Source organism: Ranitomeya imitator, chromosome 2 (genome assembly GCF_032444005.1).
Source record: "Ranitomeya imitator isolate aRanImi1 chromosome 2, aRanImi1.pri, whole genome shotgun sequence".
In the NCBI taxonomy this organism is placed as follows: Eukaryota; Metazoa; Chordata; class Amphibia; order Anura; family Dendrobatidae; genus Ranitomeya; species Ranitomeya imitator.
This window is the reverse complement of record NC_091283.1, coordinates 797,405,316-797,477,404: the sequence shown is the minus strand read 5'-3', so window position 1 is coordinate 797,477,404 and position 72,089 is coordinate 797,405,316. Positions and strand designations below refer to the sequence as shown.

The 72,089-nt window shown below is 43.0% G+C and overlaps 1 protein-coding gene across 3 annotated transcripts; it reads right to left on the bottom strand.

Annotated features, from left to right (window-relative positions):
• Positions 1-27,508: 27,508 nt before the first annotated feature.
• SFXN3 (sideroflexin 3) lies at positions 27,509-71,687 on the bottom strand. Of its 3 annotated transcripts, none has more exons than XM_069753739.1 (11): positions 71,619-71,687; positions 46,741-46,907; positions 45,262-45,432; positions 41,917-42,015; positions 39,955-40,030; positions 38,989-39,074; positions 35,952-36,079; positions 34,714-34,763; positions 33,533-33,582; positions 33,058-33,105; positions 27,509-31,308 (listed from the first exon to the last, which is right to left on the bottom strand). In XM_069753739.1, the coding sequence occupies exons 2-11, from the start codon at positions 46,902-46,904 to the stop codon at positions 31,212-31,214; spliced, it is 969 nt and encodes a 322-aa protein (XP_069609840.1). In that variant the 5' UTR covers positions 46,905-46,907; positions 71,619-71,687; the 3' UTR covers positions 27,509-31,211. The 3 variants fall into 3 exon arrangements, with proteins under 3 accessions (XP_069609840.1, XP_069609842.1, XP_069609841.1); XM_069753741.1 differs by lacking the exon at positions 71,619-71,687 and adding an exon at positions 59,550-59,615; XM_069753740.1 differs by having other exon boundaries at positions 30,969-31,308; positions 46,741-46,937; positions 71,599-71,672.
• Positions 71,688-72,089: the final 402 nt, after the last annotated feature.

The window sequence follows — 72,089 nt, the reverse complement described above, 5'->3', positions numbered from 1 at the left end:
TGCTGACCAATCAAGCACAGTGATACTGTTGTTGGTAAACCAGGTATTGGTACTTTTGGCAGCGTGGACAGGTGACAAGTCCTGCTGAAGAATGAACTTTCCATCTCCAAAAAGCTTGTCGGCAGAGGGAAGCATGAAGTGCTCAAAAATTTCCTGGTAGACGGCTGCGCTGACTTTGGTCTAGATAAAACACAGTGGACCTATACCGGCAGATGACATGGCTCCCCAAACCATCACTGATTGTGGAAACTTCACACTAGACCTCCAGCAGCATGGATTGTGGCCTTCCCTCTTCCTCCAGACTCTGGGACCTTGATTTCCAAATGAAATGCAAAATTTACTTTTATCTGAAAACAACACCTGGGACCACTGAGGAACAGTCCAGTTCTTTTTCTCCTTGGCCCAGGTAAGATGCTTCTGGTGTTGGCTATTGGTCATGAGTGGCTTGACACAAGGAATGCGACACTTGTAGCCCATGTCCTGGATACGTTTGTGTCTGGTGGCTCTTGAAGCAATGACTCCAGCAGTAGTCCACGCCTTGTGAATCTCCCACAAATTGTTGGATGGCCTTTTCTTAACAATCCATTCAAGGCTGCGATTATCCCGAATGCTTGTGCACCTTTTTCTACCACACTTTTTCCTTCCACTCAACTTTCCATTAATATGCTTGGATACAGCACTCTGTGAACAGTCAGCTTCTTTAGCAATGATCTTTTGTGGCTTACCCTCCTTGTGGAGTGTGTCACTGACTGCCTTCTGGACATCTGTCAAGTCAGCAGTCTTCCCCATGATTGTGGAGCCTACTGAAACAGACTAAGGGACACTTTTAAATGCTTAGGAAGCCTTTGCAGCTGTTTTCTCAATTATTCTTATTTACTGAGATAATGACTTTTGGATTTTCATTGGCTGTAAGCCATAATCATCAACATTAACAGAAATAAACACTTGAAATAGATCACTCTGTTTGTAATGACTCTATATAATATATGAGTCTCACTTTTTGTATTGAAGAACTGAAATAAATTAACTTTTTGATATTCTAATTTTGTGAGAAGCACTTGTATATGCAGTTGTGCTCAAAAGTTTACATACGCCTGCAGAATTTTTTGCTTTCTTGGCCTTTTTTCAGAGAATATGAATGACAACACCAAAACTTTTTCTCCGCTCATGGTTAGTGGTTGGGTGAAGCCATTTATTGTCAAACTACTGTGTTTCTCTTTTTAATCACAATGACAGCCCAAAACATTGAAATGACCCTGATCAAAAGTTCACATACCCCATTTCTTAATACCATGTGTTGCCCCCTCTAACATCAATGACAGCTTGAAGTCTTTTGTGGTAGTTGTGGATGAGGTTCTTTATTTTCTCAGATGGTAAAGCTGCTACTCTTCTTGGCAAAAAGTCTCCAATTCCTGTAAATTTCTGGGCTGTCTAGCATGAACTGCGCGCTTGAGATCTCCCCAGAGTGGCTCAATGATATTGAAGTCAGGAGACTGAGGTGGCCACTCCAGAACCTTCACTTTGTTCTGCTGTAGCCAATGACAGGTCGACTTGACCTTGTGTTTTGGATCATTGTCATGTTGGAACGTCCAAGTACGTCCCACTCCTTTTATAGGGGTTGTCTTGCTAATTGCCTATCATTTCTACCTGTTACTTGTTCCATTTGCACAACAGCAAGAGACATTGATTCACAATCAATGTTGCTTCATAACTGGACAGGTTGATTTCACAGAAGTGTGATTGGCTTGGAGTTACATTGTCTTGTTTAAGTGTTCCCTTTATTTTCTGAGCAGTATATATATATATACAGGGTGGAGCGCGGTAATTTGCTGATTTGGGAATTAAATAAAAAAATTATGATCATTAGAAAAATTTATTTTATATTTTAATTATACTGAACAGTAATGGAATTTTTAAATTACATGGTTTTAAATAGTGTATCTGGCAAATGTCGACCTTCGCTATCCACACACTGCTGCATACGTTTTCTGAAGTTTTCATGAACTCTAACAAGCATGTCCACTGGTATTCTGCCAATTTCAGCTTCAATATTGTTCCTTAGGTCTTCCAAGGTGTTGGGACGGTTGATATACACCTTAGACTTCATGTAACCCCAAAGGAAAAAATCGCATGGGGCTAAATCTGGTGAGCGTGCTGGCCAGTTCACATCTCCCCTCAAAGAGATAAGCCGTCCAGGAAACATTTGCCTCAAACAATTCATGGTAACCCTCGCTGTGTGTGCAGTGGCACCATCCTGTTGGAACCATGTATCCTCTAGTTCCATTGCCTCAAGAGCCGGCTGAAAATAATCCTGTATCATAGACAAGTACCGTTCGGAGTTCACAGTTATGGCACGACCATTATCCTGAAAAAAGTAAGGACCAATGATGCATACTCGTGAAATGCCAAGAGCAAATGATTGCTTCCGAGCAGAGCGTTTCGGAGATTGCAGTACTGCTGCTCTAACTCTCTCGATGTTTTGTGGTGTTGTAATCCTTCTCTCAGGTCCCCTTCGTACACATGACACATTCCCTGCTGTTCTGAATGCATTCACCCAATTTACAATTGATTGCCGTCCAGGAACACGTCCGCGTGGAGGAACAGCGAATTGTAAACGAAAAGCACGCTGCACTGCAATGATCGAGTGGGCATTTGAAAAATACGCTTCAACACAAAATGACCTCTCCTCACGTGTCCACTGCATGATGGCAACTGAAAGGCAGAGGAATACAAATCTCCCATCAGCCACTGTAAGCCACACCCACTCTCCCCTCTCTTCGACCGACAGTGCCGCCACAGCATGCAGTGCAAAAAAGCAAATTACCGCGCTCCACCCTGTATATATATATATATATATACACATACATATATATATATATATATATATATGCAGATACAGTACAGACCAAAAGTTTGTACACACCTTCTCATTTAAAGATTTTTCTGACTATGATTTTAATGATTATGAAAATTGTACATTCACACTGACAGCATCAAAACTATGAATTAACACATGTGGAATTATATACTTAACAAAAGAGTGTGAGACAACAGATATTAAGTCTTATATTCTATGTTCTTCAAAGTAGCCACCTTTTGCTTTGATGACTGCTTTGCACACTCTTGGCATTCTCTTGATTTGCTTCAAGAGGTAGTCTCCGGGAATGGTTTTCAATTCACAGGTGTGCCCTGTCAGGTTTAATAAGTTGGATTTCTTACCTTATAAATGGGGTTGGGACCATCAGTTGTGTTGTGCAGAAGTCTGGTGGATACACAGCTGATAGTCCTACTGAATAGACTCTTAGAATTTGTATTAAGGCAAGGAAAAAGCAGCTAAGTAAAGAAAAACGAGTGGTCATCATTACTTTAAGAAATGAAGGTCAGTCAGTCCGAAAAATTGGGCAAACTTTGAAAGTGTTCCCAGTTGGGGCACCACGGTGGCGCAGTGGTTTGCACTGCAGCCTTGCAGCGCTGGAGTCCTGGGTTCTAATCCCACCCTGGACAACATCTGCAAAGAGTTTATATGTTCTCTCTGTGTTTGCGTGGGTTTCCTCCGGGTACTCCAGTTTCCTCCCACATTCCAAAGACAAACTGATAGGGAATTTAGATTGTGAGCCCCATCGGGGACAGCGATGATAATGTGTGCTGTGTAAAGCGCTGCGAAATATGTTAGCGCTATATAAAAATAATAATAATTATTATTATTATTATTAAGTGCAGTGGCAAAAACCATCAAGCACTACAAAGGAACTGGCTTACATGAGGACCGCCCCAGGGAAGGAAGACCAAGAGTCACCTCTGCTTCTGAGGATAAGTTTATCCGAGTCACCAGCCTCAGAAATCGCAGGTTAACAGCAGCTCAGATTAGAGACCAGGTCAATGCCACACAGAGTTCTAGCAGCAGACACATCTCTACAACAACTGTTAAGAGGAGACTTTGTGCAGCAGGCCTTCATGGTAAAATAGCTGCTAGGAAACCACTGCTAAGGACAGGCAACAAGCAGAAGAGACTTGTATGGGCTAAAGAACACAAGGAATGGACATTAGACCAGTGGAAATCTGTGCTTTGGTCTGATGAGTCCAAATTTGAGATCTTTGGTTCCAACCACCGTGTCTTTGTGCGATGTAGAAAAGGTGAACGGATGGACTCTACATGCCTGGTTCCCACTGTGAAGCATGGAGGAGGAGGTGTGATGGTGTGGGGGTGCTGTGCTGGTGACACTGTTGGGGATTTATTCAAAATTGAAGGCATACTGAACCAGCATGGCTACCACAGCATCTTGCAGAGGCATGCTATACCATCCGGTTTGCGTTTAGTTGGACCATCATTTATTTTTCAACAAGAAAATGACCCCAAACACACCTCCACGCTGTGTAAGAGCTATTTGACCAAGAAGGAGAGTGATGGGGTGCTACGCCAGATGACCTGGCCTCCAGTCACCAAACCTGAACTCAATCAAGATGGTTTGGGGTGAGCTGGACCGCAGAGTGAAGGCAAAAGGGCCAACAAGTGCTAAGCATCACTGGGAACTCCTTCAAGATTGTTGGAAGACCATTCCCGGTGACAACCTCTTGAAGCTCATCAAGAGAATGCCAAGAGTGTGCAATGCAGTCATCAAAGCAAAAGGTGGCTACTTTGAAGAACCTAGAATATAAGACATCATTTCAGTTGTTTCACACTTTTTTGTTAAGTATATAATTCCATATGAGTTAATTCATAGTTTTGATGCCTTCAGTATGAATGTACAATTATCATAGTCATGAAAATACAGTCAAATCTTTAAATGAGAAGGTGTCCAAACTTTTGGTCTGTACTGTATATATATATACATTTATTTATTTCTTTAAATGGTGGTGGCCTCAACTAAATACTCTATGTTTATTATGTTTATTACATGTATTATTTATTTACTTAATAGAATATCTGTATCTATTATTTTTTTTCTAGGTTCTGTCTTTTAATAGCCGCAGTGTGAGTGTGCGCTTATACCACCCACGATGCTGGTCCAGTTTTTCGATTCTAAAGTTGTTGTTTTTTTTTTTTTTTGCGTAATTAGAATTGCATACGCAATGAAGTCGTTGCCTGCAGCGATTACTCAAATCTAAAATGTGTCTTTTCATCATGTAACAAATTTCGAGAAAACAAATTGAATTTTGAAATCAGTACAATTGCATTTTTGATCATCTCATAAATGTTTAATTTCCCAAAGTGTTGGCTTTAGGTTCTGTCATAAACCAATGTCATCTCTGTGTAGAGTTTGGTTAAATTGATGCACTATATCATAACAGCTTTAATGTAATAAGTTATTGGCTGCCTGAGCGCTGGATCTGATGAGCCTGTCACTGACTTGATAAATGATTTGTTAGGCTGCCCATGCTTAGCATGTGATTAAAAATATTGTGATTTATTGAAGAAAAGGAATCTGCGGTTCGGCCTCATGTCAAGGGGGGATGGCACTGACATTTATGCATTGCCTAAATATTGAAAATTACAATGGCGGCTAAATGTCCTCATTAATGAAGGTTTTCTTTACATGAGCATGGATTAGCCAAAAGAAGAATGACTAATATCACAGACATAGGTTATGGCGCTTGGCATTGATGTCATAAATTGTGCTAGAAACTTAAAGGGATTACATCCAGGTCCACTACCTTTGTTTCATAAGTCCGTGTCTCTGTTTTATAGAAATCCATTGGCAATTTGTTTATGCAAATGTGCTGTAAGTGGAGGGGTCTCCTGTCACGGACTGACAGGTGACTCTTCTTTGTGATCCGCTCCCCTGCCCGAGATCTGGCATAGGTGACGTCATACCGGTAGCGGCCCATGCTTAGTGAGGTCATGATCACGTTATGGAAGATGGACAATCAATGTGTCACTGAAAGGAGGCCGGCGGCAGGCGGGACAACAGGGAGAGAAGGAAGGGAGCCGTAAAGTACAGGGACAACCCCTCAGCATTTGCATTAAAAAAATTGTAGATGGATTTCACTTAAAGTCAAACATGGACTTATAAAACAAAGGCATGGACATAATCAACATTATACAGACTTTACACATGTAACATTATTTCTGGGTTTAAAAACCTGCTGACAGGTTCCCTTTAAGTTTAAGAATCCTTTTAGCCCATGGTCTGTTGGTCGTGCATTGGGTATTTAAGAAATATTTAATAGGGTACAACAAAATAATAAAAGTATTTTTACATTTTTGTGGTACAAATTCCCATTAAACTTTTTTTTTTGCCAAAATAAGCATTAAAAGGGAATCTGTCACCAGGTTTTCCCAAGATAAAGCATGGTCACCACCTTTAAGCCATCTTTTTACAGCATCCTGGTATGCTGTCTGTATGTCCCCAATCCCCTCTGCAAAAAAAAAAGACCTGTTATTATACTCACAGATGGCGCGGTCCGGTCCGATAGGTGTCTGTGGTCTGGATCTGTAATGCACATGCATTGGCTTTACTTCCGGGTCATCTATGCTCTTTGGCCTTTCATGGCGCATGCGCATTACAGTACTTTGCTTTGCCCTCGGCAGGGCAGAGAGTTGGGCGCCTGAGCAGGAGCGGGATGGAGGACAGTGTGTTGTTGACGTAGGACACGTCATCCACACGAAGCAAGAAAGGAGGAGGTGCCGGATCAAGACCAGAGGCGCCCGTCGGACAGGACCGCACTGTAAGTTAATATAATAAAAGGTATTTTTTTTTAGCTATACAGAAGATTGAGGACATGTATACAGCTTACTAGAATGCTGTAAATGAGGGCTTAAAGGTGATGGCCTTACTTTATATTGGGAAAACCCAGTGACTGGTTCCCTTTTACGCTTGCAGTGCTAATTATAACACCCAACATTTACCATGAAACTATGTCCCCATAAGGTCCAAGTCTGATGAAGGTCAAGGAAAAATAGAAAGAAAATGTGTAAAATTTTTCATCTTGCTAAGATGTGAAAATTGAGATTTTATCTTCAAACAGTTAACTGAAAAAAAAATCAATATTTGCAATAATTTATTTAACCAGAATTCACAGATATGCCAATTCTTTCTATAAAGTTGTATGAAATAAATACTTGTATCTCTAATATAAATTATATATGAGTTAATGGACCGGGGGGGGGGTTCGGTGTTCAGGACGCTCATCTCTTCTCCTTTTCTGCAGAATACTTAGGGCTCATTCAGACGTCAGTTTTTTTACACATATGAGAAAAACGGACTGAAATTAATTAGTGTTTTTCATAAGAGTTTAGTCCAATTTTCATCAGTTTTTTTTGTATGTGAAAAAAAAATTCTCTATCATTTCCAATAGAACAGTTTGTAAAAATCGGACTGCACGCAGATAGTATCCAAGTTTTTTTATTATTATTTAACAGACCAATAGACTTGTATTGCCAATTTTGTTCCGAGTTTTGGATCAAGCTGGGACATGTTTTCGTAGACATGTGACTAACCGTGAAAAACATGGGTGGCACTCGTACGAGAAAAGCTGACATGTGAATGAGGCTTTACATAGAGCGTCTCTTGCTCCGGAGGACCTTTCCTACATTACACAATTTGTTGATTCGATGGCATGACACTGTTTAAGGAATGTGACATTGACTGCGGTGCCCCTTCCATCCGCTCACTGGTCTTGCTTGGTTTTCCCTCTCCCTCCCCCTCTCTGTCAGACTGGCCTGGCCCAGTGTATCTTGGCCAATAAAAGCCCGTTGGGCTAAGTTCAACCCCTTTACCTGGCATATATTTGCTGCAGTAGCTTGTCTCCTCCTCTTCCTCTTTGGGTCCTGGAGGTGCTCGTCTGCACTGTCCGGTTAAGAGTGAGTAATGTCTGACCCCCTCATTGAAATGCTGTGTGCCAGGGTGTCGCAGAAAGGTGAGAACTGGCTGCATGACCTCATTTCATAGCTTAATACTCATCTTCTGTTCCCGCCGCAGGGAAATTGGGCACTCACTGACGTATCCCCCTCCCCAAACATTTTCTGATCATCTCATTGTCAAGTGACCCTTCTAAGGGCCGAGTCAGATGGCCATATAAATCAGAGTGAGGTCGGTTGACAGTGCATGGACTGGACAGTAGCTCTTCTGACTAGGGATGAGAAGACTAAGGAAGTTCGGGTTCTGGTACCTGAACTGAGCTCTATTGAAAATAATGGAAGCCTGAACATTTGATCTGGAAAATCTTTCTCTCTGCAACGGACTTCACCCGGACCTCCAAACATTGCAGTGGACTTCAGGGAGAAGTCCATGTTCGGTGTTGAGCATCGGACACTAACTATGTGTAGGAACACTTATCTCTGCTCCCCACCCAAGCTTGACAAATGCATAGAAATATATGAAGCTTTCACGTTTGGGCCAGTAGAGCCGCCGGCCAGTCCATGCAAGGCATTCCGCTCTTCCTCCAATTTATACAAACGTCTAACTGCATCCTAACAAGTCGGCATTGGACAAAGCAGAGAAACTAGACCCGAAGACTTGAAATTAGAATCAGGTGCACAGATTGGAAGAATCTTGGAGAAATCTGTTTCCTTTGCCTTTACTTGTAACACTTGGTGCCGTGTGTCTGAGAACCGCACATGGTTATACCTCGAATTGCAATGCAATTTTTGGGTGTGAGGCTTAGATAGGTGATGCACAGATTTTTATTGATAGGCCGGGATCACACATACACGAGATACGGCCGAGTCTCGCAGGTGAAAACCCAGCTCTGGCGCCAGCACTTGGGAGCGGAGCGTGCAGCTCCTCCATGTATTGCTGGGCGGCTGCATGCTCCGCTCTGGAGTGCCGGCGCCAGAGCTGGGTTTTCACCTGCGAGACTCGGCCGTATCTCGCGTGTGTGTGATCCCGGCCATAAGTTGTTTCTGTCATTTCTATACAAGTGAATGGAGATAGCCGCCACCAGATTAGACATTCATTATTTAATTAGAATTGTATTTTTTCATTATTTACATCATTAAGACTCATTTATGTTTATATATTGTGTGAAGGATGGTCATATATTCAATTTAAATTCTACAAAGTATGAACATATTCCCAAAATCAGTTCCCCGTTAATGTGTTGAGGATTCTCAATTTGCACAGACATCTGCCAGGATCCACAGACTTTTCAGTACCAAAAGTAGGGCTCATTCACCCGTCAGTTTTCGCGTGCAAGTGCTATCCATGTTTTTCTTCCAATAGCACTATGATAGGGGTTTGCTCTTGCTCACATGTCCATTCGTTATTGCAATCCACGTGGTCCGTGCAAAATCGAGGAGACATATCCGTTGTTTATCCGAGTGCTGGATCAATCTTGGCAATGAAAGACGGGTCTGTGAAAATATCGGACAGCACTCAGGTGCCATACATTGGAGAACGTGGAAAAAATATTTTTTTCTCATCAAAGCAAAATTGATCAAATTCTAAATAAACTCTGATCAAAAGAGCTGATGCAGCTCAGACCGATTCCACCTGAAGGATCGGTTAGGTACCCTACAGCTATCTCCACTGTGTGCACCAGACCAGACGTATCAAAAATAACACAACATTGAACAAATGAAGATCAACCAGTAGTCTAAATGAAGTAAATTGCCCCAAAAAACAAACAAAATATTCAAGTCCAGTGGCTAAAGCTGGGGTAATTTCCTTGATTTAGACTATTGGTTGATCTTCCTTTGTTCAGTGTTGCGTTATTTTTGATAAGTCTGGTGCACACAGTGGAGATAGCTGTAAGGTACCTAACCGGTCCGTCAGGTGTTATGGTTTATGCCTTCAATGGTTTTTAACATGTGGTTTGTACTTTGTTTGTGCAATCATGCTTTAATAAAATGTATTGTTTCTAATATTTGATATTCATCCATGGTGATCATGGCCATTTTTTGCACACACTTCTTTTTTTCTTGAGTATTAACATAGTCATGTTTTAAGTGTGGGGCTAGTGATCTCTAGTATTTTGTGGTGCCCTCAGACTTCTTTTAAGCATCATAGAAATATATGGCGCTGTCACAATCGGGGTTGGGAGATGCGTAGTCAGTCCGCGCATTGTCATCTGAGATCAGACCAATGATCTCGGACATCCTAAACAGCTAAAAGCAAGTAAAGCAAGGGTGTCCGCTACCGGTATATAGAGCCGGTCATCATGGTTAGTGCAGCGAAGCAGTCAAATGTCATGTTCGATCCAGGTAGTCCTCAGTCACAGAACATCCAAGCAGTCATCGGTAGATCCTGATAGTTCTCAGTCACAGTATTCATCTGATACAACAGGTCAACACAATGAAACAAGTCTAAATCATATAAATGACTGTGTTTGAGAAAAACACGAGACAGAGAAATGTCCCGATTGACACCAATTATTCCGATATGGGTAACAATAATACTACATAAGGTAAGGAATTAACACTTAAAGAAATAGTAGAAATACTTCTTATGAACTGACGGTAGGTAAGGAGTTAACTCTTGAAGACATAGTAACAATACTTCTGAAGAACCTTTAAGGAGTTGTCCTCAAGCCACCAAGGAATTATTATATCTCATGACCTTTAATGTGTAATTTCATTTTCTACAGCTGCGGCACCGATGGCATTTAAATATATATCCGACACTTGTGTGACATTTCATCTCCGGCCCATCACAGAGTAGGAGAGTGACACCCGGAGAAATTGACTCTCCCTCTGGAAGGTCACTCAATAGCCACATGTTTCACCTGGTGTATCTTAATAATAGGCTCTTTCCCTTTAAATCCAAGATGACTTGGCAATTTAGGGACTACGATCAGTTCTCCTCCCCAGGGTAATAATCGCACAAAAGGCTGCACTTGCTTTTTTTCTTCTTCTAGAGTTCAATAGAAAAATAAACACAAGGTAATTGTTGTCGGAGTCACATCAGGGTAAGGGCTGGAGGGAAGCTGACTGCTTTCAAGTTCATCTTGACAAGGCTGAGATGTCTTGGAAGAAGGCCATCTGGTGGAGGATGTCTCTTTGTTTCCTTTATTCACTTACTTAAAAAAAAACCTGCAGTAAATCTTACCCTAAATGCAGCAACCCAAACATCCAGTCTTCTAAACAGACATTCTCCTGATGAAGACTAATTGGAAATGAAGTTGTAAAATGGTTTATTGATCAGCGCCCTCAGTATAAAGACCACGGCAAATGAGATGGATTGGAAGGCGCTGCTGTTGTTTTGGTTTCTTGCACGTTTCATTTACTTTGTCTTCCAAGTTCTAAGTAAACTCATTGATTTATTTTAGTTTCCTTGTTAAAAGGTATAGCGTCATGGTCTCCCCATGGTTTCGGGAGGTTTATTTGAGGTTTCTTTCATGCAGATTTTTTTCCCCAAGAGATTACAGTATCACCCATGACGTTTGATACAAAGGTGGAATTTATTATGATGGAAAGTTGATTGTTTTCATTTCATTGATTGATATCAGACCGTATAAACCAAGGGTTGCTAAGATCAGCCATCATTCCAGAAAGCGTGGTACTTCTATTGATAGGTTGTATCCAGTTTAGTCCTCCTCATGTCATTTGAAGAGAAAAAGCTGCAATGCCCGAGATAACCCATCAACAGGAGTGTCGTTGTACCAGGAAAATGCTGGACAACTCCTTCAATTTTACTTAAGAACCTAGATTGATAGCATGCCCTTATTAATCTCATATTTACCAGCCTCTATGGGCATTATTAAAGGAAAAATTAGCACGTAAAAGGAAGTTCTTGCACCTATAGTGCTGGCAGAATGCTGATGAAGAGGCTCAAAAAGAGTGGAGGAAAAGTTAGAAAGCATGGACGTTGGGTCAGATCTTAGACTGGTATGTGCACCATAAGCAGTTTTAACCTGCTATAGGCAATGAGCATAGCTAGACCAAACTTTTCTACATGTTTTGTGTAGATACACTTAAGGCCACGTCCATATGTTCAGTATTTGGTCAGTATTTTGCATCAGTATTTGTAAGCCAGTGCACAGCCAGCTGTCAGTCAAAGTGCGGGGGCATACTTACAGTACATTGCCATGAATGGTGATTGTATCTACGCTGGCACGACTGTATGACCGAAAACCAGCTGCTCCCAGGAAAAATAAAGTTAATTTTCCCCCACAAACCGCACTTCCATTACTGCAGCCAGGCACCTTCATCATTAACCTGAAGATTACCCCAATATCTGTAGGTTAATACCATTACCTAACTCTTTAGGGTAAGTGCACACTTTGCAGATTGGCCTGCACTAAACCCACAGTTCTAGGCAGAAAACACAAGTGCGGTTTTGACTGCTAAATAAAGATGTATTATTGAACAAACAAAAAAGATTTGCGATGTCATGTCTTGTCCAACCTCCTCTTTTACATTTGTCCAACCCACGCTCAGTTACACACATAGACAGATAGATAGATACATAGATAGATAGATACATAGAAGGAATGAGATAGATAGATGTAGACAGATATATGGATAGTTAGGCTACTTTCGCACATCAGGTTTTTGCCGTCAGGCACAATCCGGCGAGTTTTGAAAAAAACGGATCCCTTTTTTTTTTTCAGAGTTGTATTAGTGACCAGATTGCGCCAGATGGCCACATGTTTCATTCGTTTTTTGCCGGATCCGTAAAAAAAACTGTTTCCGCCGGACAGACATGACATACAGAGGAAAGTTTTTTCTGTCCGGTGAAAAAATGCACAGCGACGGATCTGGCAAAAAATGTATGAAACAGACGTGAAATGATGAATCCGGTCTCCGAATCCAGTTTTTCATGAATTTTTTCCATTGAAATCATGCACATTTTCCGTTCTCTCTCTCTAAAAAAACGGATCAGTTGCATCAGTTTTTCACTATTTGCAACGGATCCGTTTTCCACAAATTCACCGGATCCTGCCTGACGGAAACAAACTGATGTGTGAAAGTAGCCTAACTATCCATATATCTATCTACATCTATCCATCAGGCAGGATCGGGCGAATTTTTGAAAAAATGGATCCGTTGCAAATAATGAAAAACAAACAACTGATCCATTATTTATTTATTTTTTTTTTTTTAGAGAGAGAGAATGAAACATGTGCAAGATTTCAATGGAAAAATGCATGAAAAACCGGATTCAGAGTCCGGATTCTTCATTTCACATCTCAGTTTCATACATTTTTTGCTGTTCGTTTTTTCGCCGGACAGAAAAAACGTTCTTCGGTACGTTTTCACCGTCCGCCGGAAACAGCTTTCCTGAAGGATCCTGCAAAAAACGAATGAAACGTGTGGCCATCAGGCGCAATCCGGCGCTTATACAACTCTATGAGAAAAAAACGGATCCGTTTTTTTCAAAACTCGCCGCATTGTGCCTGACGGCAAAAACCTGATGTGTGAAAGCAGCCCGATATATGGATAGATACATCTATGTATCTATAGCTATATCTATCTATAAATATATCTATAGATCGATATAGCCATAGTTATATCTATAGATATATAATAGAAAGGCCGATGTTTCTTAATGAGCGCTTAATTTAAAAAAAAAAAAAAACGGAAAAAAATGGTGTGGGCTCGCGCGCCATTTTCTGCACCAGAGGGGGAAAGCCGATGGCCAGGGGCCAATATTTGTAGCCTGGGAAGGGGGTAATACCCATGGCCCCCTCCCAGGCTATGAATATCAGCCCGCAGCTGTCTGCGTAGCCTTTACTGGCTATTAAAATAGGGGGACCCCCCCCACCAAAAAAAAGACGTGGGGTCCCCCTATATTTTATAGCCAGAAAGGCTACACAGACAGCTGTGGGCTGATATTCATAGCCTAGAGAGGGGCCATGGATATTACCCAACCCCCTCCCCCCACCCCCGGCTACAAATACCAGCCCGCAGCCACCCCAGAAGTGACGAATCTGTGAGATACGCCAACTCCGGCACTTAGCCTTTCTCTTCCCACTCCCGTGCAGCGGTGGGATATGGGGAAATAAGGGGTTAATGTCACCTTGCTATTGTAAGGTGACATTAAGCCGGGTTAATAATGGAGAGGCGTCAATAAGACGCCTATCCATTACTAATCCTAGAGTAGTGAAAGGGTTAAAAAAAATAAAGACACATCCAGAAAAAAGTATTTTATTATTCTTAATTTAACTATACTTACTATACTTGATTGCCTGCAAAAAACGTAAAATAATAAACCGTATACTCCCTGTCTGACGCAGTCCAATTAATAACGAGTGTCCCACGATGATCTCCCCTATAGAACAGTGACATCAGGTGGTGTCACTGCTCTATAGGACCCTTAGTGACACACTGACAGGAGACAATGGCTCCTGCAGTGCATCACTGAGAGGTTACTGTAGTTCACTGGTCTCACTTTATGCCATTGCTGCGTGGGAACTTTCTCACACAGTAGTGCCACAAGTGAGACTAGGGACTATTTTTTACAGTGGCGGAGGAATACAGTATGGAAGGATACCTTCCTCCCGTCATTGTATTCCTGGAGCCCCTAGAGAGCGGTCGCATCAGCTGATGCTGCTGTTCTCCACGGGAGATCATCGTGGGACACTCGTGGATTTCTGCGGATCAGGGAGTATAGTGTTTGTTTATTATTTTAATATTTTTTACAGGTGACACTGGCTTCGGGTATCAAAGTGACAAGTGATGGTGAGTATGTACTCTATGTTATATGTACTGTATGTCTGTATGTATTGTATATAACGTATGAATGTATTGTATGTAGTATGTATGTAGCATGTTGTATGTATGTAGAATGTATGTAGTATGTATGCAATGCAGTATGTATGTAGTATGTATGTTGTATGTAATGTAGTATGTATGTGTGTAGTATGTATGTATGGTATGTATGTTGTATGTATGTAGTATGTATGTAGTATGTATGTAGTATGTATGTAGTATGTATGTAGTATGTATGTAGACCCCGACAGGCCGCACAGACCCCTGAGAGGCCCGCACAGACCCCGCCCGCACACACAGACAGGCACAGTTTCCGCCCACAATCTTCCCCCCCCCCCCCCTCCCGATCTGCAGCGTTTTCACCCACAGCTAAACCACAGATCTTTTTTATATCTGCAGTTTTGATGCGGAAGTGCCCGACTCAATACAAGTCAATGGGTGCAGAAACGCTGCAGATCTGCACAAAGAATTGACATGCTGCAGAAAAAACAACGATGCGTTTCCGCGCGTTTTTTTTCCACAGCATGTGCACAGCAGATCTGGTTTTCCATAGGTTTACATGGTACTGTAAACCGCATGGGAAACTGCTGCAGATCCGCAGTGGTAAAAACCGCAACGTGTGAACATAGCCTTAAAGGGAATCTGTCAGCAGTTTTTCTCCATGCAATCTGAGAACAGCATAAGGTAGGGGTTAAAAAAAAAAAGATTTCAACTTTGTGTGTCACTTAGGCTGTGTGCTGTTGTTTACTTACAAAGAAGGTTTTATCAACTGGTGATCATCATCGTCTGGCATGTGCTTGCTAGGCTGACTCCGCTCCCTCCTGTGATAAGCAGCTCACTGTCTATTGACAATATACATACAGAGCCTGGTGTGGGCAGGGTTAGCTATGGTGTAAGTGGGATCAGCTTTCTAAGCTTTGTCACAACCGCTGCACCCACACAGCGCTGGATTCATTCTCTTTGCCTACATCATGTAGCTCTCTGATGAGGTAATAAAAACCTGGTGACAGAGCTGCACCACCAGCAGCTCTGCTGCCAAGGAAAAGAAGAAAGCACCCGGGAAGAAGAGCTGGAAAAATGGTAGTCAATTTATTTTTAATATGCTTTGTGGTGGGAGCCAGAAGGAGGTAGGATACACTGTTCCCCATTGGGGTTTATCTTTAAATAAGCCTTCCTCCCATCAAAGTTTTTATCCTCTTACCATATTGCAGTCATCATATTATATAGCGCTGTGCACTTACAATTGCTCATTTTGCCTTTCTACCCAGTGAATTCTTCTCTTTTCCATTAGGTCTATGACATCACATGATTAAAAACTGACTGAATCCTTCTAATCTCTATGCAGAAACAGGTTTATTTTGCGCGATTGAGTCATCATTGGAACTACAATTCTACATCATAAGCCATAAAAGTGTTTACTTTTCTACATGCTGGATGGTGATTATTGTTATGATATTTTTTTATTATTTTTACATTCTGACCAATTCTGAAGTGTTTACCAAAATAATTAGTCATAAGTTCAACACAAGCTTTCCTGCATTTTTATCTACATCATTAATCTTTCATGGAGGTATTAGACAACTTTTTTTTTTTTTACCACCTACCACTTACAGTAGTAAACAATGTTTGTTCTGAATCACTCATCAATCGTTCCAAAGACTACTATAAAAACGGAGCTACAAAGAATTTTATTGTACAGATCTTTCTTAGTTTAGGTTGCCCTCTTGTGGTCAGCGACCTTATTTGCATCTTCAACTCATAGGGGAGTGAAATGATTATGTAAACGCGAAATGCAAACTAGAAGTATTATAATAATGGCGCATCAGCGCTAATCCAATATGGCGCACTAACACAGTACCTGCCAACATCAGAGCATTTCTTATAGAGCATACCGATAGTTTAGATGTGATCGTATGTGGTTAGTGTTAATATCGTTATGGCAAAATTACTGCTATTATAATTCATTTCATAGATATTAACCCCTTCATGACCCAGCCTATTTTGACCTTAATGACCTGGCCGTTTTTTGCAATTCTGACCAGTGTCCCTTTATGAGGTAATAACTCAGGAACGCTTCAACGGATCCTAGCGGTTCTGAGATTGTTTTTTCGTGACATATTGGGCTTCATGTGCCTTTTCTGGGGTGGCTGAGGGCAGATCTTTTTAGCCAGGGGGGGGCCAATAACCGTGGACCCTCTCCAGGCTATTGATATCTGCCCTCAGTCACTGGCTTTACTACTCTGGCGGAGAAAATTGCGCGGGAGCCCACGCCAATTTTTTCCGCCATTTAACCCTTAAATATAATAGTTAGAACGCCCAAATTTTGCATATACACACTACTGACATTAGTAGTGTGGAATATGCAAAAAAAATGGTGATATGAGATGGTTTACTGTATGTATGTCTCATATCATGTCGGGTTTGTGAAGGAGAAAGCAAAAGCCGGTAATTGAATTACCAGCTTTAAAGCTGTCTCACGCTGCATTAAATATAAATATATATATATATATAGGTGTCTCCCTGACATATATATATGTATATATACCTATTCTATGTGTATATATCTACTCTCATCTAACCTGTCAGTGTGATTTTACTGTACTCTGCGCTGAATTGCCGGCTTTTCTAAGGACACGGGTGCGTAAAAATCGGACGCATGGTGCGAGTGCTGTGCGTTTTTTTTCTCGCACCCATTGACTTGCATTGGCGAGTCTCGTCCGAGAATCTCAGCAATACGCAGCATGCTGCGATTTTTTTCTCAGCCGACACAGATTTTTCTCAGTCCGATTTCGGCTGGGAAAAAAATCGCAAATAGAATGTCACCTATTGAAAAACATTGGTCCGAGTGCAATCCGATTTTTTATCGGATTGCACTCGTCCGTTTTCCTCACAAGTGGAAAGGGGCCCTTTGAATGGAAAATTAGCTCCAATTGTTAGCAGACACCATGTCGCGTTTGGAGAGCCCCTGTGTGCCTAAGCATTGGAGCTCCCCCACAAGTGACGCCATTTTGGAAACTAGACCCCCCCAAGGAACTTATCTAGATGCATACTGAGCACTTTAAACCCCCAGGTGCTTCACAGAAGTTTATAACGCAGAGCCATGAAAATAAAAAATAATTTTTCTTTGCTCAAAAATGATTTTTTAGCCTGTAATTTCCTATTTTGCCAAGGGTAATAGGAGAAATTGGACCCCAAATGTTGTTGTCCAGTTTGTCCTGAGTACGCACATACCCCATATGTGGGGGTAAACCACTGTTTGGGCGCACGGCAGGGCTCGGAAGGGAAGGCACGCCATTTGGCTTTTTAAATGGAAAATTAGCTCCAATCATTAGCGGACACCATGTCGCGTTTGGAGAGCCCCTGTGTGCATAAACATTGGAGATACCCCACAAATGACCCCATTTTGGAAAAACTAGACCCCCAAAGGAACTAATCTAGATGTGTAGTGAGCACTTTGAACCCTCAAGTGCTTCACAGAAGTTTATAACGCAGAGCCATGAAAATAAAAATTTCTTTTCTCAAAAATGATTTTTTTAGCCCGCAATTTTTTATTTTCCCAAGGGTAACAGGAGAAATTTGACCCCAAAAGTTGTTGTCCAGTTTCTCCTGAGTACGCTGATACCCCATATGTGGGGGTAAACCACTGTTTGGGCACATGCCGGGGCTCGGAAGTGAAGTAGTGACGTTTTGAAATGCAGACTTTGATGGAATGGTCTGCGGGCATCACGTTGCGTTTGCAGAGCCCCTGATGTGGCTAAACAGTAGAAACCCCCCACAAGTGACCCCATTTTAGAAACTAGACCCCCCAAGGAACTTATCTAGATATGTGGTGAGCACTATGAGCCCCCAAGTGCTTCACAGACGTTTACAACGCAGAGCCGTGAAAATAAAAAATCATTTTTCTTTCATGTTTTAGCAAGCAATTTTTTATTTTCTCAAGGGTAACAGGAGAAATTGGACCCCAATAATTGTTGCGCAGTTTGTCCTGAGTATGCTGGTACCCCATATGTGGGGGTAAACCACTGTTTGGGCACACGTCGGGGCTCGGAAGTGAGGGAGCACCATTTGACTTTTTGAATACAAGATTGGCTGGAATCAATGGTGGCGCCATGTTGCGTTTGGAGACCCCTGATGTGCCTAAACAGTGGAAACCCCTCAATTCTACCTCCAACACTAACCCCAACACACCCCTAACCCTAATCCCAACTGTAGCCATAACCCTAATCACAGCCCTAACCCCAACACACCCCTAATCACAACCCTAACCACAACACACCCCTAACCCTAACCACAACCCTAATTCCAACCCTAACCCTAAGGCTATGTGCCAACGTTGCGGATTCGTGTGAGATTTTTCAGCACCATTTTTGAAAAATCCTCGGGTAAAAGGCACTGCGTTTTACCTGCGGATTTACCGCGGATAGCCAGTGTTTTTTGTGCGGATTTCACCTGCGGATTCCTATTGAGGAACAGGTGTAAAACGCTGCGGAATCGGGCGATCGGTGGGGTGGGGGCACAAAAGTGTTTCCAGCCATGGCCGATGATATTGCAGCATCGGCCATGGCTGGATTGTAATATTTCACCAGTTTTTTTTAGGTGAAATATTACAAATCGCTCTGATTGGCAGTTTCACTTTCAACAGCCAATCAGAGCGATCGTAGCCACGGGGGGGCGAAGCCACCCCCCCTGGGCTAAAGTACAACTCCTCCTGTCCCTGCAGGCCGGGTGAAATTACAGTTAACCCTTTCACCCGGCCTGCAGGAGCCCAATCCGGCCATGACACAGGTCGGAATGGCACAGGTTTTCATGACGCATACGGTGCGTCAAAGGTCGGGAAGGGGTTAATGATGAGCGAACGTGCTCGGACAAGATGTCATCGGAGCATGGTCGGGTGCTAATCGAGTGTCCACTGTTATGAAGGCAATCCAGGGACACAGTGTGCCAGCAATCAGAGCACATGCAGTGATCTGAGAATAACCCAAAAACAATAGAACGAGCTCTGAGACGTGGAATCTCTGTAGACCGCAATACCTGAACCTATCCTAAACACAACTAAAGACAGCTGTGGATTGCGCCTGTCACTACCTATGCAACTCGGCACAGCCTGAGGAGCTGACTAGCCTGAAGATAGAAAAACAAGCCTGACTTGCCTCAGAGAAATACCCCAAAGGAAAAGGCAGCCCCCCCACATATAATGACTGTTAGCAAGATGAAAAGACAAACGTAGGGATGAAATAGATTCAGCAAAGTGAGGCCCGATATTCTAGACAGAGCGAGGATAGCAAAGAGAACTTTGCAGTCTACAAAAAACCCTAAAGCAAAAAACCACGCAAAGGGGGCAAAAAGACCCACCGTGCCGAACTAACGGCACGGCGGTGCACCCTTTGCGTCTCAGAGCTTCCAGCAAAAACGAATAGACAAGCTGGACAGAAAAAGTAGCAACAAAAGCAAAGAAGCACTTATCTAAGCAGAGCAGCAGGCCACAGGAAAGATCCAGAAGCTCAGATCCAACACTGGAACATTGACAAGGAGCAAGGAAGACAGAATCAGGTGGAGTTAAATAACAAAGCAGCCAACGAGCTCACCAGAACACCTGAGGGAGGAAGCTCAGAAGCTGCAGTACCACTTGTGACCACAGGAGTGAATTCAGCCACAGAATTCACAACAGTACCCCCCCCTTGAGGAGGGGTCACCGAACCCTCACCAGAGCCCCCAGGCCGACCAGGATGAGCCACATGAAAGGCACGAACAAGATCTGGAGCATGGACATCAGAGGCAAAAACCCAGGAATTATCTTCCTGAGCATAACCCTTCCATTTAACCAGATACTGGAGTTTCCGTCTAGAAACACGAGAATCCAAAATTTTCTCCACAATATACTCCAATTCCCCCTCCACCAAAACCGGGGCAGGAGGCTCAACAGATGGAACCATAGGTGCCACGTATCTCCGCAACAACGACCTATGGAATACATTATGTATGGAAAAGGAGTCTGGGAGGGTCAGACGAAAAGACACAGGATTGAGAATCTCAGAAATCCTATACGGACCAATAAAACGAGGTTTAAATTTAGGAGAGGAAACCTTCATAGGAATATGACGAGAAGATAACCAAACCAGATCCCCAACACGAAGTCGGGGACCCACACGGCGTCTGCGATTAGCGAAAAGTTGAGCCTTCTCCTGGGACAAGGTCAAATTGTCCACTACCTGAGTCCAGATCTGCTGCAACCTGTCCACCACAGAATCCACACCAGGACAGTCCGAAGACTCAACCTGTCCTGAAGAGAAACGAGGATGGAACCCAGAATTGCAGAAAAATGGAGAGACCAAGGTAGCCGAGCTGGCCCGATTATTAAGGGCGAACTCAGCCAACGGCAAAAAGGACACCCAATCATCCTGGTCTGCAGAAACAAAACATCTCAGATATGTCTCCAAGGTCTGATTGGTTCGTTCGGTCTGGCCATTAGTCTGAGGATGGAAAGCCGAGGAAAAAGACAGGTCAATGCCCATCCTACCACAAAAGGCTCGCCAAAACCTCGAAACAAACTGGGAACCTCTGTCAGAAACAATATTCTCAGGAATGCCATGCAAACGAACCACATGCTGGAAGAACAAAGGCACCAAATCAGAGGAGGAAGGCAATTTAACCAAGGGCACCAGATGGACCATTTTAGAAAAGCGATCACAGACCACCCAAATGACTGACATCTTTTGAGAAACGGGAAGGTCAGAAATGAAATCCATCGAAATATGTGTCCAAGGCCTCTTTGGGACCGGCAAGGGCAAAAGCAACCCACTGGCACGTGAACAGCAGGGCTTAGCCCTAGCACAAATCCCACAGGACTGCACAAAAGTACGTACATCCCGTGACAGAGATGGCCACCAGAAGGATCTAGCCACTAACTCTCTGGTACCAAATATTCCAGGATGACCAGCCAACACCGAACAATGAAGTTCAGAGATAACTTTAGTAGTCCACCTATCAGGGACGAACAGTTTCTCCGCCGGACAACGATCAGGTTTATTAGCCTGAAATTTTTGCAACACTCGCCGCAAATCAGGGGAGATGGCAGACACAATGACTCCTTCCTTCAGGATACTCGCCGGCTCAAATGAACCCGGAGAGTCGGGCACAAAACTCCTAGACAGAGCATCCGCCTTCACATTTTTAGAGCCCGGAAGGTACGAAATCACAAAATCGAAGCGGGCAAAAAATAACGACCAACGGGCCTGTCTAGGATTCAAGCGCTTGGCAGACTCGAGATAAGTAAGGTTCTTATGATCAGTCAATACCACCACGCGATGCTTAGCTCCTTCAAGCCAATGACGCCATTCCTCGAATGCCCACTTCATGGCCAGCAACTCTCGGTTGCCCACATCATAATTAAGCAGCCGAAAACTTCCTGGAAAAGAAAGCACATGGCTTCAACACTGAGCAACCAGAACCTCTCTGTGACAAAACCGCCCCTGCTCCAATCTCAGAAGCATCAACCTCGACCTGGAACGGAAGATAAACATCTGGTTGACACAACACAGGGGCAGAACAAAAACGATGCTTCAACTCCTGAAAAGCTTCCACAGCAGCAGAAGACCAATTAACCAAATCAGCACCCTTCTTGGTCAAATCGGTCAATGGTTTGGCAATGCTAGAAAAATTACAGATGAAGCGACGATAAAAATTAGCAAAGCCCAGGAATTTTTGCAGACTTTTCAGAGATGTCGGCTGAGTCCAATCCTGGATGGCTTGGACCTTAACCGGATCCATCTCGATAGTAGAAGGGGAAAAGATGAACCCCAAAAATGAAACTTTCTGCACCCCGAAGAGACACTTTGATCCCTTCACAAACAAAGAATTAGCACGCAGGACCTGGAAAACCATTCTGACCTGCTTCACATGAGAGTCCCAATCATCTGAGAAGATCAAAATGTCATCCAAGTAAACAATCAGGAATTTATCCAGATACTCACGGAAGATGTCATGCATAAAAGACTGAAACACAGATGGAGCATTGGCAAGTCCGAACGGCATCACTAGATACTCAAAATGACCCTTGGGCGTATTAAATGCAGTTTTCCATTCATCTCCTTGCCTGATTCTCACCAGATTATACGCACCACGAAGATCTATCTTAGTGAACCAACTAGCCCCCTTAATCCGAGCAAACAAGTCAGATAACAATGGCAAGGGATACTGAAATTTAACAGTGATCTTATTAAGAAGGCGGTAATCAATACATGGTCTCAGCGAACCATCCTTCTTGGCTACAAAAAAGAACCCTGCTCCCAGTGGTGATGACGATGGGCGAATATGTCCCTTCTCCAGGGATTCCTTCACATAACTGCGCATAGCGGCGTGTTCAGGCACGGATAAATTAAATAATCGACCTTTAGGGAATTTACTACCAGGAATCAAATTGATAGCACAATCACAATCCCTATGCGGAGGTAGGGCATCGGACTTGGGCTCTTCAAATACATCCTGATAATCAGACAAGAACTCTGGGACCTCAGAAGGAGTGGATGACGAAATAGACAAAAATGGAACATCACCATGTACCCCCTGACAACCCCAGCTGGATACCGACATAGAGTTCCAATCCAATACTGGATTATGGGTTTGCAGCCATGGCAACCCCAACACGACCACATCATGCAGATTATGTAGCACCAGAAAGCGAATAACTTCCCGATGTGCAGGAGCCATGCACATGGTCAGCTGGGTCCAGTACTGAGGTTTATTCTTGGCCAAAGGTGTAGCATCAATTCCTCTCAACGGAATAGGACACTGCAAAGGCTCCAAGAAAAACCCACAATGTTTAGCATAATCCAAATCCATCAGATTCAGGGCAGCGCCTGAATCCACAAACGCCATGACAGAATACGATGACAAAGAGCATATCAAGGTAATGGACAGAAGGAATTTGGATTGTACAGTACCAATGACGGCAGACCTATCGAACCGCTTAGTGCGCTTAGGACAATCAGAAATAGCATGAGTGGAATCACCACAGTAGAAACACAGACCATTCAGACGTCTGTGTTCTTGCCGTTCAACTCTGGTCATAGTCCTATCGCACTGCATAGGCTCAGGTTTAATCTTAGATAATACCGCCAAATGGTGCACAGATTTATGCTCGCGCAAGCGTCGACCGATCTGAATGGACAAAGACATAGACTCATTCAAACCAGCAGGCATAGGAAAACCCACCATGACATCCTTAAGAGCCTCAGAGAGACCCTTTCTGAACAAAGCTGCCAGCGCAGATTCATTCCACAGAGTGAGTACTGACCACTTCCTAAATTTCTGACAATATACTTCTATATCATCCTGACCCTGGCACAAAGCCAGCAAATTTTTCTCAGCCTGATCCACTGAATTAGGCTCATCGTAAAGCAATCCGAGCGCCAGGAAAAACGCATCGACATTACTCAATGCAGGGTCTCCTGACGCAAGAGAAAATGCCCAGTCCTGAGGGTCGCCGCGCAAAAAAGAAATAATAATCAAAACCTGTTGAATAGGATTACCAGAAGAATGAGGTTTCAAGGCCAGAAATAGCTTACAATTATTTTTGAAATTAAGAAACTTAGTTCTATCACCAAAAAACAAATCAGGAATAGGAATTCTTGGTTCTAACATAGATTTCTGATCAATAGTATCTTGAATCCTTTGTACATTTGTAAGGAGATTATCCATTGAAGAGCACAGACCCTGAATATCCATGTCCACACCTGTGTCCTGAAACACCCAAATGTCTAGGGGAAAAAAAGACTGAACACAGAGCAGAGAAAAAAAAATGATGTCAGAACTTCTTTTTTCCCTCTATTGAGAATCATTAGTGTTGGCTCCTTGTACTGTTATGAAGGCAATCCAGGGACACAGTGTGCCAGCAATCAGAGCACATGCAGTGATCTGAGAATAACCCAAAAACAATAGAACGAGCTCTGAGACGTGGAATCTCTGTAGACCGCAATACCTGAACCTAACCTAAACACAACTAAAGGCAGCTGTGGATTGCGCCTGACACTACCTATGCAACTCGGCACAGCCTGAGGAGCTGACTAGCCTGAAGATAGAAAAACAAGCCTGACTTGCCTCAGAGAAATACCCCAAAGGAAAAGGCAGCCCCCCCACATCCACATATAATGACTGTTAGCAAGATGAAAAGACAAACGTAGGGATGAAATAGATTCAGCAAAGTGAGGCCCGATATTCTAGACAGAGCGAGGATAGCAAAGAGAACTTTGCAGTCTACAAAAAACCCTAAAGCAAAAAACCACGCAAAGGGGGCAAAAAGACCCACCGTGCCGAACTAACGGCACGGCGGTGCACCCTTTGCGTCTCAGAGCTTCCAGCAAAAACGAATAGACAAGCTGGACAGAAAAAGTAGCAACAAAAGCAAAGAAGCACTTATCTAAGCAGAGCAGCAGGCCACAGGAAAGATCCAGAAGCTCAGATCCAACACTGGAACATTGACAAGGAGCAAGGAAGACAGAATCAGGTGGAGTTAAATAACAAAGCAGCCAACGAGCTCACCAGAACACCTGAGGGAGGAAGCTCAGAAGCTGCAGTACCACTTGTGACCACAGGAGTGAATTCAGCCACAGAATTCACAACAGTCGACGGCGTGCAATGCTATTTCTCGCATTACTGCCCCGATCACGTGATCGTCGATGACAGATCGGTTTTCAGACCTAGATCTCCTATGACTGCCGTAGATGCCACCTGGATTTTCAGGATGTTTCCATATATTTTGGCCGTCCACATCAGTATTCTTGAGTCTCCACTAACAACTAATGTCAAAACTGCCATAGTTATCATTGGACTTTTTCACCAGTTTCTAATGCAAAATTTGTCAAGATGGATCGAAAAATGCAACATTTACAGTCTAAGAAAAAACCAATGGGAATCCGTGCTCAGAACAGTTTCCCTCCAGTGTTTCACCGCCACGGTGGAATGGAAAAAAAAAAGCCAGATGGCCGGTTAGGTTTTCCTGGAGTTGCTTTTAATTTGATCCAATTTTATAAAACGAAAGCTAATTATTAAAGCACCACTCCAGTCCATTGCTTTTTTTTTTTTCCACATTTTTAGCGGTGGAGTGGTGCAACTAAAGTAAGATCCCTGACCCTAGTCCTAAACTTACCACTTGACATCTTCAGCTGTTGGCAGATCAGGACCTGAGCGGCGCCAGGAACAGCTAAAGATACCAAGTGGTAGGTTTAGGACTAAGGTCAGGGAACTTACTTTAGATGCACCACTCCACCGGTAAAAATGGGGAAAAACAAAAGCAATGGACTGACCAGAAGTCAGAGGTAACGGTCACAATCTCTCCGTGTCTATGAGACCCTCATTCTGGCTCTCATAGATCTACGTTCATTTGTGATTTCCGGCAAACACAAGAACGATACGGCAGATCTGCAGGAGACCGACCGGAGCGGCACCGATAGCAGATGAAAACGGTGGCTGGTAAGTGTAACGCTAGGGGCAGGGAACATAGATTAGTTGCACCACTCCAGCGCCACAATAAAAAAAAACAAAAAAAAACGCTGGAGTGTTGCTTTAAACATAACACTTCTTTCTATATAGCCTTTTCTCCAATTTCTACACTATCCCGCTACTGGACTATTTTACAGCTTTTTAGCTGCAGTTCATACTTCTTCCTTAAACCTTCGATTTGCACAGCTAACCACGTTCACTCTCCGACAAACTTTTTTTTAAAGTTTTGAGAGCGGCATCAAATAAAGAAATATGTTTTTTGAGCAAAAAAACGTAAATAAAAAAGTTGTATAATATTAAACAAATATTGCTTCTTTCTTATGGAAACAGCGTCATAAAAATCTTTATCGGCAGCACATCACTCGGTCTGGAATCCTAATCATGGATCCTTTGGGATCTGCTCAATACTGGATATTCAGTACCAGAACTGCATTGGCGCTGGTTAGAACAGAATGCGTAAAGTAACTTCTCTAGAAAACAAAATGCAACACAGAGAATAAACATTTAATTCATATCCAAGAATATTTTTTTTTAAAGAAACCAAATCTCACAACTATCTGTAGACTTTATTTCAAGTTTTTACAAAACTTTGTCATATCAGCCAGATATTGGCCCACACGGGCTGCATAGGGTTCCATTGTACGGGTTTTCCTCTCTGTCTGGTTAAAATCTAGAATTACAATCTCCAGGTAACAAGGTCTCATCAATCACGGGTCACTACAAGGCAGAATTTATCATGAGAAGTGATTGTGCCATCCATCTACATGTTTCAGGAGGCGATCGATGGAAGACCCATTGCAACTCAAACACGTGGAAGTTGCCGACTCCACCACATGTAGATTCCAGGTCATCTATACTTGATATAAACGAGTATGGATGGGCCGAAGAAAAAAAAACAGATTTTACAACAATTGCTCACAGAATAGTTAAGATTTAAAAATAATGTCTGGTGAGACCAAATTACTGCAATCCTCCAATATGTTCATTGGCTAACATTCATATGACGTTCCCATGACTTGGAGATCTAAATCTTCGAATAGCACCATATAAAAGAGACCTACAGCCCCTTACAAATTAATGAGTTAAAACCTTAAAGGGTTTGTGTCATATTCCTATCTTTGGGAGCGCACCGCTCCCAGCTTACTGCCTGTCAAGTGACAGTGCACTCCTGAAAACTGACAGTTTGGATCGGTGGCATGGCTGAGCCGCTGACCCGAACTGCACGCCCTCCAGTGCTGCCGGTATAGGCAAATTTTGCCTCTGCAGCATAAGAGAAGCGCAGGGACACCAAAGCTGGTCAGATCTAGTGATCCAGCCAGGTTCTAAGCAGCGATTGCAAGCAGTACAGCAAACAGCTGGCAAGCGCATGCTCTTTGCCTAGAAAAATGACCACATAAGGAATGAGAAGTACACTATAGAATAAAAATCCCTCCGTTCTGGAGAGCAAAAAGGATTTTTAATAACACTTTTAATAAGATGTAATGTAAATGCAAAATCATGATATACGTAAATATGAGATCACTTCTCCTTCACGATTGGAACTGTGCAAGTGACTGACCCAATAAAGCTTCACCGCTTGCCTTGCCTGTCACGTAACTCAACAATATATAGTACATAGTAAGTTTTAAAAGAAGCCAAACAATATGTAAAGCGCATTTATCATCAGGTTATATTAAGAGATTACATTTCTGGTAGAAAAATGCAAACTAGGTCGCTTGAGGATTCTGAAGCAACTACATTTTCTAAAAAGAAGAAAATCTAGAAATATATACTGATGTATTCAATGAACGCCATGGGGCGATTTGTTCATTTTTCTCATGAAAAGTCGCAAATTATAATTCACATACATGATCAGAAATATTAAGGGAGGGTGGGCACAACCTAAATAGAAATCAGAATGACAGTCAAATATGTATAGCTTCAGTGTTAGCAAACAAAAAGAACGAAAAAGAGTATTTACAGTGGAAATAAAAAAAAGTCTACACACCCCAGTTAAAATGCAGATATTGTCATGTAAAAAAAATCATACGAGGAAGAATGATTTCAGAACTTTTCCTGCCTTTAATATCACCCATAGGCCTCTTGGTAACTTCTCATACTAATTTTTACCTTGTCTTTTCAATTTTTGAAGGAAGGACAATTCTAGGTAATGTCACTGTGGCGCCAGATTTCAGCCACTTCTTGATGACTATCTTGATAGTGTTCCTTGGTTTACCTAAAGGTACCGTTACACTTAACGATTTACCAACGATCACGATCAGCGATACGACCTGGTTGTGATCGTTGGTAAGTCGTTGTGTGGTCGCTGGAGAGCTGTCACACAGACAGCTCTCCAGCGACCAACGATGCCGAAGTCCCCGGGTAACCATCGGGTTACTAAGTGCAGGGCCGCGCTTAGTAACCCGATATTTACCCTGGTTACCATTGTAAAAGTAAAAAAAAAAAACAAAACACTACATACTCACATTCCGCTGTGCTCTGCTTTACGGCCGGCGCTCGCAGTCAGTGCGGGAAGCTGAAGGCGAGGGGCGTGACAGACACCAGAATGTGAGTATGTACTGGTTTTTTTTTTTTAAATGGTAACCAGGGTAAATATTGGGTTACTAAGCGTGGCCCTGTGCTTAGTAACCCGATATTTACCCTGGTTACCAGTGAACACATCGCTGGATCGGCATCACACACGTCGATTCAGCGATGACAGTGGGTGATCAGCGACCAAAAAAAAGGTCCTGATCATTCCCATCGACCAACGATCTCCCAGCAGGGGCCTGATCGTTGGTCGCTGTCACACATAACGATTTCGTTAACGATATCGTTGCTACGTCACAAAAAGCAACGATATCGTTAAGGAAATCGTTATGTGTGACGGTACATTAATGCCTTTGAACTTTTTACCCTTCTCCTGACTTACCGTATTTTTCAGATTGTAAGACACAATTTTTTTCTCCAAAAATTTGGGAGGAAAATGTGGGTCGTCTTATAATCAGAATGTAGCTTACCGGGAGGGGCGGATGCGGAAGGCCGGCGGTGGTAGGAATGGGGCGATGCTGTGGGCCCCAGGCTGGGAGGAGCGGGTGTCCCGGCGCTGCGGACCCTGGGCTGTCAGAAAATGTCAGTTTTGAGCGGATTCCCTGCACTTTCCCATTGATTTACCTGCAGTGGGCTTCGGGAAAATGGCCGCTGTAGGTGGTGCATGCGCAGATTGAGATCTCAGGAACACCACCTATAAAATGTAACTAAGAAAAGGTCAGGAAAACCCTTGTAGAACAGCTAAATTTTATATGGGGGTAGTCAGAATCACTGTAAATGATGGCAGCTGTCTACTGACATCTATATAAGTATATATGTACTGGCTAATTCTAAACGCTATGAGCGCCGACCACAAAGTGGCGCTCACAGCAATCCGGCATCAACAACCATAGAGGTCTTCAATAGACCTCTGGTTGTCATGCCGACGCATCGCTGACCCCCGATCACGTGACGGGGTCAGTGATGCGCACATTTCTGGACCGATGGCTGGAAGCGCTAGTTAAATGCCACAGTCAAGAGTTTGACAGCGGCATTTAACTAGATAATAGTGCCGTGTGAATCGCAATTCCACCCGCCGCTATTGCGGGCACATGTCAGCTGTTCAAAACAGCTGACATGCCCCGGCTTTAATGCGGGCTCACTGCCAGAGCCCGCATCAAAGCGGGGGTTCTGACCTTGGACATGCAGATTTGTACAGATTATCGTTGACATTAAAGGTAGAAAAAGTTCTGAAATGAGTCATCTTGGTGCGATTTCTTACATGACAAAAACCTGGCATATTAACAGGGGTGCATAGACTTTTTATATCCACGGTCTAAACAGAGGACATCACATCCTAATAATAATAGAATATCTTTATAACAATCTCTAGAGAAAAAAGTGGAAGTGAATCTATACTGGAGCTTGCACAATGTGATATGGCTTCTGCTCGCATACACTAAATGTGGTGTTATGATTATTCGTGAATGGACGCCATTGAGCAGTATTTGATTATGTTTTATAGTCAACCGTACTCTCATCTAGTTAGGTACATTGTGTAGCACTTTCCATGTCTCCAGTGAGTCCCGATTATGTGTGATTCTCCTGTTATACTCACATAGCAGGCAGATTATATCACTATTATATTACCCCCTGACAAAGCCACATTAGGATGGTGAAACACACAGTAATTTTTTGCTCATCTCCCCATGGCTTACTGGTTTTTTTTTGTTTTGTTTTGTTTGTTTTTTAAAGTCACTGTTATGGGTTAGAGATGTCATATTATTGTTTTCTTCTTACAGACTGTATCGGAAATGTACTCTAGCGAATATATTGATTGGTTATTTTCCTTTAATATCTCAACAATTTTCTTTGTCATCCTATATTGCTTCAAATCAATGTAAAAATATTTTTAGATTTATTGAGTATAGTTCTCTGGATGTTGTACGATGGTAAGCCTTGCTCCTGTTTTGAGTATGGGGGGGGGCGTCCTTTCTGTCCATTATTTAGAACACGGACGGGTCCCTTTATATACGTCAGTGTGTTTTTCAATGTTTTTGTATCTGTGGATTTGTTCTGCCTTAATTCTAAAGAAGTTGTAATAGAGATATCCTAGCCCTTATTAGAATGTGGGTCCTCTGTTTGCTCCTTCCATTTTTTTTTATTGTTTGCAAATTATGGTGCATTAAAATTTTACTATGGAAATTGGGGTAAATCTTAGTGCAAATTTACACCCGTCAGATATGATTTTCTGCTTCACATACGGGCAGAAATTAACCTAATTTATTGAGTTCTGCGTCACTTAATACAATAGGCGCAACTTACTCCAGCATCCTTTTAATAAGGCCGATGAATAAAATGCTAATCTTAGTGATTTCCCTCTGTATATTTTTATTTTTAAAGCCCAGTATAACCTATTAATCCCCGTCCTGGGTGATGTCACTAAAATATGGAATGTATTTAACTCACCAGAAAAATATCAAATCACAAACCTCACAAAACAATACATTGCGTCTGGTTATACCTGAGAAGACCGGGGATATGCCCTCATGGAGGAATACAATGTGTAGTAGCAGCTTGTAGAATTGTTCGTATGGCGACGTCGCATGGTCTATGTCTACAGTCCTTTATTAAAATACACAATCTCTGTCTTGGGGCTTTTTGCAAGGATGCGATCACGGATCTCCGGCTCCAGACTGGATATTTTCATAGAGCTAAAGGGTTAATAACAGAGAAGTAAAGCTTTTCTAGGATCATAGCGGTCAAATATATTTTAAGGCATTACAGTGAAAATAACAAGAAAAGAAGGAAGGAAAGAGAGAATGAGAGACAGCCAGAATGATAAATGGATACTATAGATGGATGTGACATCAGAGATCGGGATCAGAGGTCCTTAACCAGTGGTCTGGGAGGCAATCGTGATCCTGGGCAGTGCGGCTCGCTAAAGATCGGGGTCTTGAATTAGGACTACATGGAAATTTGCAAAATATTTCAAATCCCAACCAACAAACAAAACCAGACTATGTGGTATAATGTCAAAACCAACATTTTCATAGATCCATTTCCAGAACAATTTAAAGGGTTATTCTCATCTCAGCCTTCGAGCTGACCTATACTGCTTCACAGCAATGAATGGGAGTTATGGAAGCTACATAGCTCAGCTGCTCTTGGCTGAGAATAACACTTTAAGACCCCCATACACATTAGACTAGCATTGGCTGGACCTGCTAATATCGATAGGTTCAGCCGACAAATTAATGTGTCTAGGGCCCCGACTCTCCCCCAACATATGACGTCAGGGAAGATAAGGATTCCAGGCGACCGATCATTTTGTTCTCTAAGAGATAGGCCTCCAGATGTCTTGCAGTGTCTCTCTTGTAGACAACACAGGTGCGCTCGGTTGAGAGAGTGATCCTGCGTATGGTAGAGATGAGCTAGGTACCGGCTGAACAATTGGTAAAACCATTGTTCACCTGACAGCCAACTAATGTGTATGTGATTGTTAGATAGATAGAGAAAATATAGCAGGACAGCACCAAACAGCTATGCTGTCAGGTGCAAGACCTCCCAAACATATAGCTTATTGTTATAAGAGCATAAATAGGTTAGAAATAGTCAGCTTCCAATGGACTATGCAAAGAAAAAGTGGACTTTAATTAGCCCATGGAGTACTGCATCTTTTTTACTTTTTAGAGAGAGAGATATGATAGATGATAAAAAGATAGACAGATAGAAGATAGATAGATAATAGATAGAAACTAGATAATAAATACCGTAGATAGATAATAGATAGAAAATAGATGATAGATAGATAATAGATGAATAGATAATAGATAGATAGTAGCTAGATAGATATAGATAGATAATACATAGATGATAGATAGACAGAAGATAGATAATAGAAAGATAGACGATAGATAGATAATAGATAGATAGAAGATACATATAGAAAATAGATAGATAACATATAGAGAATAGATAGATAATAGATAGATAGAAGATAGATAATAGATATAGAGAATAGATAGATGATAGATAGATAGATAGATAGATAGATAGATAGATAGATAGATAGATAGATAGATAGATAGATAGATAGATAGATGAAAGCAATGCCATGCTTAAAGTGAACATGTCAGCAGGATTGTGCTCGGTAAATTGTGCTCTGATTAGGTATTCACATTCATTGTATAAACATTCATTGTTAGCGTTTATCATTACTGTATTGTATGATATTTTTGTTTTTTGGTAATTTGTACTTTTCCTGTAATCCTCCATGTTGTGATGACACGGATAATCCTTGCAGTATGTCCGTAGTAAACCCGCTCACTCTACCACAGTGTCTGAGCGCTGATGATTCTGCGGAAAGCTGTAATTCTGCAGCCCACATTACCTCTCCATACGTTATGTAATACTGGCTAGAAAATGTGTTATAGCCTCTTGTTCTCGGGGTGAGGACATACCTCTTTTGCGGGAAGAGTGCACAGCACAGTGGAGTTGCAAACACCAGGCTAAAATAAGAAAAAAAGAACGGTTTACATTTTACAATGATGATGTGAGTATTATAAATCTCTCTCCAGGCCTTATAAACCTAATTATTGCACGCTGACATATTGGATTTAGTAATTTTACATTGGATAACAAGATTATTTAACCCCTTAACAACCGCCTATACGTCTTTTAACGACTGCAGTTAAGGGTACCTATTCCTCAGCGCCGTTAAAAATAAGATTATAGTGCGCCCGTGCGCCCCAGTGTCGTAAATTCTCACGGTTCTTGGCTACCATGGGAGCAACCCCCGCCCCCCCTGCTATTTTTTTGGGGTGGAAAAACAACTCTGTGGGTTTTTCTTTTCTTTTAATCCTAAACTGCCCTATTTATGTGGAGGGGGGAGATGGGTCATAAAATAAAGCAAAAAGTGAAAAAATAAAAGCTTACCAAAATCCAACCAGTCCGACTTGTAGTGGTGCATTCATCCAGGGGTAGCGCTATTGCGGGAATACAAGAAGTACAATAATCATTTAGGGTGAACACAATACATTCAGTGGTCTCCCTCCATCACAACATTTTACAGTACCGGCTACAAAAACGGCTGCAGGAGAATTCATCTTAGTAAGGCCTCATTCACATATCTGTTTTTTCTGATGTATGAGAAAAACAGACCAAATATTTTGATCAGACTTTGATCAGAGAATCTTCTGAGTATCATATGGAGAAAAAAAATCTTACAGTTTCTCCACCTTCTCCTATGTGACAGTCTGTGAAAATCAGACCGCACACACACGTCTTCCGAGAGCAGTCCACTTTTTTCACTGACCCGTAGACATTGTCGATTTTGATCAGACACTGTGCTTAATACTACAGCCTACAAGAGATCAGGAGTATACTCTCATTGATATAAATCTAGAAAAAATAGAGCCTAAAAGTCTAGAAATAGTAATCTCAAAAGTGAATATTTATTAGACAACCAGCTCATAAATAGTACAAAACGGCTAAAAAGCCCAAGTGTACAAATACATGACGAGAGGACAAGGGGGAAAAGACACATAAAAAACAATCAGTCCGCCAAGAAAGGTTCATCCCTATGTGTTGGTACTCAGAGTGGGTTACAAATAGACATCCCATAGTCCAAAAAATAGTTACACGGGGAGTATATATATATATATATATATATATATATATATATATATATATATATATATATATATATATATATATATATATATATATATATATATACCCCTGCTAGTATTGCTAGAGTCCCCTCACTCATCAGACTCGACATGCAAAATGCTTACCCATGTGGGAGGGAAAAAGGGAGAGACCGCGGCAGACTGAAAAGAAGGGCCCCAACGAGCGTTTCGCGAAGTTGGCTTCCTCAGGGGACCAACTGTGCTTAATACTAGTCATATATCCGCGATATTCTGCAGACGAAAAATCATGGCCCCAACAGACTATTAGTGCTTTCCATGAACACCAGGGACAGTGCTGATATGAGAACAGTGGACGTGTGAATGAGGCCTAACTCAGTAACTGCGATTGAAGGAAGGAGTACTGCTCATTTACCAAGATGTTTCCAGAAATACAAATGTCACGTTTTGGTTGTTTCATGGACGTACCTTAAGGAAAGCTCTCTTCTCCAATATGTTCATTATAACCGGGGGGATTGCTAAGAAAAAAAATTAAAATAGGTACTGATTATCTAGATATGAAAATAAAACTCATCATCCTAAAAAATGGTAAGAAAATAAAAATTCTAAACTTCTGAGCTGAGCACCAGTGATGCACAAGTGAGAACTTGTCTGCCGGCCATAGTTGGATCAGAATATCACGCTTGCATCACTTTCTCATCCGGTTCTAGAACCGATCCAGTGAGACAACTTATCCACCGGATGAATGGGAATTGTGTCATAGAAATCTACCTGTACCACAACCATAATGGAGGGGAAAACAGGCGGGCTCCTCTATGGAAACCAGCCCAAATCTGATGGTTACACATTATAGCAGCTGTGCCTGGTCCTGTAATCAACACCAAGCGCCAAAAAACGAGCCAAAACTTTGGCGCCAATGTTTGGCACAAAATGTGCCATTTTTACTAGGCAGTCTAGTAGACGGTGAGCCACATCCATCAATCAACATGAACCACCATCATAAATCTGGCGCACTTTAACGCTGCCAAAATATATGTCTCTTAATAAACATGGCGAATATTTTAGTCTTTTCCTAGGCAGAAAATGAAATCAACACCAGCAATGAGCCAGTTGTCTGGCATAATTTATAGTAAATTTGTCACAATAGGCCACAATTCTTTTGCTAAGGCCTTCATGTGTTTTTGAAAAAGTGCCACTCGCACCAAATTTTGTGACTTTTTTAATGTTAATATTCTGGTGTAGAGGAGATGATAAATTCACCTCCTTAATTTTACCCTGCCTGAGAATTAGAAAATATTGATAATAGTTCCTATTGTATCACAAACCTAGAGGTTTTGCACAAAGTTTTTGACGTTGAAGATAATTTTTCACCTATGAATATTTTTTGTGCCTGTTTTATTTGTAATAATTTGCAGTTTGTCCTTAAATAACAGTAAAAGTCTAAGTTTAAGGAATTTATGAAGAGTGTCGGTATTACATAAATACTACTATTTAGCTAAAAGAAGATGTAAAGGCTCCATTCCGTATAAGAAAGTATAATTTTTCCTATGAAATGCCAAACTCTGCAGTAAGTGAACTCAAACAAAAACAGAAAATATTCCGGAAAGTTCATCAAATACCTAAATAATTACACACAGTAATTAAAACTTCTATAGGACACAATGCAGCTTTTTACCATAAGAAATGCTAAATCTTACAAAACTGACCCATAGCAGGTGCTGCCATGCCAATCCGAGATACCACCACCTGGGCAATGGCTTGCCGGGCAGCGTTGGTAGACTCCCCCAGTCTGTTATCGTTCTCATCTGTAATGGGTATTCCAAACTTCAGTTCTCTGTATAATACATCAGGTATAGTAAAATTATAAGAGGATTTATAAAAACGTAGAAAAACAGCAACAACAGGGCCCATCCCCACCAGGAAGGGGCAATCAGTGGTCACTGCGGATGATGAAAGGCAAAAATGGGAAAATAAATAATTAGTAAACCATGGAAAAGGCTTTATAGAAACATCATAGGAAGGTTATCTAGTGGATGATGGACAAGACATTATCAGGAACATATAATACAAGACTAGATCATGTACTCAAGTCAACCTTCAGGACTTAAAAATGTGATTCCAAATTCTGAAAACTTCTGACATGTCAAAGTGACCCGCCAGAAGTTCTTACCGATGAGGATCCAGGGTCTGACAACTGATCACTGAAACTAAAAGCCCCCATAAATATTAGATGAAAGTCAGCCGATCTCATCAGGACCATGTGTTTTGGAGCCTCCAAACTCTTCTACAAGACGTTCTTTCGTCTTCAGGGGAGATAAGTCAGTGGCAAAGATGTTTGGCAAATGCATGAACGTTCATCCGTGCCAAATGCTCATGTGTATGGAGGTATTCGGGAGAAAAAGATGTCTGCTGATTGAATGTTGGACCATCAGGTAACTCATGTGTATGACCAGCTTAAGGGGCATGGGCTGAGTTATGTACCGTATTTTTCGGACTACAAGACGCACCGGACCATAAGACGCACCCCAAATTTGGGGTGAAAATTGCAGAAAAAGATTTTTTATAAGATGGGGGTCCGTCTTATTGTCCGAATTTACAGTATCTTACCTGAGGGCTGGCGGTGGCAGAGCAGGGTCACAGGAGGCAAGGTGTCGGCAGAGGTGGGGTGATGCTGGGATGAGGAGGTGCTGGGATGAGAAGGTGCTGGGATGAGGAGGTGCTGGGATCAGGAGGTGCTGGGATCAGGAGGTGCTGGGATCAGGAGGTGCTGGGATGAGAAGGTGCTGGGATCAGGAGGTGCAGTGAGAGGTATGGCGTGAGAGGGGTCCCAGGCTTACCGTGCAGGCAATGCAGGCTTACCGTGGCGGCAGAGGTGCGGTGGCAGAGGTGCGGCGGCAGAGGTGCGGCGGCAGAGGTGCTTTCCCCGGTATGGTGATGCAACAGCCCGGTAAGCAGCAGAGCCGGGTGAATCCTGTTGTTATCGGTGGGCGCGGCCATCTTCCTGAGGCCGCGCGTGTGCAGATAAAGCGCTCTGATTCCCGGGGCTTCAGGAAAATGGCCGCGGGAGGCCGCGCGTGCGCAGATGGAGATCGCGGCGGCCATTTTCCTGAAGCCCCGGGAAGCAGAGCGCTCCATCTGCGCACGCGCGGCCTCAGGAAAATGGCCGCCACCACCGATAACAACAGGATTCACCCGGCTCTGCTGCATACTGGGCTGCTGCATCACCTCACCGGAGAAAGGGACCCCGCTTACTGCGCCTCCTCTGCCGCCACACCTCTGCCGCCGCACCTCTGCCACCGCACCTCTGCCGCCATGGTAAGGCTGCATTGCGACTATTAGACACACCCCCCATTTTCCCCCCTTTTTTGGGGGGGAAAAAGTGCGTCTTGTAGTCCGAAAAATACGGTATCTCTCAAGCTGTAAGCTGATCCTCAGAGACACTTAATTTGTTACCACACACTGCAAGCCTCAAGCCTCCAACTAATAATAATAATAGAACCAAAATCAAAGTGAACATACAGCAAAAGCAGCAATACAGAAAAAATATTTTTAAATAAATGTTATTAAAGTTAAAAATCGAAGAAATTATATATATATATATATATATATATATATATATATATATATATATATATACACACACACACACGACAAAAGGGACAGCCAACAATACTACACATGTTACAAAAATATATTGAATGCAGAAAACAGATCCATATAAGATAATAAAAGATACTAGAAAAAATGTGTATATACTCCAAAGTGACTAGAGACCAACTAGACAACTATAATAGGCCGTCTATCTATATTCAATCAAGTGCTTGTGCAATTAAATAGATCATTTAACTCGGAGTCGGAATCCTTGTGGGTTACAGATCACCGTCACACTGGTACTAGTATTTCTCCAAAGATATTTATGCACTTTTTTTGATTAGTTAAATGATCTATTTAATTGCACAAGCACTTTATTGAATATAGATAGACAACTGCAAGGCTGCTGTGCTAACCACAGGATCAGATTGGGTCTGTGAGCAAAAGGTTCTGTGCCTAATTTTTCCTATGTAGCTGTCTCAACTTGAGCCCATCTACCTTTATTGGACCAAATAGTACCCATCTCTATTTTGTCAGACTATGGTTCTACATGCTAATTCTACAGCTGTCAGGATTCAAACCCAGCAGCTCCTGTGCACCAGACGGCAACTCTTCCCCCTGAGCTATTGAACTTGCTGGACAGTTCCGTGCTAACCCAAATACTTGTACCTATGTTGTTGCTGCTGATGTCTCCACCCTGAGTTTCCTGTTGGTCACCCCTCTGAGTTCCTGTTTGGCTCATCCTGATTGCACACCCTATTTAAACCTGGACTTGCTCTCCTTTCCTTGTGTGATTATTGAGCTACCAGCCTCTATTCAAGCTTCCTTCCACCCGCTGCTTATTCCTTCAAACGACAGTGCTGTTCCTGTGTATCGACCCCTTGGCTATCCCTGACTAGGCTACCTGCTGGTTCTGCCCCTAGTTGTAGCAATATCACTACTCCAAACCAGGTCAATTAATAACAACAGTGTTTCTGGCTTGCAGGTAACGTCTATTGCAAAAACAAATCCAGGATGATTAAAGGGTGAAGAATTAAATGGTTACTGGAATCTGCAGCCCGATCAGGACCCCAAGGCACACCCAATAGTGATCAAGCTGTCATAAAGCAATCACTACCATATAGAATTCTGGCGAACTATAACAATACTTACCGTTGTCTCATAAGGGGGATGTTGATGCAGTTGGCGGCCGCTACAGCAGCAAAGGGCACAAAGCGGCCGATTAATGAGGGAAGATGCTGAAATACATGGAAAGGTAGAACGGAGGAGAACTGTTACTAAATTAAAGTGGAAGAACACTGCACACAATGTCCGCACCATATAAAGCTCCTATTTAATCTCGGATTACTTAGGTTGCTATAGCGAATTTTAAAAACAAGTTTAAAATATAATTATTCTTCATTTGTACTTTTGATGACGTCTCCTTTTTCATGGAAACAAGCAAGAGATGTTGCATCCATGTCTGAACAGAAGATAATTGTCCATGTCCTAGTTGGTGTGTTTCTAACGCCGGCTCCTGTCGGCCTGATTTCTCAGTCCGTATATGTAAAATCTGTAAAATTTGATTGAGGAGGGCTTGATTTGCAGGGATCGGCATCCACTGAAGGGAAATTTTAGCACTGCAGTCTACAAAATAATTTAGACAATTGTAGCTCCCAAAGTGGTGGAAAAATTTTGAGGAAGGCCCTTTTCTGTTTCCCATGACTGTGTCCCAGTCAACAAGGTCCATAAAGCCACGGTTTCAGGGAGTTTGGTGTGGAAGAACTTGACCGGCCGCACAGAACTCTGACCTCAACCCCATGGAATACTTTTAGGATTAACTAGAATGGAGATTGTGAGCCCGATCCTCTAATCCATCATACCTTCTAGATGAACAGACAAAAATTCCCAAATACTACCCTAAAATTTTGTAGAAAGTCTTCCCAGCAGAGTGGAAGCTGTTACAGCTGCACAGACGGGGCCAACTCCATATTAATGTGGATTTAGGATGGGATGTGGGAAAAGCGGTGGTGTGATGCGGTGGGGGGCACACTACTTTCGGGCATCACTATGCATGGGATGTCCAACAAAAAAGCAGAATATAGTCACAAGAAGCAGGAGCTTGCTGCATCATATTACCTTGGTCAGTGACTTGAGTCCTAGAGCAGTGACCACAGCACCGGTAGTTGCACTAACATAGGCTGTCCCCAGCTGGCTGTAACATAAGCATATGTCAGAAACGCCCTGAAAAAAATTAACTTTTAAAGGATTCTGCAACCGATCAATCTATGATAAGATATACTGTATTTATGTGCACCCTGACATATTCATACATAAGCCTGGCATTAGTCTCATTAGAACATTTAAGTATGCAAATTGTCTCGTCAAAGAGGAAGAGGACGTGAACTCTAGCGCCAGAAGTATGCATGGCTTTTAAGTCTCCTCACTCATGACATGCCAGGCTTCACATGTCACTCTCCACAAGGAGAAAGGTTAGATCTTAGAATATTGAAGGAAACATCTCACTATATTTATTCTAATGCAAAGATTTCCAATAAAGTCATTGCCATTTGTATGTCCCAAGAACAAAGATTGAGGCCCTTTGCCCAGTTATCCATTGATTAATTGCCCCAGAGTCTCACATCCAGTGGTTATCATTTTCAATCCTGAATCACTTCTCTGGAAACCAAAATATTTGAACTTTCATATTTATAGTCCTTTACAGGTTGAAAACTATCTGCAGGACTTTAATGTTTTTCTCAGTGTTTTACAAAAATATTTTATAATTGTGTATTTGCAATGGAGGCACACAGACTGGATTACCTCCGAGGACTATTTTTATTATTATTATTTTTTTTTCCAAGTTAAACGCATGTATTTTGGGCAAAAATCATTTTTCCAATTGGTTTCATTAAAAATTTTGCTTTTACAGGCTCTTGACCTCCTTGTACAGTCCATGCGGTCTGTGGTCATAAATCAACTGAGAGGAGCTCAGAAACAAAAACAAATAAAAAAGTGTTAGAAACTTTCCCATTGAACTGTAAAGGTACCGTCATATTAAGCGACGCTGCAGCGATATAGGCAACGATGCCGATCGCTGCAGCGTTGCTGTTTCGTCGTTGTGTGGTCGCTGGAGAGCTGTCACACAGACAGCTCTCCAGCGACCAACGATGCCGAAGTCCCCTGGTAACCAGGGTAAACATCGGGTTACTAAGCGCAGGGCCGCGCTTAGTAACCCGATGTTTACCCTGGTTACCATTGTAAATGTAAAAAAAAAAAAAAAAACACTACATACTTACATTCCGGTGTCTGTCGCATCCCTCGCCATCACCTTCCCTGCACTGTGTGAGCGCCAGCCGTAAAGCAGAGCGGTGACGTCACCGCTGTGTTCTGCTTTACGGCCGGCCGGCGCTGACAGTGCAGGGAAGCAGAACGCCGGGGGACGCGACAGACACTGGAATGTAAGTATGTAGTGTTTGGTTTTTTTTATATTTACACTGGTAACCAGGGTAAACATCGGGTTACTAAGCGCGGCCCTGCGCTTAGTAACCCGATGTTTACCCTGGTTACCAGTGAAGACATCGCTGAATCGGCGCCACACCGATTCAGCGATGTCTGCGGGAGATCCAGCGACGAAATAAAGTTCTGGCCTTCTAGCTCCGACCAGCGATGTCACAGCAGGATCCTGATCGCTGCTGCGTGTCAAACACAACGATATCCCTATCCAGGACGCTGCAACGTCACGGATCGCTATCGTTATCGTTCTAAAGTCGCTCAGTGTGAAGGTACCTTAAGAATTAGCTCACTGACAGATTCTCAGTTAACCCATTCTGCAGTCAGAGGCTATAAAAGGCAAAAAGTTCAACATTTTTAATGAAACCCAAAGGCAAAAAATATTTTTTTTTTTAGACAAAATACATTGCATTTAAGTAAGAAAAAAAAATGTCCCTAATTCTGGATAAACCCTTTAATCATCTGATTCTGATCAATTTCAGATGTATGCAGCTATTTACACATAAATATATATATATATATATATATATATATATATATATATATATATATATATATATATAGCTAATGGCGAGAAATGTGTGTTACCTGTTGGTGATAGGAGCATCTCCACTTCTATTGGTGTAGTTAACAATGGCATTAAAAGACTGATTGATCCACTGCCAAAATACAACAGCCGGGGTAGTTCTGTAGACAAAAACAGATTGCTTAATTATTTATGAATTTTCCACCAGAAAACCCATAATGAAAAGGCGCTCGCTCCACTTCTTATATTGGTCTAGTTAAAGATTTAGCTCCTCGTAAAAGTTTGGGGAAACATGGGATTGAACGTTAGGATGGAATGTAGAGAAGTAGAATGAAGTCAATCATGTACATGGATACAAGGGAATGTTAGACTAATGGGAGATTATATAGAATTATTAGGGGTTAATAACATCCGCTGTTCACTGCTGACTAACGGGCTTGTGCCAAGTTTGTTATCCGCTATCCATTAACCCCTTAATGACCGCCAATACGTCTTTTAACTGACCTGACATATAAGAGAATATCCTCCCCATACAGGTGACAATCCAGCAGCTGTCAGCTGTACACTATAGCTGACAACTTTCTGTATCAGCCAGGATCAGTATTTGCACCATCTAAATCTGTTTAACCCCTTAGATGCTGCTGTCAATAGTGACTACATCATTATAAATGGTTAACAGAGTGTGGGCGCTTCTTCTTTGTCCCAATTAGTGCCCTCAGATCATGATTTTGTTGTCCTGATGTTTGCCATGGCAATTCATGACCAGATAGCGGCCTTAGAGTCTGACGGCTGTAGTAATCTGTTTAGAAGTTAGCAACATTTAGGTGGTAAAAATACACATTTTCATTTCTGTTATACCACTTTGCATTAATTCCTGTAAAGCACCTGAAGGGTTAATAAACTACCTGACAGCAGTTTTCAATATGTTTAGGGGTGCTGTTTTTAAAATGGTATCACGTTTGTGGGTTTCCCAATATATGGGACCCCTAAAGTCACTTCAAACATGGATAAGTCCCTAAAAAAATAAATTTTGTAAATTTCTTTGAAAAAATGAAAAATTGCTGCTACATTTTTAAACCTCCTAAAATGCTAACAAAATAAAATAACATTTTACAAATGGTGCTGATGTAAAGCACACATGTGGGAAATGTTATTTATTAATGGTTTGCTCTTGTATGATTATCTGGATTAAAGGGATAATCAGTCAAATTTAGAAAATTGCAAATTTTTTAACATTTTTCTCAAATTTTTGATCTTTTTTATAAATAAACACAAAAAATGTTGAACTAAATTTACCATTATCATAAAGTATAATGTGTCACGAAAAAACAATCTCAAAATCACTGGGATTTGTTGAAGCGTTCCAGAGTTATTACCACATAAAGTGACACTGGTCAGATTTCAAAAATTTGGCTCGGTCACTAAGGGGTTAAATAAGGGATTCTTCCTGATTCTCTACTGGACTGCCAGGTACAGTTTGGCTAACTCTGACATTCCCATAGACAATGAATAGAACGGATGTGCACATGGTCGACCTCAACTATACTCAGATGGGATTCTTCTAAGCCCTGTTACCAAGATCATGGGGATTCCAGCAGTTGCATCCCCAGCAATCAGGATGTTATTCCTATCCATTGTTATTGAAGGGATAACTTATAAACTTGGCATTAACCCATTATCTACCAATGTCCTTTTTTGGGACGGCTAATCTTTAGCTTCTAGCAATTAAGATTGTAAAAATTTTATAATTAGGTCCAGTTTTCTGTGTTCTGTGTTATGTAAAATGAATGATTTCAAAATAGGAAATCATGTCATTGTCATTTTTAATTGAATATTGGGACGCCCTTTTCTGAAAAATCCGTACTTGTAAAAATGTTAATTTGGCAAGTAATGGGTTAACCCTTTAAAGGGCCAACTTGATTGCAATTTGAGAACTGTAAACTCCACATCATCAGCTGGTTATCACAAGCTTCATTGCAGTCTCTATTATTAGACGATGACCACGTCTGAACACTGCGTCCAGACTCCTGATACACATTGGAAAGTTGGACAGTCCCATAAACTTTCCTGTACTGTGTATTGTTTTTTTTTTCAGAAATGTGAAAAAAAAATTATGCTGATGGTCAGGGCTAGTATCAGCACCTGGCACACTCGGGCAAAACGCCGGGGGCCTAATATATATATGGAGCATCATATGGGGCCCATTATACAGTTAAGTCCATATATATTTGGACAGAGACAACAGTTTTCTAATTTTGGTTATAGACATTACCACAATGAATTTTAAGCAAAACAATTCAGATGCAGTTGAAGTTCAGACTGTCAGCTTTCATTTGAGGGTATCCACATTAAAATTGGATGAAGGGTTTAGGAGTTTCCGGGGACTCGAACATATTTTTCGAGCACGCCGAAGTTGCTCGGTTAGCACCTGAGCATGCTCAGATAACACCTTATCCTAGCACATTCGCTCAATACTAGCTGCTATTTGTTCTCATTCAGTCATAAAAAGTCACCACACATACACCTCATGTAATGCTGATACACACTAAACTACAGTAGATATTATATTCCTTTGGTTAGTTCTGAATAACATTTTACTAGTAGAAAGAATGTGAGATTTGCTAAATGGAGCAGGATGTGTTTGATCGTTATACATAGAAACCATTCACGCAGTCAGTGAGTCAGACGTCGTTTCCTTCCAAAGATCCCTCCTTCTTTTCTCTTGTCTTTTTTTGCCACCAAGACATAAATCTGGTCCTTTATAAAATCCCGGCTGCAAGCGACATCTGTTCTATCAAATTGAGAAGAAACCGTTGGACCTCTCTGGACCTCTGACAGCTTGTGCCCCCGGGCAGATCCTCTGATTGTTCAATGTATCCCTAACAACTTTATACTAAAACATTATAATCGTAGGTTCGGATTCAAAATCTTTTAAAGATGACAGAGAACTCAACACTATCTGTCAAATTCAGCTCTGCTATATCTGCTTCTTAGCTTATGGGCCATTTGTAGTCCAAGACCTCATCATGATGCACAATTCCACCTGCTTTGCAGGTAGAAATGGGACCCCCTTACCTCTTGGGCCCCAATGGTGTGTCCTCCCCTGCTTATATTAGTATATGTAGCATTATATTATTGTATTTGCAGTGATAGATTTTTAGAATGTCAAGATATCAAAAATGTCCTAAATGCATCTATTGGCCCCAATCTGCTTCTTTTATATATGATTAGATGGCTGCAAGGTACAAGTTCTCACACAAGGATTTTCTACTGTATCTTGATTTTATATTCAGATTATTCTTCTTTATTATATTGTCTTAGAGCACTTAGACTTGTTTTTCTAATATCTGATGATTTCTCACCTACTTGCTTGAAAATGACAATATATTAGATGTATTGATACATGCCTGTAAAATGTCAGCATGCAGCCTGTGATTGTCATGTTCATGGGCACCTGCGCCGACATCCGTCCTATCAAGACCATCTTCTCTCCTGTATCCGGGTGGAAGGCTGAATCATAGATGTATTTCGCTTTCCATAGTTGATCTTCAGTGAGTCCCGGTGTTCGAATGCCATTTCTAAAAAGATTCATAACCAGACAAATGAAACACAGAATTATTATTATTATTGTTATTATTATTAATAAAAGTCATTTAAGAAAAAAAGTGTTGAATCAGAATTGGAAAGTTATGGCGCCGATTCAATAAGACCGGCATTGCACATGACATCCTTAACTGGAGTAGGATGAGCCACATTCATTAAAAGGCGCACACCACATAATGAATTTGGCGCATCTTCTCAGTGCCAAAAATGCTACTTACCAGAGTAGCATTTCTGGTATAGGAAACGCAGGCACTTTTGCCATATTGATTCCTCCCCAGCTTCACCAGTTTTGGTGGACCTGTTTGTAACAGGCATGGAAACGCCAAAAATTGCTAGATTTTTTTTTTCATAATCCATCATTACACAAAAAACTTGAAACTTTTTAAAGTGTTAGTTTTCTTTAAAAAAAAAAAAAAAAGATTTAATGAATAGGGGACTTAATCTGTTCATTTCTGTTTTATACACTCACTTTCAGGCCATGTCTAAAGGGGTGGTCCGAAACACAAATTAATTTTCATCCCAAATCTCTATTTAATGTCATAATCTAATCTTTTTTCTAATATACTTTAGTTAAAAGTTTTCTATACATCCCTAACTACACTATCTAACTGCTTTTCTTTCTTTTTTTGACAACTCTCCTTTTGACGACACTTTGAGAATCCTAGTGCATGCTCTGATACTCAAACGAAGCGTCATCGGGGGCTGCGGTCACTGCCACAGCCCCCTCCCTGAAACGAGGCATCATTGGTGACATCCATTTCAGAGGCTGGGCTAGTCCCTGCTCTGTTACTGGGCGATGTGCACAATGACAGTGCGCTTTCTCTCCGACTCAGATCAGTAGTAACGAGCTGGCAACAAAGCGCACTGTCAGTGCGCGTAGTAAGGCAAATACACGGCATTCGCCACACCACGCAAATGACAGATTCCCTTTTAAAAAATAACCTGTTTTATACTAAAAACGTGCAAATACAGAGAAATTAGCTCCTGACCCACCTAGCCACCTGAAGCTATCACCAAAATAGTGATTCAAATAAAACTTGTATATTTAAAAGCAGCATTTCTCAACTCCAATCTTAACTACCGGCAACAGGACATATTTTTTCGGTATTGCACAAGTTATATAATTATGATCAGTGCATTAGAAATTACCACAGGCGTTGTAGCAATAGTATAACCTTAAATTAGAACTTGTTGGAGGAACAGGAATTTCAAAACAATATTTTAGGTGGGATAATATTTCATAAAGCTAAGCACCTGGAATTCCAATATTTAATACAGCATACCTGTAGTTTTCTATAATGGTCTTCGATTCATCAAGCACTTTGGGTCCAAGCAGAATATTGCGAGGATCTGTTACCATAAAAAAATGTCTGGCTCGTCCTTCGAACGTGCTCTGATCCCATCGAGGTTCCTTGATGTTAATATTGAAAGGAAGGTCTTCAGTCATGATCTGCAAAGATGCAAAAAAGTAAAATACGGTCTGGATAATTACAAGCTTATGAATGGTACAGCCAATTCTCAGTATTGTTTAATTACCTCCTAAATATTACATTTAAAATCAAATTTATCTGCCTAAGTAATAAAATGTACTTTGCATAGGTGCAAGAATGTCTCTTTATTCCTACTGTGCTCAGTCATTTACTTGCAACGGAAGCAGGCATTGCTCCAGATCGGTTCTTCCTACACAGACCCGCAGTTAAGGCGTCATTCTTACTCAGGAATTTTAGTTTCAAGGGAACCTGTCAGCAGATTTTGCCGCTATAAGATGCAAATTCAGAGTGTTTCATATGAGTGTCCTATGAAGAACTATATTCCACACCAGCTTTGGGAATATGCTGCATTTTGAACAAAATGTGAAAATGCCATGCAGAATATCAAAAGGTGCAAACATGTACGCAGAACACCATAGACTGCATATTCTGTATTTATTAGAGATGATTGGATCGTTTTGAAATTCAAGTTTACCAGATTCACCTAATTTTTCCCAAAAATGTGATTTGCGACAAAAAAATTTGCTGTGAAAAAGATGTCTCTGACCATAGGAGGTCTCCTAGGTGTTTACTGAAGACTTTGAGCTTTTTATGCAAACAGAGCCTTTATAAATGTCCAAGTGTCCTGTGATATGCAGCTGTGGCCCCGAAATCCTGCGCCTGTGCCCTGCACTCCCTCCACAATCCATACCTTTTCCTCCCTTCTATGGGCATTGTATTCAGGGATCTTCTGTGCAGGCGCCAGCAACGTCCGCTCCAGTGACCTCCGGCATGCGCATTACAGCAGGGGATCACAGAGGATTCATTTTGTGAGGTAAAATATTTCACTGACTGTTTTTAAACAAAATTTTACCTCACAAAATGTATCCTCTGCGATCTCTTGCTGTAATTTCAGTATTGTCTTTTGCTTCCTCCCCTGCCCAGGAGCTGTGGTATGGTCTGTACACGGTCAGACACAGACCATTTTTAAAATGAACTTTCGTTCGTGGGAAAACCCCTTTAAAATGCAAATATCAATGCCAACATGGCTCCTACTAAAAAGTACACCAATGACAATGAAAGGAAAGCAGCAAAGGCACAATGTCGAAGACAACAACGGACAAATGAGACTCTTGAAGAGCAACAGCATCGCTGGCACAAAAACAATGCATATAAGCGTAGGCGTCAAGCACATGAGTCCCCTGATGCAAAAGTCATTAGATTATCACAGGATGCCATTAGGCAACAGCAGCGCCGCAAACAGAAATCTGAAGTCTTAACAGCAATAGAGCACTGGGGGAGACAGATCAAACGGGACAGCACATGAGGGGAGAACACAGCACAGGAAGGAGAAAGACAGCAGACCAGGGAGATAGCACATGGGGTAGACAGGTCAAAGAAGAGAGCACAGACGGGAGAAGTCAGCACATGGGGAAAGAGAGTGGATAGGTGGGTGAGCACATGGGGGAAGAAAGAGTTTCTCAACGCTGCAAAGCCTGCCCCCATTGTGACATTACCGCCCTCCCGATCTGATAGCATCGGGCCTCCATCTAGTGTGTACATATAGACTGAATACACGGCCCATAGAAGGGAGGAAAAGGTATGGATTGTGGAGGGAGTGAAGGTCGCAGGCGCGGGATTCCGGGGCCAGAGCTGCACATCACAGGTCAGTGTGACGTGCATGGGAGGGGGGTAATATTATATTGAAAACAGAAGGCAGGGATTTCTTCCAGACATTGCACGCCCCGGAGCCTGGAAGAAATAATTAGCATTTAACATTTCTCAACAACAAGACCACTAATATGAGGCCTACAGGTTGGACTACTGTAATATTTCTGTCACCTCTATGCCCATAATAGGTTATACACGTCCCGGAGGGTGACAGGTTCCCTTAATGGTCGCTCCCAGGTGCTGCCGAGTACTTGAGCCGATTTGCAGCACCCAGGACTTGACCACCAAACAGCATGATATACCGGATTACGTACCGGTAATGCTCTTTTATAGAGCCCATGACAGCACCCACTAGAGAGGGGATCCGCCCCTAGGAACAGGAAACCTACAGAGAGATAAAAGGGGCGGCCCCCCCTCGCTCCTCAGTTGTTTTACAGAGAATAGGAGGAACCGCCGCCAGGTTTTAGTTAACAGGTTCAGGTATATACATATATATACATATTTACAACCTCATATTATATCTTTCTAATATTTACACCTCACCAAACAAGCACCATGTGCAACTATATACAGAAAAGGGAGGGATGTGAACGGGTGCTGTCGTGGGCTCTATAAAAGAGCATTACCGGTACGTAATCCGGTATTTTCTATTCGCCACGACAGCACCCACTAGAGAGAATTGCAGAGACTATAGACTGGGTGGGTTTACTGAGTCAAAGACCGATACACCAAAAGTTAGATCAGAAGCAGAGGATAGATCTAATCTATAATGCTTATAGAAGGTATTTGGTGAAGACCAAGTTGCAGCCTTACATATAAGGTCTATTGGCACATTCGCCCTTTCTGCCCAGGAAGTCGACAAGGCTCTTGTAGAGTGCGCTCCCACATGCATTGGAGGATCTTTCCCTCCAGCTTTATACGCCAAGATTATGGCCTCTCTGATCCAGCGAGATAATGTGTTCTTTGTGACTCCGGCACCCTTGGTTTTACCCTGGAAAGACACAAAGAGAGCCCTACTCTTCCTCCAGTCCCTAGTTCTCTCTAAATAGGCTAGGACAGACCTTTTTACATCTAGGGTGTGAAGTCTTTCCTCTTCTGGAGTTGAGTGGTTCTCATAAAAGGTGGGTAACAAGATCTCCTGGGATCTATGAAAGGTAGAAGCCACCTTAGGGAGATAACAAGGATCTGTTTTTAAAAGTATCCTATCTGATGTTACCGTTAAAAAGGGAGGATCTATAGATAATGCATGTAGATCGCTCACTCTTCTGGCAGAGACTAATGCCACTAGCAAAACAGTCTTCAAAGAAATGTTCTTTAGTGAGGCTGTATGGAGAGGCTCAAAAGGTGGTTGTGTTAATGCATTCAAAACTATCGAAAGATCCCACTGAGGAACCCGAGGAATGTTAATTGGTTTTGATCTTTCACAAGCGGATATAAACCGGGATATCCATTTATTTCCTGCAATGTCATGATTAAAAAGAGCTCCTAATGCTGAAACCTGCACCTTCAGAGTGCTCACGGAGAGCCCTAATTCCAGCCCTTTTTGTAGAAATTCTAACATTTGAAATATAGGAATCTCAGAGGAAAATTGTGTAGTATGAAATTGAAGGAATTTCCTCCAAATTCTAACATAAATCCTGGTAGTTGAAGGTTTTCTGCTCTTCATAAGAGTATCGATTAACCCATTAGAAAACCCCCTGAGATTTAGTAACCGCCTCTCAAACTCCAGGCAGTTAAGTTCATGCCCTTTGCCTGAGGATGGAGGAATGGACCCTGAGAGAGCAGGTCCTTGGACTGAGGCAGAATCCATGGATCTGACACTGACATCGCCCTCAGCCATGAGAACCATGGCCTCTTGGGCCAAAATGGGGCTATCAACAGAACTTTTGCGCCCTCCTCCCTTATTTTTCTTATTACTATAGGTAATAGATTCCATGGAGGGAAAGCATAGGCCAGATCGAATGTCCATGGCGTCTGGAGGGCATCGAGTATGTCTGGCTTGTCCTCCCTGTTTAGAGAGGCAAACATCTTGACTTGACGGTTGGCTCTTGTGGCAAACAAGTCTATTTGAGGAACACCCCATCGAGCTGTTATTGCCTTGAAAATCTTCCTGCTCAGCATCCATTCCCCTTGATGAAGAGTATGACGGCTCAGGAAATCGGCACGAAAGTTGTCTGTGCCTCTGATGTGTACTGCCGATAGTGATAGTAGATGACCTTCGGCTAATTCCATGATGTCTGATGCCACCTCCCTGAGTTTGTCCGACCTTGTACCTCCCTGATGGTTCAGATACGCCACCGCAGTGGTGTTGTCGGAGAATACTCTTGTATGAGAGCCGCTGAGCTGGGGAAGAAAGTGGAGAAGGGAGTAATATACCGCCCTCAACTCCTTGACATTCGAGGAATTATTAAGATCTGAGCTGGACCAAAGATCTTGAACCCATTGATCCTGAAAATGTGCCCCCCAGCCTTCAGGACTAGCATCTGTGGTCACAACACTAGAAGGAGTGATTACCCATAGAACCCTGTTATGGCTGGCAATCAGGCAACACAGCGTGCAGTAATCAGCGCACATACAGAGATCTGGCAATAACCAAAAACAATAGGACGAGCTCTGAGACGTGGAATCTCTGTAGACTGCAGTACCTGATCTATCCTCACACAACTATAAGCAGCAGTGGATTGCGCCTAACAACTACCTATGCAACTCGGCACTGCCTGAGGAGCTGACTAGCCTGAAGATAGAAATACAAGCCTGACTTACCTCAGAGAAATACCCCAAAGGAATAGGCAGCCCCCCACATATAATGACTGTTAGCAAGATGAAAAGACAAACGTAGGAATGAAATAGATTCAGCAAAGTGAGGCCCGATATTCTAGACAGAGCGAGGATAGCAAAGAGAACTATGCAGTCTACAAAAAACCCTAAAACGAAAACCACGCAAAGGGGCAAAAAGACCCACCGTGCCGAACTAACAGCACGGCGGTGCACCCCTCTGCTTCTCAGAGCTTCCAGCAAAAGACAATAGCAAGCTGGACAGAAAAAAACAGAAAACAAACTAGAAGCACTTATCTAGCAGAGCAGCAGGCCAAGGAAAGATGCAGTAGCTCAGATCCAACACTGGAACATTGACAAGGAGCAAGGAAGACAGACTCAGGTGGAGCTAAATAGCAAGGCAGCCAACGAGCTCACCAAAACACCTGAGGGAGGAAGCCCAGAGACTGCAATACCACTTGTGACCACAGAAGTGAACTCAGCCACAGAATTCACAACAGTACCCCCCCCTTGAGGAGGGGTCACCGAACCCTCACCAGAACCCCCAGGCCGACCAGGATGAGCCACATGAAAGGCACGAACAAGATCTGGGGCATGGACATCAGAGGCAAAAACCCAGGAATTATCTTCCTGAGCATAACCCTTCCATTTGACCAGATACTGGAGTTTCCGTCTAGAGACACGAGAATCCAAAATCTTCTCCACAATATACTCCAATTCCCACTCCACCAAAACAGGGGCAGGAGGCTCCACAGATGGAACCATAGGTGCCACGTATCTCCTCAACAACGACCTATGGAATACATTATGTATGGAAAAGGAGTCTGGGAGGGTCAGACGAAAAGACACCGGATTGAGAATCTCAGAAATCCTATACGGACCAATAAAACGAGGTTTAAATTTAGGAGAGGAAACCTTCATAGGAATATGACGAGAAGATAACCAAACCAAATCCCCAACACGAAGTCGGGGTCCCACACGGCGTCTGCGATTAGCGAAAAGCTGAGCCTTCTCCTGGGACAAGGTCAAATTGTCCACTACCTGAGTCCAGATCTGCTGCAACCTGTCCACCACAGAATCCACACCAGGACAGTCCGAAGACTCAACCTGTCCTGAAGAGAAACGAGGATGGAACCCAGAATTGCAGAAAAATGGAGAGACCAAGGTAGCCGAGCTGGCCCGATTATTAAGGGCGAACTCAGCCAACGGCAAAAATGACACCCAATCATCCTGGTCAGCGGAAACAAAACATCTCAGATATGTTTCCAAGGTCTGATTGGTTCGTTCGGTCTGGCCATTAGTCTGAGGATGGAAGGCCGAGGAGAAAGATAGGTCAATGCCCATCCTACCACAAAAGGCTCGCCAGAACCTCGAGACAAACTGGGAACCTCTGTCAGAAACAATATTCTCAGGAATGCCATGTAAACGAACCACATGCTGGAAGAACAAAGGCACCAAATCAGAGGAGGAAGGCAATTTAACCAAGGGCACCAGATGGACCATTTTAGAAAAGCGATCACAGACCACCCAAATGACCGACATTTTTTGAGAAACGGGAAGGTCAGAAATTAAATCCATCGAAATATGTGTCCAAGGCCTCTTCGGGACCGGCAAGGGCAAAAGCAACCCACTGGCACGTGAACAGCAGGGCTTAGCCCTAGCACAAATTCCACAGGACTGCACAAAAGCACGCACATCCCGTGACAGAGATGGCCACCAGAAGGATCTAGCAACCAACTCCCTGGTACCAAAGATTCCTGGATGACCGGCCAGCACCGAACAATGAAGTTCAGAGATAACTTTACTAGTCCACCTATCAGGGACGAACAGTTTCTCGGCCGGACAACGATCAGGTTTATTAGCCTGAAATTTCTGCAACACTCTCCGCAAATCAGGGGAGATGGCAGACACAATGACTCCTTCCTTCAGGATACTCGCCGGCTCAGATAACCCCGGAGAGTCGGGCACAAAACTCCTAGACAGAGCATCCGCCTTCACATTTTTAGAGCCCGGAAGGTATGAAATCACAAAATCAAAACGAGCAAAAAATAACGACCAACGGGCCTGTCTAGGATTCAAGCGCTTGGCAGACTCGAGATAAGTCAAGTTCTTATGATCAGTCAATACCACCACGCGATGCTTAGCACCCTCAAGCCAATGACGCCACTCCTCGAATGCCCACTTCATGGCCAGCAACTCTCGGTTGCCCACATCATAATTACGCTCAGCAGCAGAAAATTTCCTGGAAAAGAAAGCACATGGTTTGAACACTGAGCAACCAGAACCTCTCTGTGACAAAACCGCCCCTGCACCAATCTCAGAAGCATCAACCTCGACCTGGAACGGAAGAGAAACATCAGGTTGACACAACACAGGGGCACAGCAAAAACGACGCTTCAACTCCTGAAAAGCTTCCACGGCAGCAGAAGACCAATTAACCAAATCAGCACCCTTCTTGGTCAAATCGGTCAATGGTCTGGCAATGCTAGAAAAATTACAGATGAAGCGACGATAAAAATTAGCAAAGCCCAGGAATTTCTGCAGACTTTTTAGAGATGTCGGCTGAGTCCAATCCTGGATGGCCTGAACCTTAACCGGATCCATCTCGATAGTAGAAGGGGAAAAGATGAACCCCAAAAATGAAACTTTCTGCACACCGAAGAGACACTTTGATCCCTTCACGAAGAAGGAATTAGCACGCAGTACCTGGAAAACCATTCTGACTTGCTTCACATGAGACTCCCAATCATCTGAGAAGATCAAAATGTCATCCAAGTAAACAATCAAGAATTTATCCAGATACTCACGGAAAATGTCATGCATAAAAGACTGAAAAACAGATGGAGCATTGGCAAGTCCGAACGGCATCACCAGATACTCAAAATGACCCTCGGGCGTATTAAATGCCGTTTTCCATTCATCTCCCTGCCTGATTCTCACCAGATTATACGCACCACGAAGATCAATCTTAGTAAACCAACTAGCCCCCTTAATCCGAGCAAACAAGTCAGAAATCAATGGCAAGGGATACTGAAACTTAACAGTGATCTTATTAAGAAGGCGGTAATCAATACACGGTCTTAGCGAACCATCCTTCTTGGCTACAAAAAAGAACCCTGCTCCCAATGGTGACGACGATGGGCGAATATGTCCCTTCTCCAGGGACTCCTTCACATAACTGCGCATAGCGGTGTGTTCAGGTACGGACAAATTAAATAAACGACCCTTAGGGAATTTACTACCAGGAATCAAATCGATAGCACAATCACAATTCCTATGCGGAGGTAGGGCATCAGACTTGGACTCTTCAAATACATCCTGAAAGTCCGACAAGAACTCTGGGATGTCAGAAGGAATGGATGACGAAATAGACAAAAATGGAACATCACCATGTACTCCCTGACAACCCCAGCTGGTTACCGACATAGAGTTCCAATCCAATACTGGATTATGGGTTTGTAGCCATGGCAACCCCAACACGACCACATCATGCAAATTATGCAGTACTAGAAAGCGAATAACTTCCTGATGTGCAGGAGCCATGCACATGGTCAGCTGGGCCCAGTACTGAGGCTTATTCTTGGCCAAAGGTGTAGCATCAATTCCTCTCAACGGAATAGGACACCGCAAAGGCTCCAAGAAAAATCCACAACGTTTAGCATAATCCAAATCCATCAGATTCAGGGCAGCGCCTGAATCCACAAACGCCATGACAGAATACGATGACAAAGAGCACATTAAGGTAATGGACAAAAGGAATTTGGACTGTACAGTACCAATAACGGCAGAGCTATCGAACCGCCTAGTGCGTTTAGGACAATTAGAAATAGCATGAGTAGAATCACCACAATAGAAACACAGTCTGTTCAGACGTCTGTGTTCTTGCCGTTCTACTTTAGTCATAGTCCTGTCGCACTGCATAGGCTCAGGTTTACTCTCAGGCAGTACCGCCAGATGGTGCACAGATTTACGCTCGCGCAAGCGACGACCGATCTGAATGGCCAAGGACATAGACTCATTCAAACCAGCAGGCATAGGAAATCCCACCATTACATCCTTAAGAGCTTCAGAGAGACCCTTTCTGAACAAAGCCGCTAGTGCAGATTCATTCCACAGAGTGAGTACTGACCATTTCCTAAATTTCTGACAATATACTTCTACATCATCCTGACCCTGGCATAAAGCCAGCAGATTTTTCTCAGCCTGATCCACTGAATTAGGCTCATCGTAAAGCAATCCGAGCGCCAGAAAAAATGCATCAACATTACTCAATGCAGAATCTCCTGGTGCAAGAGAAAACGCCCAGTCCTGTGGGTCGCCGCGCAAAAAAGAAATAATAATCAAAACCTGTTGAATAGGATTACCAGAAGAATGAGGTTTCAAGGCCAAAAATAGCTTACAATTATTTCTGAAGCTCAGGAACTTAGTTCTGTCACCAAAAAACAAATCAGGAATCGGAATTCTTGGTTCTAGCATCGATTTCTGATCAATAGTATCTTGAATTTTTTGAACATTTACAACAAGATTATCCATTGAGGAGCACAGAGCCTGAATATCCATGTCCACAGCTGTGTCCTGAAGCACTCTAATGTCTAGGGGAAAAAAAATACTGAAGACAGAGCTAAGAAAAAAAAATGATGTCAGGATTTCTTTTTTCCCTCTATTGGGAATCATTGGTTTGGCTCCTTGTACTGTTATGGCTGGCAATCAGGCAACACAGCGTGCAGTAATCAGCGCACATACAGAGATCTGGCAATAACCAAAAACAATAGGACGAGCTCTGAGACGTGGAATCTCTAGAAGTGAATATGACACATAAACATGGTAATATAAAAATATAGAGTCAATCATTAAATACCAAATCATATACCATGCTAGAAATAATAGGACAATAAAGCCTATCATCAAATACTACATAGATAACAAAAACATGATGATCAAAAGGCCAAAATATGAAAAAATACCAAACTTTATTAAATAACAACCATATAAAAGCATATGATCATAGTGTAAAATACAGGGAGAGCACACCCACCCATAAGATACCATCATACATAATACGCACACCCACAGGATATATATGACAATACACGATCGTATATTGGGACAATACAGGCACACAGACTAACCAAATGTAACTAGTATATATATCTCTATAATGACACCTGGCCCGATCATTGCCCATAGGGGAACCTCGCTCAATCATATGTAATGTACATCTGTACAACAAACCTTTCCCCATACCCCCATAGTCTGTGGCACACACGGCTCCAAAGCCCTATAGTACCCAACCAATATTAACATAATCACCTGCTCCAGACGATGGGGGAGTGTAGTCAATCCTGCGGAAGCGCGTCCGCCCCGACGCGCGTTTCGGTCACCTTTATCAAGGGGCCGCACATACACACACCTCCCTAGTCCTCCTATTATATAGTCACCGGCCGCCGCGTGGATACCGCGCGGCCGGATGTGACGTGTACACCCCCCCGGGGGATGTGACGCGTACTGTTGCCCAGTCAGCGGGCGGCGCCAGCCAGCGTCGGCGTCACATGAGAGGCGGGGCCGGGGCGGGCCCAGCACTCATGTAGAGACGCCGAGAGCAGGCAAGCGCAGCGGTGAATGGGCACAGCACGCGTCAGGGGGAGGACTTGAGATACACCACTACCGCCCTGATACAACAAGTACCCATATAAATTACCTCCCATAACAACCAGTACAAGCCTGTGGTGGAACTAAGAGATATTTTCCCAAGACGTACGCAATATACAGGACCAGAGACAGACAACTGGAACAATACATTAAATAATAATCATCGCATTTCCAATCCTCCAATATGAACATCGCCGCACCCAGACTATTCAGTATGGCTTGAGTATTGCGTTCATAGTGCTGGCAACGTTCTTGCTCCAGTATACGTGTCCAATCCAATCCTTTATTGCTCCCCACTCTCGCATAAATCACCACAGTGTGCATGAGCGATCAAAACTGAAATATTAAAAGAAAATAATCAACCAAACATCTAAAAACAACATATAATTAAAAGAAATAATGTAACAATGGTACCAAATGAACATCGGCGGTACGGTACCGTGGTTATAAGAAGGGGGCATAGCTAATATTTTCGTTGAGTCCAGATGGATGGACCGTATCCAGGGTCCATATCCATCTGGACTCTAGCTGTGCCAACCTCCTAGTCATGTTACCACCACGGATGTTCATATCCAGCATATCGATCCCCCTACATCTCAAAAGGTCCCCATTACAATCATGGTACCGTCTGAAATGACGTGGGATCGTTTTAAGTGCCGTGATGTCCTCGGCATTAGCCGCCGCCGTGATCCCTAGGATGTGCTCACGGATCCTTATCTTCAATGGTCTAGTGGTCATACCCACATAAATTTTCTGGCAGGGGCATACTGCATAGTAGACCACATATCTACTATTACACGTGATCCTTTTATTGATTGAAAACCTGCGTGACCCTGCCTGATTCTCAAAGTGGTCTATTCGATCAATATTAGTGCATGCCACACACCGGCCGCATGGGAAACACCCATTCGGTACCTTAGCCTGATCCAAGAATGTGCTCCCAGGCGGTCCGGTGTAGTGGCTACGAACCAGATGATCCCTCAAATTTCTTGATCTTCTGGCTGCTATCGCTGCCTTTTCGGGTATAAACCTAGAAATCACTGGGTCCGCTTTAAGAATATGCCACGATTTGTTCAATATTTCTCTCATACGACCAAATTGGGAGTGGTAGTCTGTTACAAATCTAACTCGATCCTGGCTATCCCTACTAGTCTGTTTAGGGCCATATAATAATACATCCCTAGATGAATATTTAGCCCTATTGTAAGCCTTCTTAATCATTCGGTTGCTAAACCCACGTTCTTGTAGTCTCCGCTTAAGATCTTCAGCCTGTGTATAAAATTCTTCATTATTTGAACACAGTCTGCGTAAACGGAGAAACTGTCCAGTGGGAACTGACTGGATCATGTGACCCGGGTGGGAGGAGGACGCGTGCAACAACATGTTTGTAGAGGTGGGCTTACGATATATGCTTGTTTGCACCTCCCCCTTCTCATCCTTTGAGAGTAGGACATCCAGAAATTCAATAGTTTTAGAATCGTACTTATAGGTAATAAATATATTTAACTGGTTGTCATTTAATGATGCCATAAACCTTTCCAGATCGTCACTCGACCCCTGCCAGATCAGCAAAATGTCGTCGATGTACCGTGTCCACGAAAGGACACGGCACATCGGCGACGACTGATCCGGCAGGGAGAGGTCCCTCTCCCACAGCCCCAGGAACAGGTTGGCATAAGCCGGGGCAAAGGACGCCCCCATCGCTGTTCCCTGGAGCTGTAGGAAGAAGGACCCCTTAAACACAAAAAAATTATGTGTCTACGTAAATCTTAACAATTCAACCACCAATTTCTGGATGTCCATCGGAAGATTGGACATACTAAGGAAAACTTCTGTGGCATATATCCCATCCGCATGCTTAATGCTCGTATACAAGGATTCCACATCCCCAGTCACAAACACCATATCATCATCGAGCTGTAGGCCGTCTACTCTCCTCAACAGTTCACCCGTATCTTTCAAAAATGATGGCAACCCCTCCACAATCGGTTGCAGCTTAGAATCTATCCAACGGTTTACGTGTTCAAGATAATTGCCCCTTCCAGAAATAATTGGGCGTCCAGGGGGAGTCTGCGCGTCCTTATGGATTTTCGGTAGTAAATAAAGCGTAGGGATGGTTGGTTCGGGCACCACCAGTGCCATAGCCAATTCCTTGGTTATGGTGCCCTGCTCCCTCGCTTGGTTGATAATCAAATGTAATTGTGTGGTAAAGGAGGACAATGGGTTGAATGTTAGTTTTTTGTAACATGTGGTATTGTTTAGTTGGCGAAAGGCCTCCTTTTCATAGAGTACCTTTGGCCAAATTACCACATTGCCCCCCTTATCAGCTGGTTTATATACCACATCCTCTACCTCCTGAAGGACGCGCAGACGCCCCCTCTCTTCCCCGGTCAGGTTATCCTTATACACACACCGTGGAATACTCATAAATTCCTTAGAAACAATTTGAACGAACAGATCTACATTAGAACAAGTTGATAGAGGAGGGAATTTTTTAGATTTTATACGTATCGATGTTGGTACTTTACCTCCTTCCGGAGTATTGTGCTCAATGGCTAATTCCTCCAATATACGCAAAGCTACTTGTTCTTCCTCTGTTGGAAAAAGTTGGGAGAGGTTGCCATCAAAGAAATGTTTTTTAAAAATCAAAGAACGGGCAAACAAATGCAAATCTTTCACAGCAGCGAATGCATCAAAACTAGCTGCTGGGGAGAACGACAGGCCCTTTTCTAAGATATTCAAATCAACGTCTGAGAAGATATGTTTACTCAAATTAATTACCTTATTTTTGTATCTGGTAGCCACCGGGGACCGATCATAACGTTTATATGGATGGAACGTATGATCCCTCTGATTGTGTCTCATAGATCCTGATTTGGTGGTTACAGATGACCCAGATACTTCAGATACATCGCTCGCTGATGATATTGATGTCTGTGATGGGGTACGGGCCACACGGTGACCCTGTACATGTGGTTTCCGCCATAGGTAGACCGTCTGATTCTCATAATCCTTCCGGTCTCTATTTAGTTTTTTAATTTGGGTTGTCCGAATATTTTTGACCACTGTTTCCAAAGTTTTATCCAACTGACTATGAAACATATTTACTTTCTCCGTTGTACCTAGAGATTTTAATTCATCTTCCATTCTCCCAATATTGGTATCCAATTGAGTAATTATGTTCTGATTATGCTCACTCAAAAGCTGCATAAAAATCTGTGAACATCCGTTGCACGCCTTATGCCAACCTGTTCCTGGGGCTGTGGGAGAGGGACCTCTCCCTGCCGGATCAGTCGTCGCCGATGTGCCGTGTCCTTTCGTGGACACGGTACATCGACGACATTTTGCTGATCTGGCAGGGGTCGAGTGACGATCTGGAAAGGTTTATGGCATCATTAAATGACAACCAGTTAAATATATTTATTACCTATAAGTACGATTCTAAAACTATTGAATTTCTGGATGTCCTACTCTCAAAGGATGAGAAGGGGGAGGTGCAAACAAGCATATATCGTAAGCCCACCTCTACAAACATGTTGTTGCACGCGTCCTCCTCCCACCCGGGTCACATGATCCAGTCAGTTCCCACTGGACAGTTTCTCCGTTTACGCAGACTGTGTTCAAATAATGAAGAATTTTATACACAGGCTGAAGATCTTAAGCGGAGACTACAAGAACGTGGGTTTAGCAACCGAATGATTAAGAAGGCTTACAATAGGGCTAAATATTCATCTAGGGATGTATTATTATATGGCCCTAAACAGACTAGTAGGGATAGCCAGGATCGAGTTAGATTTGTAACAGACTACCACTCCCAATTTGGTCGTATGAGAGAAATATTGAACAAATCGTGGCATATTCTTAAAGCGGACCCAGTGATTTCTAGGTTTATACCCGAAAAGGCAGCGATAGCAGCCAGAAGATCAAGAAATTTGAGGGATCATCTGGTTCGTAGCCACTACACCGGACCGCCTGGGAGCACATTCTTGGATCAGGCTAAGGTACCGAATGGGTGTTTCCCATGCGGCCGGTGTGTGGCATGCACTAATATTGATCGAATAGACCACTTTGAGAATCAGGCAGGGTCACGCAGGTTTTCAATCAATAAAAGGATCACGTGTAATAGTAGATATGTGGTCTACTATGCAGTATGCCCCTGCCAGAAAATTTATGTGGGTATGACCACTAGACCATTGAAGATAAGGATCCGTGAGCACATCCTAGGGATCACGGCGGCGGCTAATGCCGAGGACATCACGGCACTTAAAACGATCCCACGTCATTTCAGACGGTACCATGATTGTAATGGGGACCTTTTGAGATGTAGGGGGATCGATATGCTGGATATGAACATCCGTGGTGGTAACATGACTAGGAGGTTGGCACAGCTAGAGTCCAGATGGATATGGACCCTGGATACGGTCCATCCATCTGGACTCAACGAAAATATTAGCTATGCCCCCTTCTTATAACCACGGTACCGTACCGCCGATGTTCATTTGGTACCATTGTTACATTATTTCTTTTAATTATATGTTGTTTTTAGATGTTTGGTTGATTATTTTCTTTTAATATTTCAGTTTTGATCGCTCATGCACACTGTGGTGATTTATGCGAGAGTGGGGAGCAATAAAGGATTGGATTGGACACGTATACTGGAGCAAGAACGTTGCCAGCACTATGAACGCAATACTCAAGCCATACTGAATAGTCTGGGTGCGGCGATGTTCATATTGGAGGATTGGAAATGCGATGATTATTATTTAATGTATTGTTCCAGTTGTCTGTCTCTGGTCCTGTATATTGCGTACGTCTTGGGAAAATATCTCTTAGTTCCACCACAGGCTTGTACTGGTTGTTATGGGAGGTAATTTATATGGGTACTTGTTGTATCAGGGCGGTAGTGGTGTATCTCAAGTCCTCCCCCTGACGCGTGCTGTGCCCATTCACCGCTGCGCTTGCCTGCTCTCGGCGTCTCTACATGAGTGCTGGGCCCGCCCCGGCCCCGCCTCTCATGTGACGCCGACGCTGGCTGGCGCCGCCCGCTGACTGGGCAACAGTACGCGTCACATCCCCCGGGGGGGTGTACACGTCACATCCGGCCGCGCGGTATCCACGCGGCGGCCGGTGACTATATAATAGGAGGACTAGGGAGGTGTGTGTATGTGCGGCCCCTTGATAAAGGTGACCGAAACGCGCGTCGGGGCGGACGCGCTTCCGCAGGATTGACTACACTCCCCCATCGTCTGGAGCAGGTGATTATGTTAATATTGGTTGGGTACTATAGGGCTTTGGAGCCGTGTGTGCCACAGACTATGGGGGTATGGGGAAAGGTTTGTTGTACAGATGTACATTACATATGATTGAGCGAGGTTCCCCTATGGGCAATGATCGGGCCAGGTGTCATTATAGAGATATATATACTAGTTACATTTGGTTAGTCTGTGTGCCTGTATTGTCCCAATATACGATCGTGTATTGTCATATATATCCTGTGGGTGTGCGTATTATGTATGATGGTATCTTATGGGTGGGTGTGCTCTCCCTGTATTTTACACTATGATCATATGCTTTTATATGGTTGTTATTTAATAAAGTTTGGTATTTTTTCATATTTTGGCCTTTTGATCATCGTTTTTTTGTTATCGACGTGGAATCTCTGTAGACTGCAGTACCTGATCTATCCTCACACAACTATAAGCAGCAGTGGATTGCGCCTAACAACTACCTATGCAACTCGGCACTGCCTGAGGAGCTGACTAGCCTGAAGATAGAAATACAAGCCTGACTTACCTCAGAGAAATACCCCAAAGGAATAGGCAGCCCCCCACATATAATGACTGTTAGCAAGATGAAAAGACAAACGTAGGAATGAAATAGATTCAGCAAAGTGAGGCCCGATATTCTAGACAGAGCGAGGATAGCAAAGAGAACTATGCAGTCTACAAAAAACCCTAAAACGAAAACCACGCAAAGGGGCAAAAAGACCCACCGTGCCGAACTAACAGCACGGCGGTGCACCCCTCTGCTTCTCAGAGCTTCCAGCAAAAGACAATAGCAAGCTGGACAGAAAAAAACAGAAAACAAACTAGAAGCACTTATCTAGCAGAGCAGCAGGCCAAGGAAAGATGCAGTAGCTCAGATCCAACACTGGAACATTGACAAGGAGCAAGGAAGACAGACTCAGGTGGAGCTAAATAGCAAGGCAGCCAACGAGCTCACCAAAACACCTGAGGGAGGAAGCCCAGAGACTGCAATACCACTTGTGACCACAGAAGTGAACTCAGCCACAGAATTCACAACAGAACCCCCTTTGAAAGATTATTCTGATCCAACCACCACCTAAGGGAGTGTAATACTTCCGATGTTAGAAAAACTGTTCTATCCAGACATCCTCTATTCTTAATGTCTTCCTCCAATACAAATTTTTGTAGCTGCCTAGTATGGAACTGTGCCCACTGTACCGCAGGAATGCACGATGTTAGAGAGCCTAGCAATGACATGACCTGTCTTAGTGACATACTACGTCTTTTTATTGCTGAGGACACCTTATCAACTATGGAGAATTTCTTATCCTCAGGCAGTTTACAAATCTGGTCAACGGAATCCAGAAGGAGCCCAAGGAATTTCTGACACGTTACAGGCTGAAGTCTAGATTTTTCCCAATTAACCAGCCAACCCAGGGATTGTAAGGATATGACTACTTCCCGTAATCTCTGCTCACACTGTAGGGGGCTCTTTCCTACAATCAACAGGTCATCTAGATATGGAATGACCAAAGTATCCTTTACCCGTAAAAAGGACATTACTTCTGATAGTAACTTAGTAAAAATCCTTGGGGCCATAGATAACCCGAAGGGCATTGCTCTATATTGTAAATGACGAATTTGCCCCTCTATACAAACTGCTACCCGAAGAAATTGTTTGTGTGAATTATGAATGGGAATATGGTAGTAAGCATCTTTTAGATCCAATACTACCATGTAACAATTTGGAAATAGATTTTTTATAGCTGAACGAATGGATTCCATTTTGAATGTTTTAGGTTTTATAAAGGAATTCAGCTTCCTCAAATTGATTATAGTTCTGAAAGAGCCATCCGGCTTACTAATCAGGAACAATGGAGAGTAAAAACCTCTCCCTATCTGGGAAGATGGAACCTCTACTAGGACATGTTTGCGTAGGAGGGTTTTAACCTCGGTTTCAAGTGCCTCTTGCTGAGGCTTGGATCTTAAGGTGGTAAGAAGGAAAGAATCCGGAGGAGTTTTAATAAAGTCTAGTGTGAGGCCTGAGGATGTTAATTTAATAGCCCATTGATTAGTTGTTATTTCTTTCCATTGATGACTGAATTGTTTTAGTCTTCCCCCCACCGGAGAAATATCACTGATGGAATTTATCGGTTGGCTTGAAGGGGCGTTTATTAAACAGATTTCCTTTTTGTTTGAAATCCTTATTATTCCACCTGTCTCTGAAGTCTCCCTTTCTTCCGAATGGTGGCTTCCTGAACGCCCTTCTGTAAGACGGAATAAAGGGATTAGGGAATCCTTTCTTCCTCTCGCCCGCCTTAGTGAGAATATCATCAAGGACTGTGCCAAACAGGTACTCACCCTGACAGGGTATGGAACATAATTTGGATCTTGACTGGGCATCCCCCTTCCAGTTTTTTAACCATAAAGCCCGCCGAGCCGTATTAGCGAATTAGCTGTTCTGGCCGCCAGGCGGAGGGAATCAATTGAGGCATCTGAAATAAAAGCCGCAGCACCTTTAATCAAAGGGATAGATGCCCTTAATTTTTCTCTAGATACGCCACTTTTAATCTTCTGATCCAGCTGATCCAGCCAAACTAGCATTGATCTGCCAGTACATGTGGCTGAAATAGCCGGCTTGAATGCCGTGACACAGGCCTCCCACGATTTTTTAAGGAGTGCGTCTGATTTCCGGTCCATAGGATCTGATAAGGAACCTGCATCCTCCACTGGTAAGGAGAAACGTCGAGATGTAGACGCAACTGCCGCATCGACTTTTGGTATCTTGGCCCAGGTATTCAAATCCTCATCATCAAAGGGGTAGCGCCTCTTACAGGATATTGGGACCAACCCCTTTTGACCTCTACTCCATTCTTTTTTAACGAGATCTTTTATGGCCTGATTTATTGGAAATACGTGGCCTTTCTTCTGAGAAAGACCAGCGAACATAACTTCTTGTGGCGTCTGGGGTTCTTTTGATTCAGACACCCCCATCGTATTTCTCACTGATTTTACTAGGTTGTTTATGCCCTCAGTTGGAAAACAGACGAAGTCCTCTTCCTCTGAGGAATTAGATTGCTGAGAAATATCAGAGTCGACCTCCCCACTCTCCGCTGCCTCCAACACCGTGCCCCGGAAGTTCCTCTCCATTTCCGGGACGCCGACGCTACTGCGCATGCGCCCGCGTCCTGTATGCCGGGAGACGCCGCTGCCTGCTGCATCCCACCATGTCACCTCTTACCTTGGAGGGACAGGAGGGCCTCGTATCGTGTAACCGTCTCACCGCTGCTCAGACGCACACCGGAGGACGTCGCACCAGGTACCCGCACTGTCGGCGTCTCCACAACGGTGTCCCAGCAGGGAGACCGTTGGATAACTTCAGGCTGCCTGTCAGCCGCACCAGATGAGGGGGGAGCCCGCAGGATCATTCCCCCGACTCTGTCTACCTGCTCTGGAACCCCTGCCGCTCAGCAGAGTCGACAGGCGGTAGTCCAGGCAGGTCTTCCTCTTCCTATCCATAGAGTCTTCTCTGTGGGTCTCCATCTAGGAACAGGAAACCAACTGAGGAGAGGAGCGAGGGGTGGCCGCCCCTTTTATCTCTCTGTAGGTTTCCTGTTCCTAGGGGCGGATCCCCTCTCTCTAGTGGGTGCTGTCGTGGCGAATAGAAAAACAGGACTTGGATATTAAACCAAAAAATGATGTAAAAGAAAAACTTTCAGGATTACATCCGGATTAGCTGCGGATTGAAAGCAGCGTTCAACCCGCAGCGTCCAGATGTTACAGCATAGTGGAGGGGATTTTATGAAATCCCATCTCCACTATGCGTGCGAACACGCATCCGGCAGCCCTGCGTTTATGGACATGCGGCGCGTCTTTTTAGAGCGCAGCATGTCTGTTTACCTTGCGGCGATGTTCCGCTGCCGCAAGGTAAATCACAGGGCCTTATGTATAGGGTGCGGAGATTCCGGATGTGTGCAATGAACACATCCGGAATCACCGCGCGTACAGAAGGGGGCGGCGCGGGTTTTCCGCTCCGTCCAAAGCGCCGTCATTATGGACCGTGGACACACACCCTTACAAGTGTTTTGCCACACCTCGTCCTGCACATTCATCTCAGTGACATAGCCACACAGCTATACTATCATAGCAATCAGGGCCAGATAAAATTCCCTGCGCCAGTTATTATAGTTATGTGAATTAGTGCGATGCTGAAAGCAATAAAAAATATATGTTCTATATTATATACAACCATCTCCAGGAAAGGTCCAGGTATCCATAGGGCGCTCGCTTTATGGATTCACACTGCTTGTCTATAAGCTGCCGAGATATAAAACTAATACTGCAAGATCTCAACACCGGATAATCACTAAACTGACTGCAGGAGAGAAAAGCCGCTTTGCATCCGTGCAACTTCCCATCTCATTCAGCACCATTAATCAATTGTTTTCTAAAAATAACTGAAGATGAGAATCCATAATCTACAGCTGAGAACTGCGGCTGGAGACAAGGTCGGCATGAGTACCTGGTGCACCTAGGAAGGTGCCATGCCACCAGGGTTATGGTTCCCAATCTAAGGGCAGCATTACATGTGTCACTTACTGGGCTAATTGCTGTAGTTTTCAGAAAATCCTCATTATATCTGCTGCAGCTCTGCTAATCCTCTCAATGATGAGCTCTGCCTAATCCGTGCGACAATGATGGACGGCCTACACTCTGCACAGGAAGAGATGCCAATCAAAGGTGGGGTGTGGGTATACACAGTGCTCATGCATAAACAGGGTTGTGGAGTCAGAGTCGTGGAGTCAAAGCCCATTTTGGTAGAGTCGGAGTTGGAGTCGGTATCATAGAAATTGAGGAGTTGGAGTCGGAGGTTTGGCTTACCGACTCCACAGCCCTGCTACTAAACAATCACATTTCATGTTCCCTAGGTGGATGATGAAACAAAGTAAAAATTAAAAAAAATGTTTTAAAAATATTTTTTAAAAAGTTAAAAAAAAGGTACAAGTTTCATTTAATCCCTTTTAAATTAGGAATTTATAAATAAACTAGATGGTGGCCCGATTCTAACGCATCGGGTATTCTAGAGTATGCATGTCCACGTAGTATATTGCCCAGCCACGTAGTATATTGCCCAGCCACGTAGTATATTGCCCAGCCACGTAGTATATTGCCCAGCCACGTAGTATATTGCCCAGCCACGTAGTATACAGCACAGAGCCACGTAGTATATTGCCCAGTGACGTAGTATATTGCCCAGCCACGTAGTATACAGCACAGAGCCACGTAGTATATTGCCCAGTGACGTAGTATACAACACAGAGCCACGTAGTATACTGCACAGAGCCATGTAGTATATTGCCCAGTGACTTAGTATACAGCACAGAGCCACGTAGTATATTGCCCAGCCACGTAGTATATTGCCCAGCCACGTAGTATATTGGCTAGTCACGTAGTATATTGCCCAGCCACGTATGTCACAGGTTAAAAACTAAAAAATAAACATATACTCACCTTCTGAGGGAGCCCTTGTAGTCCTGTCACCTGTGTGCGGTGCACTCGGCAGCTTCCGGTCCCAGGGTTGGTAGCGCAGGACCCGTGATGATGTCGTGGTCACATGACCGTGACGTCATGGCAGGTTCTTGTCGCATACCATCCTTGCCACCGGAACCTGCCACTTGCATGGAGCGGTTACTGGAGCGTCGCAAGGAGCGGGAAAGGCAGCGGAAGGTGAGTAAATAATGATTTTTTATTTTTTTTTATTATTTTTAACATTAGATCCTTTTACTATTGACGCTGCATAGGCAGCATCAATAGTAAAAACTTGGTCACACAGGGTAAATAGCGGCGGTAACGGAGTGCGTTACCCACGGCATAACGCAGTCCGTTACCGCTGGCATTAACCCTGTGTGAGCGGTGACTGCGGGGAGTATGGAGCGGGCGCCGGGCACTGACTGCAGGGGAGTAGGGAGAGACTAATCGGACTGTGGCCGTCGCTGATTGGTCGCAGCAGCCATGACAGGCAGCTGGCGAGACCAATCAGCGACTTGGATTCCATGACAGACAGAGGCCTCGACCAATGAATATCCGTGACAGAAAGAAGGACAGACAGACGGAAGTGACCCTTAGACAATTATATAGTAGATTGAAAACATACAAAACTCTAAATGATGAATATTTGAAATGCTTGAAAATGTTACTCAAAATTGACCAGAAAAATAAATTTGCCAGGTCATTATTAACGCACAAGGAAAGCTGTGAAAACTTCCCCCCTCCCCCCCAAAAAAAAAAAAAAGATACTGGGGGGGAAATGGAGTATTTTTTACTATTTCCCCTCACTTGGATTTTTTTCCCCATTTTTCAGTATAATAAATTGCAATACATAATTCCACGTTTTGGTAATGGAAATGCTTCCTTTTACCTCTTGGCTCCCTGTGCAACTGCGCAGGTTGCACCAATGATATGTCCGCCCCTGCTCCGACATTCCTACCAGGGGTGAACATACCTATGGTGCGACCTGTGCAGTCGCACTGGGGGCCAAGAGGTAAAGGGGCCACTACCACTCACCAAGCTGTAATTGTGAATTATGATGAGTTACTAGACTGCAAATGGCCAATATATTGTTCTTGCACAGGGTCTTTGTCCCCCACGATTTCTACGGTGCTTCCCATTACAGTGAAAACCACATAATGCACCATTATATTCATTCACGTGACTGCTGCCGCCAATCACTGGCAGCAGCAGTCACTTGTCATAAATATCATTGTGACTGCTGAGGATGATATAATCTCTGAATGGCATGGACTGGTGGCGTTAAAATGTCGGGGTTTCAATAGGTAATGGTTTTTTTGAGCATACAACAGCTGCAGGATTATTCTGTGGAGGGACTGTTTACAGCAGATGGCGCCGTTTCGATTATCAAACTATGTTAAGGGAACTTGCCAGAAAATTCAGACAGCATCAATCTGAGGACGGGTTTTCTTTAATGCTGTACTGTGTGACCTCTTTATCTTATTCCTTTTCCGTTCATTCCTGTAATCCTCCATGTTGTGATGATTAATCAAACATTACTGTATGTCACAAGTAAAACAATTCATCCTCCCACAATGTCTGAGTGTTGGTAATTGTGCTGAATGCTGGGATCTGAATCCCCCACATTTATATCTATGCGCTTTACAAAAGGCCTAAATCTTTAACCCTTCTACAAAAAGCCAAATTCATCATTTTTTCCAGAGCTCCGTCTCCTACCACCCCAGCCTTTTGGGACTATGCCCAGATACTTTACACTCAAACTTTCCGTTGTAACCTCCATATAAAGCCAAATTAAAGGGAGGGATTATTAACTCTTTCTTTCTCTTTCTGCTTTCCGTGTACAGTGAGAAGCATTTCACAGGCGAAGGACAATGCCCTGTACGGCATAATGGTAGCCGCTCACTACGTTCTGTGTCGTCTCCATGACAACTGCAGCGGTGAATCGGCCGCCTGTGCCGGTATATGGAGGCCTCACCTCCCTCACTAGCACTGAAAATCCAATGTTTACAAAATATACAAAAGATCAAAGGCAGGAAGGCCAGAATATTTTTCTCTTACTGCTGTAATATTGAAATATACAAAAAATAAAATTGAAATAAAAGCTGAATGCTATAAAGCTCCAATATCTTCACCTAAAGGTCAGATAACGCATCGTGTGCTACACTGAGCACATTACACAGGATCCGGGACCGAGAAGATTTTATCATGGAGAACTGGTTCCTTTTCGTTCTGATTATTTGGCAGCAATGCCAGGACCCCACCCAAAATGTGTGACGGCGAGCACGCCGGAGAAAATCCCACTGGATAGCTACATAATACATTCTCAGCCAATGTGCCACTATGGATAGGGGTCAGGGTTTGCAAATGTAAGCACACCCTATTCCAAAACGTATTCTAATCCCCCAATAGACAGATACCAATTGTGCAGACTCCAGAATCACTGTGATCCTAAACCCACCCTGACCACAGGAAATGCCCCAAGTGGTGACCCCATGTATAAGGACTATATCAGCCGTAATAGCAATCTATCACCTGGAAATACCCCCTAAGGGCACACGAGACGCGTCAGGATGTGCCCCACGGTGTCAGTAGTGCGGCCCCGGCCAAGGACAGATAGATACATATGGAATAGATAGAAAGATAGCGAATAGATAGCTAGATAGATACATAGATAATATATAGAAAGATAATAGATAGATGATAGATAGATAATAGATATAGATAATAGATAGATAATAGATAGATAATAGATAGATAATAGATAGATAGATAGATAGATGATAGATAATAGATATATAATAGATAGATAGATAGATAGATGGATGGATAGTTAGATAGATAGATAGATAGATAGATGATAAAAGATAGATAGATAGATAGATAGATAGATAGATAGATAGATAGATAATAGATAGATAGATAGATAATAGATAGATAATAGATAGATAGATAATAGATAGATAGGTAGATAATAGATAGATAATAGATAGATAGTTAGATAGATAATAGATAGATAATAGATAGATAGTTAGATAGATAATAGATAGATAGATAGATAGATAATAGATAGATAAATAATAGATAGATAGATAATAGATAGATAGATAATAGATAGATAGATAGATAATAGATAGATAATAGATAGATAGATAATAGATAGATAGGTAGATAATAGATAGATAATAGATAGATAGTTAGATAGATAATAGATAGATAATAGATAGATAGTTAGATAGATAATAGATAGATAATAGATAGATAGTTAGATAGATAATAGATAGATAAATAATAGATAGATAGATAATAGATAGATAGATAATAGATAGATAGATAATAGATAGATAGATAATAGATAGATAATAGATAGATAGATAATAGATAGATAATAGATGATAGATAGATAGATAGATGATAGATAGATAGATTAGATCCCATGGAACATTCCACCTTCCCATTTGGACAGATGGATCCGCACATTATACATTACTCCCGGGGTCTGGGAAGGGTCAGTGCCGGTGTAGATGATACAGTGCTGCACCCTCTCGCCCACTGTTACCCGATCCTATACTCCGCGCTGCTGCCCTGTAACCCTTTCTCTGCCAGCTATCTAGAGACAATGCTGCCGCTAACCACCAGTGAGGCTAATGTTCATAATTTCTACAGGATATAACTGCTCCGTGCCAGGACCCGGTGTGCATGAAGGGGAGGGGGGGGGGGTTACAGTCACGGTGTGCACGGGTGGAGGGGGGGTGCAGTCACGGTGTGCACGGGTTGAGGGGGGGGGTGCAGTCACGGTGTGCACAGGAGGGTGCAGTCACTTACGCTCCCTGCGTCCTTGCTCAGAAGTCAGTGCTCCCAGCATCCAGTGATCGCAGCGACCTCTCCGTGACGTCATAGGCTTGTAGCGTACAGGGGAGGGGGGCGGCCAATGCTCTGATCATACTGCGCACACAGGCGGCCTGTGATTGGCTGCTGTAACCACAGAGGAGCGGGGGGAGTGGGGAGCGGGGGGAGTGGGGCGCGGGCACGGTGGGCGGGGCTCAGGCTAAGAATAACAGAGCAGCTGGCGGAGGCCGGTCACTGCTGTCACATGGGGAGTTTGTTGTGTCACGTGAGAATGCAAACTATTCCCCCTGTGCGGAATAACAGGTGACAGGAAGATGGGATGTAGCAGAGCTGGATGATGGGATGTAGCAGAGCTGGAAGATGGGATGTAGCAGAGCTGGATGATGGGATGTAGCAGAGCTGGATGATGGGATGTAGCAGAGCTGGATGATGGGATGTAGCAGAGAT

What these genes read in the sequence shown, in the direction of transcription:
- SFXN3 (XM_069753739.1), bottom strand. Translation starts at nt 46,904, where the DNA reads ATGACTGAAGACCTTCCTTTCAATATTAACATCAAGGAACCTCGATGG. An exon ending in ACCATTATAGAAAACTACAG is followed by an intron (nt 45,433 to 46,740) that starts GTATGCTGTATT and finishes GAATCTTTTTAG; the next exon opens with AAATGGCATTCGAACACCGG. An exon ending in ATCCCCCTTATGAGACAACG is followed by an intron (nt 36,080 to 38,988) that starts GTAAGTATTGTT and finishes TGTATTATACAG; the next exon opens with AGAACTGAAGTTTGGAATAC.